Source organism: Hylobates moloch, unplaced genomic scaffold, assembly GCF_009828535.3.
Source record: "Hylobates moloch isolate HMO894 unplaced genomic scaffold, HMol_V3 SCAFFOLD_2, whole genome shotgun sequence".
In the NCBI taxonomy this organism is placed as follows: Eukaryota; Metazoa; Chordata; class Mammalia; order Primates; family Hylobatidae; genus Hylobates; species Hylobates moloch.
The window spans coordinates 67,915,930-67,987,579 of record NW_026652277.1 but is presented as its reverse complement, the minus strand read 5'-3'; the positions used below and the strand labels follow the sequence as shown (position 1 = coordinate 67,987,579).

The 71,650-nt window shown below is 43.8% G+C and overlaps 1 protein-coding gene, 1 long non-coding RNA gene and 1 pseudogene across 2 annotated transcripts; 1 reads left to right on the top strand and 2 right to left on the bottom strand.

The window, feature by feature from the left end:
* Positions 1 to 7,012: 7,012 nt before the first annotated feature.
* On the bottom strand, positions 7,013 to 7,560 carry LOC116475261 (large ribosomal subunit protein uL22-like; annotated as a pseudogene).
* Positions 7,561 to 24,642: 17,082 nt separating this feature from the next.
* LOC131382479 (uncharacterized) lies at positions 24,643 to 32,012 on the bottom strand. Its single transcript, XR_009211988.1, has 3 exons — positions 31,860 to 32,012; positions 28,109 to 28,155; positions 24,643 to 24,689 (listed from the first exon to the last, which is right to left on the bottom strand). It is a non-coding gene; the product is annotated as an uncharacterized LOC131382479 (long non-coding RNA).
* A 2,845-nt stretch (positions 32,013 to 34,857) lies between these two features.
* Positions 34,858 to 68,818, top strand: HOPX (HOP homeobox). Its single transcript, XM_032151539.2, has 4 exons — positions 34,858 to 35,289; positions 58,855 to 58,979; positions 60,716 to 60,871; positions 68,021 to 68,818. The coding sequence occupies exons 2-4, from the start codon at positions 58,938 to 58,940 to the stop codon at positions 68,096 to 68,098; spliced, it is 276 nt and encodes a 91-aa protein (XP_032007430.1). The 5' UTR covers positions 34,858 to 35,289; positions 58,855 to 58,937; the 3' UTR covers positions 68,099 to 68,818.
* Positions 68,819 to 71,650: the final 2,832 nt, after the last annotated feature.

Sequence of the window (71,650 nt, the reverse complement as noted above, 5' to 3'; positions counted from 1 at the left end):
ATCCATCTGGAATTAACTTTTGTATGAAGTGTAAGGAAGGGATCCAGTTTCAGCTTTCTACATATGGCTTGCCAGTTTTCCCAGCACTATTTATTAAATAGGGAATTCTTTCCCCATTTCTTGTTTTTGTCAGGTTTGTCAAAGATCAGATAGTTGTAGATGTGTGGTATTATTTCTGAGGGCTCTGTTCTGTTCCATTGGTCTATATCTCTGTTTTGGTACCAGTACCATGCAGTTTTGATTACTGTAGCCTTGTAGTATAGTTTGAAGTCAGGTAGTGTGATGCCTCCAGCTTTGTTCTTTTGGCTTAGAATTGCCTCGGCAATGTGGGCTCTTTTTTGATTCCATATGAACTTTAAAGTAGTTTTTTCCAATTCTGTGAAGAAAGTCATTGGTAGCTTGATGGGGATGGCATTGAATCTATGAATTACCTTGGGCAGTATGGCCATTTTCACGATATTGATTCTTCCTGCCCATGAGCATGGAGTGTTCTTCCATTTGTTTGTGTCCTCTTTTATTTCGTTGAGCAATGGTTTGTAGTTCTCCTTGAAGAGGTCCTTCACATCCCTTGTAAGTTGGATTCCTAAGTATTTGATTATCTTTGAAGCAATTGTGAATGAAAGTTCACTCATGATTTGGCTCTCTGTTTGTCTGTTATTGGTGTATAGGAGTGCTTGTGATTTTTGCACATTGATCTTGTATCCTGAGACTTTGCTGAAGCTGCTTATCAGCTTAAGGAGATTTTGGGCTGAGATGATGGGGTTTTCTAAGTATACAATCATGTCATCTGCAAACAGGGACAATTTGACTTCCTCTTTTCCTAATTAACTACTCTTTATTTCTTTGTCCTGCCTGACTGCCCTGGCCAGAACTTCCAACACTATGTTGAATAGGAGTAGTGAGAGAGGGCATCCCTGTCTTGTGCCAGTTTTCAAAAGCAATGCTTCCAGGATTTGCCCATTCAGTATGATATTGGCTGTGGGTTTGTCGTAGATAGCTCTTATTATTTTGAGATACGTCCCATCAATACCCAATTTATTGAGCGTTTTTAGCATGAAGCGCTGTTGAATTTTGTCGAAAGCCTTTTCTGCATCTATTGAGATAATCATGTGGTTTTTTTCTTTGGTTCTATTTATATGATGGGTTACATTTATTGACTTGTGGATGTTGAACCAGCTTTGCATCCCAGGGATGAAGCCCACTTGATCATGGTGTATAAGCTTTTTGATGTGCTGCTGGATTTGGTTTGCCAGTATTTTATTGAGGATTTTTGCATTGATGCTCATCAGGGATATTGGTCTGAAATTCTCTTTTTTTGTTGTGTCTCTGCCAGGCTTTGGTAACAGGATGATGCTGGCCTTATAAAATCAGTTAGGGAGGATTCCCTCTTTTTCTATTGGTTGGAATAGTTTCAGAAGGAATAGTACCAGCTCCTCCTTGTACCTCTGGTAGAATTCAGCTGTGAATCCATCTGGTCCTGGGCTTTTTTTCGTTGGTAAGCTATTAATTATTGCCTCAATTTTAGAGCCTGTTATTGGTCTATTCAGGGATTCAACTTCTTCCTGGTTTAGTCTTGGGAGGGTGTATGCATCCAGAAATTTGTCCATTTCTTCTAGATTTTCTAGTTTATTTGTGTAGCGGTGTTTATAGTATTCTCTGATGGTAGTTTCTATTTCTGTGGGATTGGTGGTGATATCCCCTTTATCATTTTTTATTGGGTCAATTTGATTCTTCTCTCTTTTCTTCTTTATTAGTCTTGCTAGTGGTCTATCAATTTTGTTGATCTTTTCAAAAAACCAGCTCCTGGATTCATTGATTTTTTGAAGGGTTTTTTGTGTCTCTATCTCCTTCAGTTCTGTTCTGATCTTAGTTATTTCTTGCCTTCTGCTAGCTTTTGAATGTGTTTTCTCTTGCTTCTCTAGTTATTTTAATTGTGATGTTAGGGTGTCAATTTTAGATCTTTCCTGCTTTCTCTTGTGGGCATTTAGTGCTATAAATTTCCCTCTACACACTGCTTTAAATGTGTCCCAGAGATTCTGGTATGTTGTGTCTTTGTTCTCATTGGTTTCAAAAAACATCTTTATTTCTGCCTTCATTTTGTTATGTACCCAGTAGTCATTGAGGAGCAGGTTGTTCAGTTTCCATGTAGTTGAGCAGTTTTGAGTGAGTTTCTTAATCCTGAGTTCTAGTTTGATTGCACTGTGGTCTGAGAGACAGTTTGTTATAATTTCTGTTGTTTTACATTTGCTGAGGAGTGCTTTACTTCCAACTATGTGGTCAACTTTGGAATAAGTGTGATGTGGTGCTGAGAAGAATGTATATTCTGCTGATTTGGGGTGGAGAGTTCTATAGATTTCTATTAGGTCTGCTTGGTGCAGAGCTGAATTCAATTCCTGGATATCCTTGTTAACGTTCTGTCTCGTTGACCTGTCTAATGTTGACAGTGGGGTGTTAAATTCTCCCATTATTATTGTGTGGGAGTCTAAGTCTCTTTGTAGGTCTCTAAGGACTTGCTTTATGAATCTGAGTGCTCCTGTATTGGGTGCATATATATTTAGGATAGTTAACTCTTCTTGTTGAATTGATCCCTTTACCATTATGTAACGGCCTTCTTTATCTCTTCTGATCTTTGTTGGATTAAAGTCTGTTTTATCAGAGACTAGGATTGCAACCACTGCTTTTTTTTGCTTTCCATTTGCTTGGTAGATCTTCCTCCATCCCTTTATTTTGAGGCTATGTGTGTCTCTGCACGTGAGATGGGTCTCCTGAATACAGCACACTGATGGGTCTTGACTCTTTATCCAATTTGCCAGTCTGTGTCTTTTAATTGGGGCATTTAGCCCATTTACATTTAAGGTTAATATTGTTAAGTGTGAATTTGATCCTGTCATTATGATGTTAGCTGGTTATTTTGTTTGTTAGTTGATGCAGTTTCTTCCTAGCATCGATGGTCTTTACAATTTGGCATGTTTTTGCAGTGACTGGTACTGGTTGTTCCTTTCCATGTTTAGTGCTTCCTTCAGGAACTATTCTAAGGCAGGCCTGGTGGTGACAAAATCTCTCAGCATTTGCTTGTCTGTAAAGGATTTTATTTCTCCTTCACTTATGAAGCTTAGTTTGGCTGGATATGAAATTCTGGGTTGAAAATTCTTTTCCTTACGAATGTTGAATATTGGCCCCCACTCACTTCTGACTTGTAGAGTTTCTGCTGAGAGATCTGCTGTGAGTCTGATGGGCTTCCCTTTGTGCGTAACCTGACCTTTCTCTCTGGCTGCCCTTAACATTTTTTCCTTCATTTCAACTTTGGTGAATCTGATAATTATGTGTCTTGGAGTTGCTCTTCTCAAGGAATATCTTTGTGGCGTTCTCTGTATTTCGTGAATCTGAATGTTGGCCTGCCTTGCTAGATTGGGGAAGTTCTCCTGGATAATATCCTGCAGAGTGTTTTCCAACTTGGTTCCATTCTCCTTGTCACTTTCAGGTATGCCAATCAGACGTAGATTTGGTCTTTTCACAGTCTCATATTTCTTGGAGGCTTTGTTCATTTCTTTTTACTCTTTTTTCTCTAAACCTCTCTTCTCACTTCATTTCATTCATTTGATCTTCAATCATTGATACCTTTTCTTCCAGTTGATTGAATCGGCTACTGAAGCTTGTGCATGCTTCATGTAGTTCTCGTACCATGGTTTTGAGCTCCATCAGGTCACTTAAGGACTTCTCTACACTGGTTATTCTAGTTAGCCATTCGTCTAATCTTTTTTCAAGGTTTTTAGCTTCTTTGCAATGGGTTTGAATGTCCCCTTTAGCTCAGAGAAGTTTGATCATCTGAAGCCTTCTTCTCTCAACTCGTCAAAGTCATTCTCCGTCCAGTTTTGTTCTGTTGCTGGAGAGGAGCTGCGTTCCTTTGGAGGAGAAGAGGTGCTCTGACTTTTAGAATTTTCAGCTTTTCTGCTCTGGTTTCTCCCCATCTTTGTGGTTTTATCTACCTTTGGTCTTTGATGATGGTGATGTACAGATGGGGTTTTGGTGTGGATGTCCTTTCTGTTTGTTAGTTTTCCTTCTAACAGTCAGGACCCTCAGCTGCAGGTCTGTTGGAGTTTGCTGGAGGTCCACTCCAGACCCTGTTTGTCTGGGTATCAGCAGCGGAGGCTGCAGAGCAGCGAATATTGCAGAACAGCAAATGTTGCTGCCTGATCGTTCCTCTGGAAGCTTTGTCTCAGAGGGGCACCCGGCCGTGTGAGGTGTCAGTTGGCCCCTACTGGGAGGTGCCTCCCAGTTAGGCTACTTGGGGGTCAGGGACCCACTTGAGGAGGCAGTCTGTCCATTCTCAGGTCCCAGACTCCATGCTGGGAGAACCACTACTTTCTTCAAAGCTGTCATACAAGGACATTTAAGTCTGCAGAAGTTTCTGCTGCCTTTTGTTCAGCTATACCCTGCCCCCAGAGGTGGAGTCTACAGAGGCAGGCAGGCATCCTTGAGCTTCACCCAGTTCAAGCTTCCCAGCCACTTTGTTTACCTACTCAAGCCTCAGCAATGGCGGGAGCCCCTCCCCCAGCCTCGCTGCAGCCCTGCAGTTCAATCTCAGACTGCTGTGCTAGCAATGAGTGAGGCTCTGTGAGCGTGGGGCCCTCTGAGCCAGGCATGGGATATAATCTTCTGGTGTGCTGTTTGCTAAGACCCTTGCAAATGTGCAGTATTAGGGTGGGAGTGACCTGATTTTCCAGGTGCCATCTGTCTCAGCTTCCCTTGGCTAGGAAAGGGAATTCCCTGATCCCTTGTGCTTCCCAGGTGAGGCGATGCCTCGCCCTGCTTTGGCTCATGCTCGGTGGGCTGCACCCACTGTCCTGCACCCACTGTCTGATAAGCCCTAGTGAGATGAACCCAGTACCTCAGTTGGAAATGCTGAAATCACCCATCTTCTGTGTTGCTCACGCTGGGAGCTGTAGACTGGAGCTGTTCCTATTTGGCTATCTTGGAACCTCCCCTCCCATGATGTCCACTTCTATAGAAACACTTTTGTAAATTGATAGCAATATACGCAATTTATATTCTTTACAGTGCTGTTTGTACTAGTGAAAAAAATTAAAAATAAACCAATGTCCTTCAATATAGGAATGGTTAAATAAACTACCTCCATATTTTCACGGGATCCTTGGGGCATCACCTTGTCAACTGGAAGCCTCTGTGGTTGGTGGCACCTTTGCCTGAGTTTTGCTGAGGCCCACTGGGCTTGTTCCACTCACTCAGCCCGGAAGGCTGCTTTTGGCTTGTGCTACCAGCCTGGATCCCATGCCTGCCAAGGGCGAGCCAGGTACAGAGCACCAAGGAGTGTGAGAGCAAGCACGGGGTCTGGCCATGTGCACAGCCAGGCATTCCAGCTGTGGCAGGGCAGGCAGCTCCAGGCATTGGCACAGGCACTGGCACAGGCACTGGCTCTGTGCCAGGCTGTGGCTGGACCAGGGATAACAAAAGTAGTTTCCACTGCAGGCACCGGAGAACATGGCGGTGCTCAGAAGCTTGGAGACACCAGGAACCACAAAACCCCAAAGAGGGTGTCACAGCCCTGGCTCAGGGAGCCTCTAAGTCTGGGCTCCCTGAAGGACCACACCTCTTCTCTTCTTCTTGTTGCCTGCAACGTGGGCAAGTGGGGGATGATGTGTTTCAGGCCTGTTTGTGTTACAGCTCTTTCAGTTCTGCCATTTGGTGGGTCCTGAGTTCTTGTCCCACATCCAGGAAGAATGAGGTAAATGGACAACTGGAGGATGAGCAAGGTGAAGGAGTGCTTTATTGAGTGGCAGTATGGCTCTCAGGAGATCCAAAGTGGGTAGCTCTTTCCCACAGGCAGGTCCCCCATTGTCTCTGCAGCCCTCAGTAGAGAGGAGACCCAGAGTGGTTAGCTCCTCTTTACAGGCAGGTTGTCCCGTTTTCTCTGTGAGTCTGGCTGAGTTCTGGGTTTTTATGGTCTTCAGAAGGGAGGAAGTATGTGCCAATTGGTCCATGGGTGGCCCTGGGTGGGCCCGGAAAAAAACACCATAAGTTTTCACTTGGGTCCATGGAACTGGCAGCCCAGCCCCCAGGCTTCTGGCCATCCCTGCCTTGAAGGTGGGGTTTCACTGGAGACCCACCCTTTTCTGCCCAGGAGCCTGTCTGCCTCCTGCTGCTGCTCATGGCACTCAGGCTGTTCATGCCAAGGGGTGCCGGCAGGCCTGAGCTGAGCCACCTTCAGCCCTCACCTTGGCCTCCCTCCCATGGTCTTTGGTGCCCAAAGTCCAGAGGGGACTGGGGTGGCAGAGGGCTGGCGTGTTAGTATTGCCCCAAGCATACATGCACCCAGCTGGGTCTTGACCGCACCTAGGCTTGGCCACAACTTTGCTCCAGAATTGGAGTAGGTCCCAGGAGCAGGGAGAAGCCAGACAGTGGGAGCAGGCACTTCCAAGTCTGGGGGCAGGGGGGCTTCCCAGGCCCCCAAGAGCACAGGGATGTCCTGGTCCGCAGCTGGGCGGCTGCATTTATGCCTGTGAGTGTGGAGTTCCCACCCCACCAACTCAGAAGGTGGTGGGGGTCCTGCCTGTTCCCAGCTCCCACCACCTCTGCGGAGTGAACAGCCCCAGCCACGCCTCCCCAGCTGCAGCCAGTGTCTTTGCAGCAGCGGCTCCAGATGGGCTGCTGCTGTCATCAATATATGGAATGAAATTTCATGCGACCACTGAAAAGAAAGGTTTAGATCTATAAACATTGCCATGAAAATAACAACTTAAAGGTGGTATGTATAATATTCTTTTGTTGTTTTTGGTTTGTGGTTAAAAAAGAAAATAGAATAATAATATAAAGGGCTAGTAAATGCATAGAAATAAAAGTGGGGAGGTGGGGGGAGAGGAGAAATACACACCAAACAGTTGTAGTGAGGATCTTGAGTGGTGTGGATGAAATTATGGAGAATTTTCCCAATTCTGTATTGTTCATATTATTATTATTATTTTTCCTTTTAATTGCATTTATTTTAATGCTGAATTTACTCCTGTGCCATAAGTTTTTGTTTCTTCAGTTTCTTCTGGGATATCTTTTTCTTCTGGGTAACCTCCTTTTCTGGTTTAGGAACAATCTGTTCCTTTTCAGTAAGGATCTTCTCCATATGGTAGGGGGAGCTCATATATGGGTTAATCCAACCATGAGCTCTGTAGGTCCAGCGGCGCATCTTAGGTGCTTTGTTTACTTGGTTATGCTCAATGACCAGAGAATCTACATCTAAACCCTTGAGTTCAGCATTATTCTCTGCATTTTTAAGCATGTGCACCAAAAATTCAGCACTCTTTTGGGGCCACCGACCTTGTGTCCAGCCCCGCTGCTTGGCCTGGACGCACCTGCTGACTCCATCATTGTAACGTCAGAATGGTACGCCCTGTTTCTGTAAAATGATATCTTTCAGATACTTCGTGGCTTTTCATATATGCATACATTTGATGGCCTTTCACGAGTGTTCTTAAAGTGAACACGAAGGTTGGAACCTCTTGATTTGCATGATTTTGTGGGGTTCTCCAGGTCACGTGAATAGCGAACCATTTTCACAGATTACCTCAGGCCGCTTAGGGAAAGAGAGCGTGTTAAAATTATTACAAACTGTAAAACTTTGTAATAATAAGAGCCAATATTTTATTGAGGGCTTGCTACCAAACACTATCCTCTGTTCTTTGCACGCATTATTGCCTTTAGTTATCTCAGTTGTCCTTTGAAGCAAGTTCTGTCATCTTCTGTGAGGAATATGAGGCATGGGTGAGGTTGAATGTCAGACAGCAAGACAGTAAGTGGTGGAGTTAAAATTCAAACCAGATCCTGACTCAAAAGCCACTATATTATAGGGGTTCACACACACACACACACACACACTCACACACACACACATTCTCACACACACAGAGTGCAATTAAAATCTTTACAAGGGCAATTACAAACAATAAAAATGCCAACGATATAATATTATCTGAAAAAGTGACCCACAAATTGTGTGTGCACCGTGATTTGTGATTGTTCCATACATAATATGCATCTGCAAAAGGACTATCATCATCTGCATGGTGGCAATCTTTTTTTTTTATTTGTCAAATTGCAAAAGTAGGCACCAACCACGAGCCGAGAGTTGAGCTCATTCATACACAGTTCAGATGGCCAGGCTGGATCAGCTTTCCTCCTTCCTACACCACCACCCTGGACTCATCATGCCACAGCATCATTGTCAGTGTCACTGTTAGCCTCCCCAAACAGTACTACACATTTCTGAGGGAATCAAAGACAAGAGAAGTAAAGTGTCTTGGACAAGGGGGCACAGTGAGTAAGAAGCCAAGCATAGATTTAACCCAAAGATTTTCCAGGTTTGGCTCCAGTTTTTCTAACTCCTACTACAGTTGCTGTTTCATTTCATTATATTTCTTCCTCCTCTATCTAAGAACAGGAGATTATTCTCTCATATTCTTCTCTGAGTTTCTCTCTCTCCCCCTACTCCTCCTCCCTCTGCACCTCTCCTTTCTCTCCCCTAACCTGGCTCCACTGCTTCATTGCCCTGCACATGCCCACATTGGCCACCCTGGCTCACAATCCACATAATTTAGTATGCACCTGAACTTCACTCTGCTTACATTCCAACTCATGTATTCAGGTCAACCCCTGCATCACATGGGTGTTAGTCAATGAATTCTGGTAACACTTGGGCCTATTTTCCATCCCAATCAATACTAAAATATATCTATTACAATGTTTCTTGTTATTACTACAGAAAATTCTATTTATCTATGGTACAAATTTCCCCAGATTTTTAACAATAGCTTTGTTGGAATCCACTCATAAAAAATTAAAGGGAGGTGGCTGGGCATGGGGACTCACCCCTGTAATCCTAGCACTTTGGGAGGCCAAGGTGAGTGGATCACCTGAGGTCAAGAGTTCAAGACCAGCCTGGCCAAAATGGTAAAACATGGTAAAACCCAGTGTCTACTAAAAATACAAAAATTAGCCGGGTGTGGTGGATGTCTGTGATCCCAACTACTCAGGAGGCTGAGGCAGGAGAATTGCTGAACCCAGGAGATGGAGGTTGCAGTGAGCCAAGATTGCGCCACTGCACTCCAGCCTGGGTGACAGAGTGAGGCTCCATCTAAAAAAAAAAGAAAGAAAAAAGAAAAATTAAAGTGATGAGATCATCAGAATGGAATTTTTGATTGTTGAGGGAGAACTAGAAAAGAATAAAATCTCCAAGCATTATTAAACACAGAATTGCAGATACTTTACTTCAAAGGATTTTGGACAAACTGCCAGGAGGTCAAACATTTCCAGTTTCGGTGGAAACATAGTTTAGCTAATTTCCTAGAAAAGAAAGTACATAGCTAATCCAAATCTGCTAATTAATCTAATAGAACACACTGGCTCTTGGTGGCATTTTCCCCTTTGGGAGAGGAAAAAATAACCCTGCTTATAAATTAATGTTTTCTTAAACAGACAAACTGAAATTTACTGCAGCTCTTCAGGGATTTTCAGTTTCAATAAACCAGTGGGAAAGTTCTCCCTTGCTTGCATACATATGCTCTGTTGCCCCATTGGCAGAGGCCTCCCCCTCTTACTTTCCCTTCTTCCTCTCTTCCTTCTTCTTTCCTTCGTCCCTTCCTCCCTTCCTTCATTCCTGCAACAAATACTTATTGAACACCTACTACATGCCACATACTGTTATGTCCTAGTGTACAGCAGTGAACAAAAAGTAGTAAATATGTTATATACGTTAAGTACTTTGGGGAAATACGAAGCAAGAAGGGGTCAGGGAGTGCTGGTGGGGTGATATGGCTTGGCCACGTCCCCACCCAAATCTCATCTTGAATTGTAGTTTCCATAATCCTCAAGTGTCATGGGAGGGACCCAGTGGGAGGTAATTGAATCATGGGAGCAGTTACCCCCATGCTGTTCTCATGATAGTGAGTGAGTTCTCACGAGATCTGATGGCTTTATAAGGGGCTTTTCCTCTTTTGCTTGGCACTTCTCCTGCTGTTGCCATGTGAAGAAGGATGCGTTTGCTTCCCCTTCCACCATGTTTGTAAGCTTCCTGAAGCCTCCCTAGCCATGCTGAACTGTGAATCAATTAAACCTTGATAATTTCTTCATAAATTACCCAGTCTTAGGTAGTTCTTTACAGCAGCGTGAGAATGGACTAATACATGAGGGCACTCTGAGATTTTAAATAAATGGCCAGGGAGGACTCATTAAGAAGGCAACATTTGAGCAAAAACCCAAGCAGATGAGGGAGGAAGCTTTGCAGATATCTGGGGTAAAACCAACCAGAAAAGTGCTGCCACTAGAGTGTGGCTGGAAGTTTGAGAGCAGCAAGGATCAGGCCTGGAATTAGAGGGAGATAGAGGAGGCAAGTTGAGCAAGTGCAGGGTTGGATCTTGTGTTTCTTTCAAATTTTTATGATTTGTATATCATGGATTTTTTTCACATTAATTTTGATATTGCATTACAATATTACTGATCTTGACTACTGAGGTTTTGGCATCTTGAAGCGAGTACTCACTAGCTTCACTCTAGTTCAAGCCCAGGAGCTGATGTAGGGGAGTGGAGCAGGGGTGAGGGCGTGAGTTATGGAGAGTGGTAGGAAATGGAGTCATAAAGGAGCAGGCGAAGATGCTGAGGAGCTTGGCTTTTACTCTGAATAGGATGGGAAGTCATTGAAGGGCTGTATTCATTTGCTGCCATAACAGACTACCATGAATTTAGTGGTTTAAACAACGCAAGGCTGGGCGCAGTGGCTCACGCCTGTAATCCAGCACTTTGGGAGGCCGAGGGGGGCGGATCTCGAGGTCAGGAGTTCGAGACCAGCCTGACCAACATGGTGAAACCCTGTCTCTACTAAAAATACAAAAATTAGCCAGGTGTGGTGGTGGGTGCCTATAATCTCAGCTACTCAGGAGGCTGAGGCAGAAGAATCACTTGAACCCAGGAGGTGGAGGTTGCAGTGAGCCGAGATTGAGCCACTGCACTCCAGCCTGGGCGACAAAGCAAGGCTCTGTCTCAAACAAAACAAACAAAACAAACCCACAAATATGTTATCTTACAGTTCTATAGACCCGAAGTCCAACACAGGTCTCACCAGGCTAAAATCAAGCTGTTAACAGGCCTGCTTCCTCACTGGGAGCTTTAGACGGGAATCTGTTTCCTGCTCATTAGGTTTGTTCACAGACTTTAGGGCCATGCAGTTGTAGAACTGAGGTCCCCTTTCCCTTGTACTTGGCTTGTGGTTCCCTTCCTCCATTTTCAAAGCCAGCAGTGGAGGGTCAGGCTCTTTTCATGTCACATTCCTCTGACCCATTCTTCTATCTTCCTCTTCTGCTGCTGAAGATTCATGTGATTAGACTGGGCTCCCCTGGATAATCCAGGATACTCTCCTCATCTCAAAGTCCACACCCTAATCACAAAGTCCATACCCTAATCACATGTACAAAGTCCCCTTTGCTATGTAAGGTAACATATTCACAGGTTCCAAGGATTAGGATGTGAACATCTTTGAGGAACCATCATTCTGTCCCCCACAAGGGCTTTGAGCAATGGAGCAACTGCTCACTCTGCACCCGAGAATGTGTCAGTCTAGTTGCTCTGTTGAAAATAGTTGGGGGTGGGAGGAGGAAGGCCAGAGAGGATAGGGCAAGAAGCAGGAAGCTGGTGTAGAGGCTAACACGATAATTCAGGGGAGAAACAGTGGTAGTTTCAACCAAGGTGGGGGGTGACTCTGGAAGAGTCAAGGCCCGATAAGGTGACAATAGGTTTTAGGTGTCAAGCTGGCTAAGCTACAGTCCTCAGTTATTCAGTCAAACACTAATCTGGGTGTTGCTGTGAAGATGTTTTACGGACATGATTAAAGTCCCTAATCAACTGACTTTCAGCCAGGGAGATAATCCTAGATTGAAGGTGGGCCTGATCCAATCCACTGAAAGGCCCTAGAGGAGCTGAGGGTTCCCTGATGAAGAAATTCTGCCTGTGGATGGTAATTCCGCTCATGCCCAGGAGTTCCAGCCTGCCCTTTCTGACAGCCTGCCCTGTGGATTTCCCACTCGCCTAACCAGCCCCATGATTATGTGAGGCAAGAGAATCGGGCCTGGAGGCAGGGAACCTCAGGGCTTCCTAGAACTAAATCAAATGGAAACACTTCAGCTATGACAGGAACCATACTCGTCATTTACATAGCATGTACACCAAATAAATAACTTTGTAACCTCACTTTAGCCTCTTCATTTACATAGGGCGTACACCAAGTAACCAATGGAAACCTCTAGACAGTATTTAAACCCCAGAAAATTCTGTAACCGGGCTTTTAAGCCCCTATGCTCAGCCGCTCCCACACCGTGGAGTGTACTTTCATTTTTTTTTTTTTTTTGAGACGGAGTCTCGCTCTGTCACCCAGGCTGGAGTGCAGTGGCGCGATCTCAGCTCACTGCAAGCTCCGCCTCCCGGGTTCACGCCATTCTCCTGCCTCAGCCTCTCCGAGTAGCTGGGACTACAGGTGCCCGCCACCACGCCCGGCTAATTTTTTGTATTTTTAGTAGAGACGGGGTTTCACCGTGGTCTCGATCTCCTGACCTCGTGATCCGCCCGCCTCGGCCTCCCAAAGTGCTGGGATTACAAGCGTGAGCCACCGCGCCTGGCCTGTACTTTCATTTTTAATAAATCTCTGCTTTTGTTGCTTCATTCTTTGCTTGGTTTGTTTGTGTGTTCTGTCCAGTTCTTCGTTCAAGATGCCAAGAACCTGGACACTCCCAACTGGTAACATATGTAGGGCAATTCCTCTTAATACGACTCTCCTGCTGGTTCAGTTTCTCTCGTTGAACCCTGACTGATACATCCTGAATAAGTTTGAATGTGGAGCTGACCAGCTAAGCTAGTGTATTGGAAGTGGGGCGTGAGAAAGGGGAGTCCAGGGTGATGCCAAAGTGTTTGCTCTGGGCAGCCAGAAGGATGCCTTAGGTATCTCCTTCCAAGGTAGGAATCACGAATGCAAAAGCCACCTACAAAAGCCTGTTCAAGGGATGGCGAAGGAAGATGCCCAGTTTCCCCCAAGGAAGCCCTTTCAGAGGGGGGATGTGTATAGGCAGGAATGGGTTGGAGTGCCTGGCCAGCCCTGACGTGGGCAAGCTCCAATTTAAGGGGGTGAAATAGGTAATGAAGTCACTGCTGTGCTCCATGCCACTCATCCAGAAACACTGGTTTTCCAATGCATTCTGGAATCCTCAGGAAATCTGGAGCAGATCTTTTTACTGTTCTCTACTGTGAACCCCACCTCCCCTGCTGCTGTGTGCTCTGGGAATGAGTTAGGTGAACCCTGAGCCAAAACCCAACAAAGAGTGCTGAATAGAGACTTTATGGGGTTGCTCTGTGGGCTTTTTTTCTTGTGAAGGAACAGGGTGTGCTTGAAAGTAAAAAGCGAGTTCTTTGGTTTTGTTGTTGTTGTTATTGTTGTTTAAATCTTCCTGGAAGGCAGAAAGAAAGAGATAAAAAGGAAAAAACAGCATTTGTCACTTATAGTGCTCCGGTTAGCACAATAGCTGGGCCCCTGAACCCTCTGCAGGCCTCCCAAGCTGGCACTGAATAAAATGTGAGAAATGAAAGGAACTTTTCCATGAGTTTGGCAGCGCAGACAGACAGTGAGGTGGCAGAGCTGTCTGGTCCCAGCCCACGTGCAGAGGCCTGCAGCTCCTCCTTCCAGCCCGCACCCACCAGAGCTTCTCAGATGGGCCATGTCCTGAGAAGGTTGTTGCCAATGCAGATGTTTGAGAGGCACACTGATGAACAAATCAACAGAGCAGATTTAATCCGAAGAGATCCAAATATTGTGCTTCTTTGGACTCATAGAAATGGCAAAAGATTTAACATCAGGAAGCACTTAAGTCAGCTAATTTCTAGAGCCTTCTTCCTCCCTGTCACTTGATTCTAGATTGAATCACCAGTTAGACGTCAGAACCAGATCTTTTTATCCAGAGAAGTACCAGTTGGTTGTTTTTCCTTCCAAAGCCAAGTCCTCGAGTTACAGGTAGACTTCAGCTGATTTCTGAAAGGTCTTTGCTTTCTCTCTGCCAGAATACTCACTGCTGAGGTAACTGCAGACAAGGTCCTTAGCACCTTAGATCGGTATAGGAAAGAAAATGAAAAATGTTTGTCTCACCTCTTTTTGCTGCTGATCTCTACAGGAAAGCAAAAAGCCCCGAAGAGCCTGGCTTGGAATAAAAACATGCACCATACAAGATTTTTATGAGGATTAAATAACTTGGGCTAAAATATTTTGGAAGCTGCCAAGGGCTCTGCAGACGAGCTATACAGAAGCATTTGCTGAAAACTGGCCTGGATTGACAAGCGCAATGCAAACGTAAGGAGCTGAACAGCCTCTGCAGTCCAGGGAGGATGGCAGCCAGACAAGGCATGTACGATACTAGGATGATGAGAAAACGGGTGTCTCAAGAGGAGACTAGAAGAGATTCTTGGCCCAGCAAAAAAGCTAAAGAGGGGGAGAAATTGCAGGTATTAAAGTCAAAAGTAATAGTGATGTAAGATCTGTAAGGTTTCCCCTTTCTATTCACTAGGACTGTAGATGTATGAGAGACACATTCAGGGTTAAAGTCTCATTGGAGGGCACATCCCAGAGGCCTGTGGGAAACCAACCCAGAGGGGTCCTTGTTACCTGCATCTCAGAACACGCATGGGGTGACAGACATGCAGAAGTAGGGGATTTGGGGAGTATAGGGAATTTTGGTTTCTAGATGTATTTCCAGATTTTCCATTGGCCAAACTTCTTTTCTGATAATCTGGTGGTATGCAGGCTAGCAAGAGACTCGAATTGGCCATGTCTGTGTCACATTTCAGCTATTCCCAGGAGTACTTGGCAAAGGAAAATGTGGGTGAACAGTTTGCCTTGGAAGCCTGCAGAAGGGTGTACTCTTAGTGAGGATGATAATAAAGCTAGTGTGTACTTATTTTTATGATGTGAGCTAGGCACTGTTCTAAGTGTTTTATGTGTGTCAATCCGTTTGATCCTCAGTAAAATCCTATGAAGTAGGATGATTGTTTTTCCCTTTTAATGGATAAGGAATGTGGGTGAACAAATTGCCTTGGAAGCCTGCAGAAGGGTGTACTCTTAGTGAGGATGATAATAAAGCTAGTGTGTACTTATTTTTATGATGTGAGCTAGGCACTGTTCTAAGTATTTTATGTGTGTCAATCCATTTGATCCTCAGTACAATCCTATGAAGTAGGATGATTGTTTTTCCCTTTTAATGGATAAGGAAGTTGAGGCACAGAGTAGTTAAGTAATTTCCCCAGGTCATACAGGTAAAGCCAGGTTTCAAACTCAGATGACCTAGCTGCCTCATCTTCCAGTAAGTGGATAGAGCATACTTTCCAATCAGAAAATGGAGCAGTAACATGCTAACAAGGGTGAGTATTTGTTTGGACTAAGGTGGCCTGTAAAGATAGGATGTTACAGCTTAGAATGCTAAAATGCTTTTGGCCACTGCATCAGTAAGGATGCTTTTGGCAGCAAGTAACAGAATAACTAAACAAAAATAGTTAAACAATAAAGACATCTATGATTTCACATAGCAATAAGCCTGGATGCAGTCTAACATTTTAAGGTCAGGGATGTCATCAAGAATCCAGATATTTTCCATCTCTTGACTCTGTATTCCTCAGTATGTCTGCCATGTCTCCCTCACACTTATAAGGTGGCTGCGGCAGTTCCAGGCATCACGTGGTAACAAGATCACATCTGGTGAAGAAGGAATTTCTCATAAGACAGTCAGCAGACTTTGCAGGTAAATTGGACAAAATCAGGTCTTATATCTATGTCCTAGCCTCAAGGGAGCTCAAAATGTGAATAGCTAGAATTCTCAACTCTATAGAAAGAATAAGCTACTCCAGCAAGTAAGAAGAAGGTAGGGTGAGAGGTGTTGGGCTACTGATTTGGCCATTTACTTACTGTATTTCTTTTTCCCTTTTATTTACTTTTAAGGTGAAGATACACAAAGGATAGATCAAGGTCATGATTTAATGCAGATGGCTGAATTATGACCAAAAAAAACATCCATAGTCAGCTCCAGCCGTATTTCTGACCTAAGGCTGGGCTTAAGGTCTACACAGCTGGAAACATCCATTTCTGATGCCAGCTACATCATTCCCTGATGAGAACAGTGCCAGCAGTGAACCCCTCACCACTTCCCACACCCAACCCCCACCTCAGTGTCCCCAGGGTATTATCAGTTGTGTCAGCCTAGAGTCTCTGAGTTTGGTCTGGCTCTGCTCCTCCCCCTATCCGTTTAGAAAGAATCTATTTCTGTTTCTCTCTCTCTCTCTCTCTCTCTCATGCTTCAATCTCATGTCCTCCTGCTGACTCTAAAGAGACAACAGATTGTGGGAAAGATTTAAATTGGGTTATTCTCTCTTAATATAATTTTTGTAAAATACTATAAATGAATTCTTCATGGCCACCAAAGAGAAGTGCTACTATTTCTAGCACCAGACTGACAGGAATGGTACCTGTTAGGATTAAGTTAAGCTGCAATGGGAACATTAAATATGGCTTAAATAAGACTGGGCTGTATTTCTTGCTCTTATAAAAGTCCTGGTATTGTCACAAGAAAGGGGTCCTGATGCAGACCCCAAGAGTGGGTTCTTGGATCTTGCACAAGAACGAATTCAGGGCGAGTCCACCAAGTAAAGTGAAAGCAAGTTTATTAGAGAAGTAAAGAAACAAAATAATGGCTACTCCATAGACAGAGCTGCCCTGAGGGCTGCCAGTTGGCTACTTTTATGGTTATTTCTTGATCACATGCTAAACAAGAGGTGACTTAATCATGAGTTTTCCAAAAAAGGGGCAGGCAATTTCCGGAACTGAGGGTTCTTCCCCTTTTTAGACTATATAGGATAACTTCTGGACATTGCCCTGGCATTTGTAAACTGTCATGGCACTGGTGGGCGTGTCTTTTAGCATGCTAATGCATTATAATTAGCATATAATGAGCAGCGGGGACCATCAGAAGTCACTTTTGTTGCCATCTTGGTTTTAGTGGGTTTTGGCTGGCTTCTTTACCGCATTCTGTTTTATCAGAAGAGTCTTTGTGACCTGTATCTTGTGACATGAGCTCTACTCACCTCCCATTTCATCCTGTGACTAAGAATGCCTAACCTCCTGGGAATGCAGTCCTGTAGGTTTCATCTTCATTTTACCCAGCCCTTATTCAAGATGGAGTCACTTTGGTTCGAAGGCCTCTGACAGTGTAAGCAGCTCAGGCTGCTCTGGGCTTCTGCTTTGTGGCTGTATCACAGCCTACAGAAGCCCTTCAGTCATCACATCTGCCTTCCAAACAGCAGGATGGGTGAGGGGGGATGACAGGCCAAAGAGCATATGCCTTCTATCCTTTAAGGAAATTTCTTGGACGTTATCACGCAGCATTGCCACTTACATTCTGCTGCCCAGAACATAGTCACATGGACACATCTTGCCACAAGGGCAGCTGGGAAATAGCATTGTATTAGTCAGGGTTCCCCCAGAGAAACAGAACCAATGGATGTGTGTGTGTGTGTGTGTGTGTGTGTATAAAGATGATAAGGAATTGGCTCACATTATTACAGGAGTTAGCAAATCTAAAATCTGCAGGGTGAACAGGCAGGCTGGAGACCCACGAAAGGCTGGTGTCCTAGTTCTAGTCCTCTGTAGAATAAGAAAGAGCCAGTGCTGCAGATGAAGTCTGAAGGCAGGCTGCTGGAGAATTCTCTCCTCGGGGAAGGAAGATAAAATATTCTATTTTATTCAGGCTTTATGATCTATTCTTTTCCTTTTGGTCTATTCAGGTTTTCAACTGATTGGATGAGGTTCACCTACATTATGGAGGACAGTCTGCTTTACTCAAAGTCCATCAATTTAAATGTTAATGTCATCTAAAAGTACTCTCACAGAAACACTCATAATAATGTTTAACCAAATATCTAGGCACACTGTGGTTCATCCAAGATGACACATAAAATTAACCATCACGGGCATCTTTATTTGAGGCAGCCAGTGGTGTCTGCACTCTAGGGGAAGGGTCGGCCAACTATAGTCCACAGGACAAATCTGTTTTTGTAAATAAAGATTTTGGGAACTCAGCCACACTCATTCATGTACATATTGTCTACGGCTGCTTTCGCACTACCATGCCAAAGCTGAGTGTTCTAATGAGAACATATGGCTTACAAAACCGAAATTATGTACTGCATTTGACTCTGTCTGTACAGAATGGCTGATCCCTGTTTTAGGCAGTTATGTGCCCAGCTAAATACTGGGATTATTTAGAGAGAGAGAGAGGAAATCGTGGTAGGCAGATAGCAATCTTGACCCACAGCAGCATAAAGGACTTGTTGCTGAGATCTTCTAAGAAATCTCCCAGCCATTCAGCAGCAATTTTTTGTGCCATCTATGAGATATTGAAGGAATTATAAAGAAGTACAAGCCATTTCCCCCAATCTCAGGAACTTCGTGGATTAACTTTGTGGAAAGCAATGGTCTTTGGACCCAGAGAGCGCTGAGTTTAGGCTGAATTATTAGTCATGTGATCAAACTTCTCAAAACTTCAGTTTTCTCATCTCTAAAATGAGCATGACCCTATTACCTCATCAGGTTGCTACATAAATTAAATAAGGTCGTGTATATGGTGTCTAGCATATCATAAACCCTTTCTTCTTGTCTGATAGTGAAAACAATGATAACCAATAGTAATTAAACTTTATCTGTGTGCCGGGCTCTGGGCAAGGGTTCTTCATGTATTAACTCATTTAATCCTCACAACAGCTCTACACGGTAGGAACAATCATTATCCCCATTGTATGAATGAGAACATTGAGAGATGAGATATCTTGGCAAAGAGTGCCTAGTTAGAGCAGAGCTGTGATTCAAACCCTGCTTGCCTGATTTCTGAGCCCAAAAGCCTGCCCACCAATCTGTCCCACAGCCTTCCCATGTCAGAGCCCTCCTGCCATCATCTCCTTCCCCCTCTGGCTGTAAGACATTGATAGTGTAACTGAGAAAGCAGAGCATATTCAAATAAAAAGCAAATTCATAACATAAGGCAGTGGAGGTGAAGTGCCAAGTAAGCGATATCACTCAGATACAGGGAGATTCCAGTCCCCCAGAGTGGTCACGGGAGGTATCAGAGCGGGGATGGGACCAAGTTGGGTCATGATGGACCTACAGGATTTAGAAGACAGGAAGGCACTGTGCAGCCATGGGGAGTGGAGTGGGTAAGGCTTGGAGGTGGGAAAGAAATAGCACAATTAAGGAATAACAAGTAAATAATCCTGGCTAAATCACAGGATTCTTACTGGGAGTCCCGAGAGAGCAATTTGGAAATGAAGATTAGAATTAAATGAAGGAGCTTGAATGTCTGTCTAAAAAGCTTCACTGTGTTGGGTAGACACTGAGTAGTCATTGGAAGGTTTTGAATGGTGAAATCACGTGATGGCAGCACTGTCTTTAGGAATAACGTGGTGGTTTTGGGAGTGAAGACTGAGGCCCGGGGGCTGGGAGACTAGTTGAGAGGCTTTTGAAATGATCTGGACATGATGTAATGAGAACTTGCAGTGGAGTGTTAGCACAGGCATGGATGGAATGGCAGGAAGGTAGGAGACATCACATGAGCAGAACCAGGGCACTTGGTGACTTCATCTGGGAGTGAGGAGGGGGAGGGGCAGGATGACTGCCAGGCTTTCAGCCTGGGTGATGGGAGAATTTTGTTCTAAACAGAAGCAGAAGAGGTAGAGGGGAGCTTCATCTGCCACCCCACTTCCATGAGGTCTGTGTCTCCACTGAGCATCTTCACTTACTCAGCTGTCACCAGATACCTGTGAGCAGCCAGCCATCTCCTCTTTCTTCTTTGCTGCAAGGTGCCACTTCCACCAGAGAAGAACCTAGGGCAGAGAGGAAGCATGGCCTTTGGGTCAAAGAGGCAGGAATTTACATCTGCTCCGTCCATCGCTGGCACTGTAACTTTGAGCACATCTCAACTGCCCTGAGATTTAGTCTCTTTGAACTAGGGATGACAATACCTACTCGATAGAGTACTTGCGAGTTATATAACAAACACAAAGCATTTAGTATTGTGTCTGGCACGTAGTAGATGCTTAATCATAATGGCTAACACACTGTGTTTGAAACAGGCACTGCTCTAACTGCTTTACAGCGATTCACTCGGCTACTCCTCTCAACAATCCTGCAAGGTGGGTACCACTCTTACCTTCAACTCACAAAGAAAGGAGGTATACAGAAGACACAGAACTCACCAAGGTCACAGGGACTAGATGAGGATGAACGAGGCTGTATCCAAGCAGCCCAGCTTCAGGGTCTGTATTCTTTGCCACTACCCAGAACTTTTATCAATAAGCAAAGCTACTGTTTGCAATAACAGGAAGCAAAAATAGCAAAAAGTTCCCTCTAAGGGGGAGTGTTATACTTAAAAATCAGAATGGCTAAAGCACTGATCTGTGAGAGTGGCTACTGGTCATAGCCTGGAGCTGGTCTTTTAGGTCCTCTTTGGTTACTGCATCCTGGCAGGATGGATGAGGAAGTGGTCTCAGGCAAGGGGTGGAGTTAAGTGACTGTGCAAGGTACTTTGGAGGCTCAGGCAGCGGCTTTTTTTCCCCTTAAACTTTTATTTTAAGTTCTAGGGTACATATGCAGGATGTGCAGTTTACATAGGTAAACGTGTGCCATGGTGGTTTGCTGCACAGAACAAACCATCGCTCAGGTATTATTAGGCCCAGCACCCATTAGCTATTCTTCCTGATGCTTTCCCTCTCCCCAACCCCCACCCAACAGCCCCCAGTGTGTGTTGTTCCCCTCCCTCTGTTCTCATTGTTCAGCTCCCACTTATAAGTGAGAACATGTGGTGTTTGGTTTTCTGTTCCTATGTTAGTTTGCTGAGGATAACAGCCTCCAGCTCCAACCATGTCCCTGCAAAGGACATGATCTGACTCCTTGTTATGGCTGCATAGTATTCCATAGTATATACGTACCACATTTGCTTTATCCAGTCTATTGTTGATGCACATTTGGGTTGATTCCATGCCTTTGCTATTGTAAACAGTGTTGCAATGAACATACATCTTTATATATGAATATATATGTATCTTTATAATAGAATGATTTATATTCCTTTGGGTGTATACCCAGTAATAAGATTGCTGGGTCAAATGGTATTTCTGCTTCTAGATCTTTGAGGAATCGCCACACTGTCTTTCACCATGGTTGAACTAATTTACATTCCCACCAACAGTGTAAAAGTGTTCCTTTTTCTCCACAACTTTGCCAACATCTGCAGTTTCTTGACTTTTTAATAATTGCCATTCTAACTGGCGTGAGATGGTATCTCATTTTGGTTTTGATTTGCATTTCTCTGATGATCAGTGATGTTGAGCTTCTTTTTTTTTTTTTTTTTTTTGAGACGGAGGCTTGCTGTGTCGCCCAGGCTGGAGTGCAATGGCACAATCTCGGCTCACTGCAACTTCTGAGCCCCCCTCCCTTGGGTTCAAGCGATTCTCCTGCCTCAGCCTCTTGAGTAGCTGGGATTACAGGCGCCTGCCACCACACCCAGCTAATTTTTGTATTTTTAGTAGAGACGGGGTTTCACCATCTTGGCCAGACTGGTCTTGAACTCCTGACCTCGTGATCCACCCGCCTCGGCCTTCGAAAGTGCTGGGATTACAGGCGTGAGCCACCGCACCCAGCCTGAGCTTATTTTAATGTTTGTTGGCCGCATTAATGTTTTATTTTGAGAAGTGTCTGTTCATGTCCTTTAAGGCAGCAGCTTTAAAACAACTCATACAGAAAGTTCAATATCTTAACTTCCAGTGTGGCAGGATGGGTGTGCCCTGGGTGAATACCAGAACTGATTGTCATTTTTCAGTGTTTCCTGATCAACCTGTGGACAAAACAAACTGATTTTTAAGGACATTCTCATTGTTGAATGTTATACTGATTTAAAAAATATATTTTATTATTAATACCATTCTTAAATTGTTTTTTAAAAAGACTTAAGGCAGCTTGTAGTTTAAAACAACCCTTACAAATAAAGTCATTAAGACACGGATCATAATAAAAGTTGTGTATGTAAAAGTTTTTGTTATGGGCTAAATGCTTGTGTCCCGCAAAATTCATAGATTTGAGATTCTAACCCTCCAAAGTGACAGAAGTGGGAGATGGGGCATTAGGGAGGTAAGTCAGTCGCAATGTTGGAATGCTATGAATAAGATTAGTGTCCTTATAAAAGAGACCCGGAGAGTTCTCTAGCCCTCATTCTGCCATATGAAGACACAGTAAGAGGACAGCTCTCTAGGAGCCAGGGAATGGCCCTCACCACACACTAAATATTCTAATAATTTGATCTGACACTTTCTAGCTTCCAGAACTGAGAGAAATAAATGCTTACTGCTTATGCCACTCAGCTGATGGTATTCTGTCATTGCAGCCTGAACTGAGACAGTTTATGCTTGAAAACTTAAACTAAGAATGCATAGTGAAACTGAGCACTAAATTTGACTGAGATTCCTAATGGCCAAGATTAAATGAGAAATAGGATGAGTTTCTTAGTTTTGACTATGCAAATAAACCTAAAAACTTCGATCTTTATGCCTAGGATTTAGGGGTGCAGGACCAAGATGGCATTTTGATGTGAAAAAGACAAGCTTCAACTTACTATATTCTTGCCTGAAAAGATGTCCACTTTGTCTTTTACTCCACATGAGAATCATATTACCAAAGCAAAACACACCTCACCAGCTATGCCTCTGCTGAGTGAAAGACCAATCCCAGCTTTAAAGTAAATGAGTAGGCTGGGCTCGGTGGCTCACGCCTGTAATCCCAGCACTTTGGGAGGCCGAGGCAAGTGGATCACCTGAGGTCAGGAGTTCAAGACCAGCCTGGCCAACATGGTAAAACCCCGTCTCTACTAAACATATAAAAATTAACCAGGCATGGTGGCACGCCTGTAATTCCAGCTACTCGGGAGGCTGAGGCAGGAGAATCGCTTGAATTCGGGAGGCAGAGGTTGCAGTGAGCCGAGATTGCACTGCTGCACTCCAGCCTGGGCGACAGAGAACGACTCTATCTCAAAAAAATAAAAAAAGGAATAAATAAAAAAGTAAATGAGTAAAGAAAAAATTAGGGAATGAGAAGCTTGGTATCAGGAGTGGAGAATGTGATTTTGAGGATGAATTTTGCTTCAATGACCTGCCTAAGTATAAAATGCTGGTCTGGGTGAGCACCTTAAATAAGATAATTTCCATCCCATTGAATTCTCCCTCACTCAAGTATAGGACCAGCCAATTATATGCAATCTTTTTTCACCAGAGGAAAAAAAAAATGAGAACTTTGCAAACACTGAAAGGTGATCTGGTGCCTCCCAGCATTTCTGGGGAGGCAGCCACATTAATGCCTATGATTCTTTCTTGTAGTGTCTTCCTAGAGTTAAGGAAAGTCCTTAAAGTTTGCTATTAATGCCTCCTGGCTTAAGACTAGACCAAAGGATTTCAGGGAGCTTGTTTCTAACAGATCCTATGATCAAGAGGATTACAGTTTAGGACCAGAAGGAATACCTTCCACATCTTTTTCATTATTGTTCATGTCACCCAAATTTCCCAGATCTTACCACCCTGTAGTACAAAAGAGATTGCTTTGGAGTCCCATCTTCTGACTCAGGGTTTCATGTCCCAAAAGTTCGCCTTAAGATTTCTGAGGTCTCCAGGGAGCTTTACAAGCACTAACAACATGCCTGCTCCCAGTGGGCATCTGCTGGCCACGGTCCTTGTGTGCTTGGTGTCTGCTCACTCCTGCCTGTGTGCTGCTCCTCCAAGGACTGCAGAGCAAGGGGAAAAGTGGACATTTGGCTTTCGGGAAGAGGAGAAAGGGATAAGGCTGTGACGGCTTGTCTCTGGGTTTACACAGGACAAACTTTTAGTTCATAAAATGCAGCCACCTGGGTCTGCTTCTGATTTGTTCTGTCACCTTGCGCAGGTCACCTTGGTGCTTTCTGCTTCAATTTCCTTTACTGAAAATGGCAAGAATTCTCACATTTCACAAAGATGTAGTGGGAACTGGCTATCTAATGAGTAGTTGGTATTTTGAAAACATCAAGTACAAGATAAGTGCCAGGGCAGGAAAGCCAAGTATTTGTGGCTTCCCCAGTGAGCAGTTGGTTGTGCTTTTTTTTTTCTATAAATATTCAAAGGAAATAAATTGAGAGAGAACAATCTCAAATCTCCAAAGTCAATAAATTGCTATTTAAGCCTCTTTACTAAACTAGGTTGCTGCATAGGTGAATCCCAGGTTATGAGGGGATAGTCATAAAAAAAAAAAAAAAATCCCATGCAACCTGAAGTTATATAACTAGGGGCACTATGGAAAGTTTGGGAAGGGATGAGGCCCCATAACCAACATTTGATAATTACATTTGAATTAAAGGAACATTTAATCCTAAACTACTCTAATGACATTAATCACCTTAATGAAAACTTTTACTTAAAATGTAAAGAAGATATTTAGGAGGCTGGAGAGAATGTCAAGTGTCATGAAAAGGAAAAGACAGATATAAAATTGGAAAATTTTACCTATTCCAATTCATGCTCCCGGGAACCATATCAAAAGAAGCTTCTTCCTTTGGAAAATAAGAGGCATGTAATGGGTGACACTGGGTCCCTTTAAAAATCATTATGTTGAAGTCCTAAAACCCTAGTACCTCAGAATGTGACCTTACTTGTAAATAGGGCCATTGCAGATGTAATTAGTTGAGTTGAGATTATACTGAACTAGGCTGGGCCCCTCATCTGATATGACTGGTGTTTTTATAAAAAGGGAAAAATTGAACACAGATGTACACATTCCGGGAGTACACCCTGTGAAGATGAAGGCAGAGATCAGGGAGATGATTTTACAGAACAAAGAATGCCAAAGATTACAAGTAAACCACAGAAGATAAGGGATAGACATGGCTTCTCTCACAACCTTAGAAAGAAGCAACCCTGACAGCACCTTGATCTCGGATTTCAAGCCTCCAGAGCTGTGGGACAATACATTTCTATTGCTTAAGTCTCTCAGTCTGTGGTACTTTGTTATGGCAGCCCTAGAAGACTTATATTACATCCAATTTTTCTAGTCTAAAGAATCAGAAGTGGCCGAGCACAGTGGCTCATGCCTGTAATCTCAGCACTTTGGGAGGCTGAGGCAGGCAGATCATTTGAGGTCAGGAGTTCGAGACCAGCCTGAGCAACATGGAGAAACCCCATCTCCACTAAAAATACAAAATTATCCTGGTGTGGTGGCACATGCCTGTAATCCCAGCTACTCGGGAGTCTGAGGCAGGAGAATCGCTTGAACCCGGGAGGCGGAGATTGTGGTGAGCCAAGATAGTGCCATTGCACTCCAGCCTGGGCAACAAGAGCAAAACTCCATCTCAAAAAAAAAAGGTAATGAGAATGAGAAGAAGGGATTGAAGGCAGTTGACACAGGTTCTTCAATACCTATTCTACTAGTTTAAAGATTTGCTTGGGTTAATATATTATTTTCTTAAAATATAGATATTTCCTTAAAAGATTATGATCATCAGTTATTTACACCTGATGGCATATTGTATTTTCAAGAGATGGCCACAGTGATATCTCTTACCCCACATTGCCCCTCTAGAATATCACCATTCTCTATTAAGAAGTCACATCAAATTCCCCTTCTCTTGAATCTAAGTGGGCTCGTAACTCCCTGGTAACCAACAGAAACTTCTGAGGCCAGGTCACGAAAGTTGATGCAGCTGCTGTGTTGGGAGCTGAAATACTTGCACTGGAGCATTTCACTACCCTGAGGCTGCCATACAGTGAAGAGGCTCAAACTAGCTCTTATAGAGAGACCACATGGAGAGAGCACCTGTGAAGATCGAGGTGCCTAGCAAGACTGCAGCTTCTTCAGCCCCTCTGCTGTTCTGGCTCCAGCCTTTCTTCTGACAACCACTTGGGGGACTCCAAACCAGAATCTCCCCACTGAGCCCTCTCTGAATGCCTGACCCACAGAAACTGGGAGAGGTTAAAAATGACTGTTGTTAAGTCACTATGCTTTTGGGTGATTTATTAGGCAGCAATAGATAGCGGACACACTTAATGCATTATTCTGATAATGAAATTTCTTGACTTTTAAATTAACTGTTCTAGAATTTAATTTTCTTTAGGAAAGAATGGAAAGCACAAGAAAAGAAGATGACTTTGGTAACCTAGAAACACCTACTTTGCAGACTTCCCCACGGACTCGTGGGCAATTTTCTATGGCACTAAGCACCGTCAGTATTGCTCCCCTTGGCATTCTGCCCTATTTATTATCAATTAGAATGTGAATGACAAGGAAGTACCTTAAGAGTTGAAACCACTAATCACACTAATGTTTATGTAAATCAGTCAATTCCAGATTGGAGGGTCCTTTTTTACTCCCTACTTCCGAAGGTGTTCTAATTATGCAAAATTGTGTCATCAACTGCCGTGGCCAAGAGCAAGTTCATTGTCACTTGTGCCGGTCTTGCATGTGGAATTTGCCAACTTCTGAAGACCTCTATTTTCAGTCAGAATCTGGCACTGATTCTAATGATTCTTACTTCATTTGTGATGGGGGTGGGAGGACCAGGATAATAAAGGTGTTTGCACTTTGAATAATCCCCAACCCTTGGCACATAGCTCTGACATAGCTCTGCTCAATTATAAAAAGGCCATTCCCCCTAGTCATTTCCTTTCCTTTAGCAAAAGCCTGGATCCTTTCGACACTCTCATGTTCCAAATATTCCCTATCTGCCTGTGGCTTGTTTTCTATAGTGTCTTTGATTAGGCCTTCTTCTATCAGGGCATTTGAATAAATAATCCCCCTGCCTCTCTTTTGTTAAGAGAGTTCTTGCCTGCCACTTCTGGTCTCCAAGACAGCCCTCAGCCATTACTGCCAGGAATTAAGATGCCTGTGAAATCCACTCTCGCCCTGCAACTGCCTTGCAATGGAGTCCTTAGAAAACTTTGACTTCTTTTCATTTTTCAGCCATGAAAGAGTGGTTTCTGGAAAACAGTCATTCTGAATATGGCTATTAGTTAAGAATCTCTGCAGACAATAGCCAAGGGGCAATAAAGAAGCCTAAAAGAAAAGATTTCATAATCTCTTATTTGTGATTTGCAAGTGGTAGCTGCCGAAAGTGACTTCTGCAAGCAAGCAGCTTCTTCTGCCGTTTACCCTTAACCACATAATCATAGAGCTGGGAGAGCCCTTAATTCATGCTCTGCAATTGCCAGGGCCTGCAAGGCCTCCTGAAGAGTGTTCCAGAATCCTCAAGTGCTGTGCTCACACCTCCACTTGAAACAGTCAAAACACACTGGGGAGAGGAGACATCTACTCCTTCTCAGAACAGACACAGAAAGACCATTTTGTCACCTAAACTTCTAACTTTCTTGATGAACAATCTTTGAATGCATATTGACCCTAGTCCTCAAATACCATTTGATGTTGTCATCATTCCCCTCATTTCACATATGAGGAAACTAAGGCTCAAAGAAGAGAAATGACTGGCTAAGGCCTGAAAGAGCTAGAATAGGGTGACCAAGCATCCAGGTTTGCCCGGGACTTGGGGATTTTCTGGGATTTAGGACTTGCAGTGCTAAAATCAGGACAGTTATGGGAAAACTAAGAAAGTTGATCACCCTAGGTTTGAACCAGGTCCAGCTTGTCCCCCAAAGCCTTTTCCTCTGAACCCTGACACCATACTAAGTTGTCTTCAGTCTGAGATTTGGCTCTGGCACAGATGGGGCATTGAATGGCTGCACCATGAAGAGTCCACTTCCCTCTGTCAGAGAACAAAGTCAGGGGTGTCAGCCTCACAGGATCAACCCAGGACCCTCTGGCAGGTTATTCAGAGCCCACTAGAAAGACTAGTTTGGGAGCTGACTCTCTAGAGAGGTGAAAACCAGATGAAAGCACGTGCACCACCATTTATGTAATGTGACACATCAGAAGACATTCTACAAGGGACCCTAAATTATCACCCACAGAACTGCCAGGGCTTACCTGGTTGCAGAAACCTCAGAGATGGCCACGAATGAGGCAGGGTTTTCCTGAAATACACAGAGAAGAATTTCACTGAATTAGTTAACAAAAGCTGACCACAGCATATTTTTGCCAAAAGCAGAAATCAAAACTTTTAGACATTTTTCAAGGATGATTTATAGCTCCTTCTCTCCCTCCCTCTCTCCCTCCTTCCCTCCCTCCCTTTCTCCCTTCCTCCCTCCCTCCCCGTTCCTTCCTTCCTTCCTTCCCTCTTTCCTTCCTTTCTTCCTTCCTTCCTCTTCCCCCTCCCTCGTTCCCTTCCTCCCTCCCTCCTTCCTTCCTTCCTTTCCTCTCCACCTCCCTCCCTCTCTCCCTCCCTCCCTTCCTTCCTCCTCCTCCCTCTTTCCCTTCCTCCCTCCCTCCCCCTTCCTTCCTTCCTTCCCTCTTTCCTTCCTTTCTTCCTTCCTCTTCCCCCTCCCTGGTTCCCTTCCTCCCTCCCTCCTCTCCCTCCCTCCCTCCCTCCTTCCCCTCCCCTCTCCTTTCCTTCCTTCCTTCCTTCCTTCCTCCCCTCCCTCCTCCCATCCTCCTTCCTTCCTTCCTCTCCACCTCCCTCCCTCCCTATCTCCTTCCCTCCCTCCCTCCCTTCCTTCTTTACTAGCCCACTCCAGTTCTCTCTTTCAGGATGTCTCCCTGGTCTGCAGTGAAAAGGCAGGCACTGAGCAAACACATTGTTGAGAGGGTTGTGGCTGGAGCAGATCCTGGTTGCCCACTTCCCTGCACACACACTGTGCCAGGTATTGTCCTCTAGTTCCTGGACCCTAAAAGGTCTAGGGAAGGCCAGGTGGTTGGGGAGAGAACTGGGAGGGAGGCATGGGGGTGGAAGTAGTGTTTCAAAGTTGGAACGAACAGTTGGGAAAGCTGCGCTAGTGCATTAGGCTTTCTCAGCCCTGAATGGGAGCAGCTGTCCTGCTCATGTGGCTGCTCTGAGGCCCTCCTCCACATTCACCTGCCCCTGACCCTCTCCCCTTGGAGGACAAGAGATTAAAACCGAATGGATCTCAGAGACATCACCTCTGGTTCATCAACTGGATCAGCTTTTTCCTTATACAGATGAGGGGCTGAGACATGGAGAGGAGAGGTGAGATTTTCTAGGTCACCCATGAGCCTTGTGAGTCTTCCTTGGTGCTCTGGGGTAGAGGAGGGAGGAAGAAAAGAGTCTCGACTCGAATCAAAACTCTTTCTCTTCCTTCAGCTTCTCCATGATGTTAGCCCAAATAATTTTCAGCCCTTTCTTTCTCCACTGTGTCATGTCAGGCACACAGGTTTTTGTTTTCTTTTGTTTTGTCTTCAAACTATATTTTTGTTAGCTCAGTCCTCCTTTCCTTCCCCTCTCTGTATCCAAGTAAAATCATTCACAGAAGTCAGTGTCTTAAATAAACAGTACTTGGGGTTGGGGGCACCCCGTGCAGAGAAGGTGGTACCTACTCTTCCCTCCTACCTGGGGCTCCTGTGACACTGTCAGAAGTAGCTACAAATGCCATGCAGTGCAGTGATTAGACCATGGACTGTGAAACCAGAGTGTCTGGGTTTGGTGCCCAGTCAAGCAAGCTTTTTAACCAAATGATTTTGTTTTTCTTGTCCCCAGCTCCCCACCCCCTGCTTTCTTCTAGCACAGGGCCCATCCCTGAAATTTCAGTAGTGGGTGTGAGGACTCTGTCCTCACCCTATATGTTAGGGGATTACAATCAGGCCAGGTGGCCCAGTCTGCAACATCTTTCCATCAGTCATGGAAGAGGCCACCTCTTAGGTGAGGCACCGCCCCCACCCCTCCTGAGAATGTCATCACACTGCTTCTCAGGCAGCCCCAGCTGACAGCAGTGAAGTGAAGCATTCATTCATGAGTGAAGAAAGAGGCCTCCTCCCCAACTCCTTTCACAGATGAGTGATGCCCACCCGCCCCCTGCCTCACAGTTGCCAAGGGCCATCCCCTTCTCTAGCCAATCACAGGAAGGGGATCAGGAAGGAAAACCATACTTGAGGCCTCCTCATTCATTCAACCCTGGATGAATCTAAATGGAATGAGAAGAAACTGTGTTTCTTAAGTAGAAGAACAAACGCAACAGGGGCCACACCAGATGTGACAACCCTACCCAGGCACAGACGCTGTTGATGGGACGCAACATCTAACTCCCGGTCATCAACTCACCTAACAGTCCCTAGGACCACAAATGAATTAGAAAGATGGTAGAATCCACGCTTAGAATCTAGTATGTACAGTAGGCCAGGTGCAGTGGCTCATGCCTGTAATCCCAGCACTTTGGGAGCCCAAGGAGGCGGATCATTTGAGGCCAGGGGTTCAAGGCCAGCATGACCAACATAGCGAAACCTTGTTCCCATTAAAAATACGATATATATATTATATATATATAATATATATGTGTGTGTGAGTGTGTGTGTGTATATATATATATATATATGTATATATATAGAAAACTATTTTAGCTGGACATGCTGGTAGAGGTTGCAGTGAGCCCAGATCGCACCAGTACACTCCAGCCTGGGTGACAGAGCAAGTCTCTGTCTCAAAAAAAGGATCTAGTATATACAGTGCACCGAAAGGATGACTTAATAATTATCATGCCTACAACAAACTACAAAGAATACAGAGTGTGATTATGTCATAACTTCCACTCCCTTCTCAGCAGGAAACCTGAGGAATCCTTTGCCGGGAGGAGCCAAGGGAAGCGTCTCTATCCTCAGTCGCTTGGCATCCTTTCCTTTGTCCAGGTTCTCTGCCATTGGCTGATCCTCTTCTGCTTCCCATACCGTTCTACGTCCCAGCCAGGCTGGGCTAGGAAGGCCTCTCTGGGAGTTCGAACTGCCACAGCATCTTCAGAATTCTCGGCCTCTCTGCTTGCAAGTTCACACCTTGGGGGCAGAATTCTCAGCAAGCTCGCCTCTATCCTCTGGCTACCCTCTTCCTCATCTGTTTCTGTATAGGTCAGATTTGGGCCCTTGGGAGGCTTAGAGTCTTCATTGTGAATTTACTGAAATGTCCTTGGTAGTTTTGTGCTCCCCGAGGAATGGCTTCTCTCTCTCTGCATCATTTCTCAGGTCCGCATGCTCCCTATTCATAAATCAACTTCCTGCACTTCAATAATCTCTAGTTTTTGGTAGGAAGAGAATAGCTGTCCCCACTATCCAGACATCCCTGCATTATATGTGGCTCTACCAATGCCCTGTTTGCTGTGGCACCTGGAGGTTTTGGGTTTAACTATTTTGCATGGGTTCCACAAAGATGACCAAGGATAGGAAGATGCAGCTTCTTCTTGTAACTATTAGCAGTAGCTACCCATTTATGGAGTGCCCACTATGTTCTGGGTATTACGCTAAGTGCTTTACATATCTTTAGTCCTTACAACGAACTTGTGAGATAATTCTCATCAGTCCCATATTATAGATGAGGAAACAGAGGGAAGTTATATAAGTTACCCTTGATCAAATTGGTGGTAAGCAGAAGTAGTGGGACTTCACGCAAGTCTGCAGGATTGAGAAGCCCGCACTCTTTCCTTTCCACCATTTGCCCAGTCACAGTAAACACTTACTGAGCCCCTTTCCTCCCCCAGGCATTGTTCCTCTCCTGTGGAGGAACATCTCATGACCCCATTCTTCCTCCTAATTCTCTTGATTTGAGCCAATGAAGAAAAGAGTTCCCAAAACCTGTGACGAGGAAAAGGTTTAGAACAGCAAATAGAAGAAAAATAACACTTACTGTGGGTGGTAATTTGAAGTTTGTTAATCACCAGGAGAAAAAGAACTATGTGAGAATTACCATCTCAGCCATATGTCTCTAGTTTACATAACCCAGGCAGTAGCTGGAGCTTTCAGGCAGAGGCAGAGGCAAACATGTGGGATTCTGGAATTCCACTGAAATATAATAGACAACAGGAGGAGCAGGAAAATGAGTCATGTTTTTATAATTAGTTGCGGTGTTGGACCCAACTTCTCTAAGAAATCAACAGCATCATCCAATCCCATCTAGCACAGGAGAAGACAAGAGGCTGACAGGTTGTGTGATAGTCCCTGGAAATCAGTGGTGATATAAAGACCTAGGATCTAAACCTGCAGGAAAAAAATTAGTGGCCAGCTACCTCCCTTATTTGCAGGCTGTTGAAATACTTAATTTTACTGAGAGCCAAAGCAACCTTATCTCACTGGGAAAAAAAAAAAGCATAGAAAGAGAGAACTGATATAGTAAAACTCAATTGCCATGGCTGGGCTGGTGCCCAAGCATGAAAGCAGTTTAGGTTATTGTATTTTAAAGGATCTCTTAGATTGGCAAAACTGTGGGTAGCACTTTTCTGCTTCTTCACTAATAAATGAATCTTGATTTTGTTCAGATGATTAGAGCAATTTGTCTGGAGAAGGTAGATTCTTCCCTTAGGCCCAGGAGAGGAACCATGATCAGCCTGATCCCTTTCCTCTTTGCAAATGATGGATTTAGCCAATGTGTTGGCTAACATAACCCAGTGCTCAGCAAGGAGACATAAGTGAAAGACTCCTAGTGACTTCTGAAAAGGTTTTCCTCTCTAACAAAGAAAGACACTTAGGAGAAAGAAAGCCTGGGCCACTTTTTACCTGTCTTTGGATATTTTGTTTAAAGATACGATAAATTGAGCTACTGTAGCCATCTTACCACCATGAGGAGAGAAAATGCTGTCACACTGAGAGCTACAAAATGAAAGACAGAAAAAGCTAGAGGCCTTGGTTTCATCATTGCACCCCCAAACAACTGGAACCATATACCTGCTACCTGCAGAGTCAAGTGATGTAAAAACTGCTTCATGGTTTCAACCACTTTTTGTTTAATCTCCGTGATACACTGGATAAAGAGAAATAGCTTGAAGCTGACACATTATGCAAGAGAAAAAAAAATGTCTCATCTGAACCAGGATGAGACTCTGTTGATGCCAGGACCTCTATCTGTTGGGCTGTACTGCCTCCATAGAAATTTAGAAACTGAACAAATGGCACATATTTATTGAGCTACTACCAAGTGCCAGGCACTGTGCTGGAGCACAGGAGTAAACAATGAAGAAAGGTCATTGTTGTCATGGAAATTACATTCTGGAAGACAGACGATAAACAAAACACAATTAAGGCTAGGTGAGAACACTCTTAGGCAACTTTCTAAGTATTGGTTCAAGCCAGTCCTGAGTGAAACCCTGACTCTGGAATCAGATAGAACTGGATTCAAATTCCACCCCCACCATTCACTGTGACCTTGGGAAAGTTATTTAGTCTTTCTGAGTATCAGTTTCCTCATCTATAAAATAACGATAATAAAAAACTAACTCAGCTGGGCCAGGTGGCTCACGGCTGTAATTCCAGCACTTTGGGAGGCTGAGGCAGGAGGATCTCTTGAGCCCAGGAGTTTGAGACCAGCCTGGGCAACATGATGTAACACTGTCTTTCCAAAAAATACAAAAAATTAGCCACGTGTGGTGGTGCGTCCCTGTGGTCCCAGCTACTCGGGAGGCTGAGGTGGGAGAATCACCCCAGCCTGGGAGGTCAAGGCTGCAGTGAGCCAAGATCGTGTCACTGCACTCCAGCCTGGGTGAAAAACAAAAAACAAAAAAACCTCATAGGGTTGTTGTATTACATATTAAATAAGCAAACAAACTTGCTGTACAGTGCCTTACATGGAGCCTGACACGCAGTCAGTCTTACTAGATTATGGATCATCACCATTGTCATCATCATAATAATTTGTGCTGTCACAATAATAATTTGTGCAATAATAATAATAATAATAATAATAATGCTGTGGGTATCAAATGATAAACAAGACATAGACCCTGCCCATTCAAAAAATCGTGGCAGCAAGAAGCCAGATTTGGCCATAGAATGGTCAGAAGTTAGGCAATGAATTAGGCAGGATACAAAAGAATTCGTCTGGTAACCAAGGTTGGGTTAACCTGGGCCCCCTGTCTCTACTCTTTCCCACACATGTTTTATAACGGTCACCCCCTTTTCCAAGAGGGAAAGAGAGATTCTGAATGAGCGCTGCTCTTCTTTCACATATGGCTACTGTTCCCAAGAGACTCAAGTGGGCTTTCTCTTTCTCCGGTGAAGTGAGAAATATAGGGTGTGGCTCTCTGGATGGCACTTACCGGTTTGTGCTACGAGCCAGCAAATACACACAGATACTCCCACAGATGATCTCACCAGACCTTGTCTCCCTTCCTTCATTCCCTCTAAATCATACCCACCTAATAATGTTTAGTGCACTGCAATTGAGTATTAGCTCCCGTATCTAGCTAATAAAATACACAAACATCCAACAGGCGAGTCCTCACACCCACACACATACCCTCGCCTTTAGAAACGTTTCCACGGATTGTCACACGAGCCCCTAAACTCTCTGTCACACTCTGCATGCATCTTCCCACAGACTTGCTCACACACTGGCTTTTTATTTGCAAGCCCATGGGGAATCTTTCACCTCTTAGACAGGAATTTCATTAACGAAGGAGAGGGGATGGTAAGAGGAAAGTACAGATGCAGGGGAAATAAATGAGAATAGTTTTTGATGGAGACCTAAAATTGTATCATCCTAGCCTGAATCTCTCCCTTTTAACTGTTCTTTATGTGTACATTCTGTGCCCAAAAGAAAACCACCTTTCATTAATTGGGCAATTGTCCAGGCTCTTAGCCTAGCATTCAGCTCTCAGAGCTGTGAAATCAACCGCACCAGATCTACACTTTAAAATGAGGCAACATCTAACTGGAAACCCGCTCAAAGTAAGAAAGTGGGTGAAAAGACTCAGGGTCCCTTTTCTCTTCCCCGTTTTCTCTCAGCCACATCTCTCTTATCCTATCTCGGTGAAGAAGCTTGCTTGGCTAGGAGAGAGGTCAGGGACAAGAAGATAGTGATGAGAAAGTTCCTTGAGACTCTCAGAAGTCCCAGCCTGAACATCAAACCTGAATAACCAGGAGAGATGTGACCTCGGCATACTTTCAGTGGTTTACCCTCTGCCCACGCTGCAGGTTTTTCAGGTCCTTGCTCGAGTGTGCGCTCACAGGCGTAAATAAACGTGCTATCAGCAGCCTGCGTCAGCCAGCCCAGCTATTTAAGCAGGCTGGCATCAGCAAACACAGCTTCCAAACCCAGGGCTTGCGCTTGCCTTTGCCTCTTCCACGTAAGTACCTTTCAAAGGTCTGCCTTTTATGCAGAGGAATGAGTTTTGTGCAGGAACTAGACCAAAATGCTGTCGTTACTGTCTTTGCTCTTCTGTTGGAAAACCTTAGAGGTGAAAGGGAGAATAGGAATGAAAAACTTACCCCCAAGCAGAAGCTAGGAAATGCTGCCGGGTGTAAGACATCAGTCCCTTACAAACAAAACTGCGTGGGGTCGAGGGGAATTTGGAGAAAGGGGAGTCAGTGTTGGTCTTTTGGCCAGCAGGTGAGATGTTTTTCTTACTCGCTTCTATTTTGGAAAGATAACTTTGAAACCCGCATTTGTCAGATGCCTATGATTTTCTCATTTAGAAGCAGATTATTGTTATTCTGCATCCCAGACTTTTATCTAAAATCAGACATAATATCATTTTAAAATATGTTTTGTGTTTGACAGGGGGAAGTGAGGGAGATGTCTCTGGATGGAGAAGTGGCTTGGTTTTGAATTTGCAGTTTATTGTTACTTCTGGTTCTCATAATACTTATTTATAACAACAAAAACAGTGATTTTTTTTTTTTTTTGAGATGAAAAGGAATCCCAGGCTCTGGGGTTTAGAGAAAATACAGGTTTGTGATATGTGAGTGGCATCCAAGTATTCAGGGTAAACTGTTAAGTAAAGTGGAATAAGAATCATTGAATAAAAAGGTACAATCTATCACATAGTTCAGATGAGAAGCTCTTAAAGAGAAAAGGAATGCAGACAGGTCCCATGAAGTGGCACTGCCACCAGACAGGGCCCTGTAGTGTGTTTAGTTAAGTAGGGTTAAGTATAACCAGGGCAGGCAGAGAACAAAACAAAAGTGCTGGGGAGGTGGGAAGGGAGGAGAAGGGAGGAGAAGGGAGGAGGGAGTAAAGGATTTATAGTTAAACAACAGATTCATAAAAAGCAGATAGGAATAGAGCAGGGCATTAATTCCATAGTCCATCCCTTTGTATCAAGAATCTGGTGAAAGCCAAGGACCTTTCTCAGGTATTCATTCCCCGCATCCTGAGCCTCCCCTTCCACCCCACACCCCAGCCCACACCTCGACTCTCACTTTCCGGACTCCTGGAAGTCCACGGACCCTAAATGAAGCTCATGTGCTTATTATTATTATTTTTTTAACTGGGTTGAAGCTGCCGACTGAGGAACCTCTCCAGAAGTGGTGGCGAGTTGAAAACCTTCAACGTGGCAGGCACTTCTTAGCCACCAAACTGAAGCTTGGTTTTAAGTTCATGAAGGTCTTATGTCAATCAAGCAAATAATGATTAAGGGCTATATCTGAGCAAAGATAAGTTGAGGGCCAAGAGGAAGAGAAAAGAAAAAGTGGATCTTGTTCTCAAAGAGCTTGAAATCTAAAGTCCAGGGAGATAATTAGAAGTTATGTCCATGCACAAAATAGGATGTGTTGAGTGATTACATTTGTATAAAATGATAGAAAATGCAAACTAATCGATAGCAAAAAGAAAGTGGCTGGGTGTGGTGGCCCACACCTGTAATCCCAGCACTTTGGGAGGCTGAGGCAAAAGGATCACTTGAGGTCAGGAGTTTGAGACCAGCCTGGCCAACATGGATAAACCCCGTCTCTACTAAAAATACAAAAATTAGGCGGGCATGGTGGTGGGCACCTGTAATCCCAGCTACTTGGGAGGCTGAGACGGATAATTGCTTGAACCCGGGAGGCGGAGGCTGCAGTGAGCTGAGATTGTACCACTGCACTCCAGCCTGGGCGAACAGAGCAAGACTGTGTCTCAAGAAAAAAAGAAAGAAAGAAGAAGGAAAGAAAGAAAGAAAGAAAGAAAGAAAGAAAGAAAGAAAGAAAGAAAGAAAGAGAGATCCATGGTTACTTGGGAAGGTAGGGGCAGGAGAAAAAATGTTTAGGGGGATTCCCAAGGGACACAGGAAACTTTTGAGGGTGATAGATATGTTCATTATTGTGACTGTGACCATTTCTTATATGGGAAGGTTTATCAAATTGTGTACTTTAAACATTCAGTATTATAGCTGATTACTCCCAACAAACAATACTTTAACAACATTATTTTTATTTTTATTTTTTTGAGATAGGATCTCACTCTGTCACCCAGGCTGGAGTGCAGTAGCGTGATCTCGGCTCACTGCAGCCTCTGCCTCCCAGGCTCAAGCAATCCTCCCACCTCAGCCTCCCGAGTAGCTGGGAACACAGACTTGTGCTACCACACACAGCTGTAGAGATGGGGTTTCGCCATGTTGCCCAGGCTGGTCCCGAACTCCTGAGCTCAAGCGATCTGCCTGTCTCGGCCTCCCAAAGTGCTGGGATTACAGGTGTGAGCCACTGCGCCTAACCAACAATGTAATTTTTAAATAAGTAAAAGCATTTCTAAAAATCAGCCTATGTAACATGCTGAACATAAAAGATGAGTATTTATGGAGAAAAAAATAAATTCAGTAAAGCACAGAGACCAGACAGTAAGGATCATAGACTTTTATAGAACTGGGAGGGTCCCTGGAGATAATCTAACCTAGTGGTTGTGGGGCCTGGAGAACTTAAAAAAAAAAAATCAGTGACTGGGGCAGGGCGTGGTGGCTCACGCCTGCAACCCCAGCACTTTGAGAGGCTGAGGCGGGTGGATCACCTAAGGTCAGGAGTTCGAGACCAGCTTGACCAACATGGTGAAACCCCATCTTTACTAAAATACAAAAATTAGTCTGGGCATTGTTGTGAGCGCCTGTAATCCCAGCTACTCGGGAGGCTGAGAAAGGGAAATCGCTTGAACCTGGGAGGCAGAGGCTGCAGTGAGCGGAGATCGTGCCACTGCACTCCTGCCTGGGTGACAGAGCAAGACTCCGTCTCAAAAAAAAAAAAAAAAAAAAAAATTAGAGACTGGGCCCCACCCTGGGCCAATTAAATCAGAATCCCCAGGTGTGCAGCCCTGGGATTGGTTTCTAAAGTTCCCCAGGTGAGTCTAATGTGCAGCTAGGGATGAAAACCAGTGAAATCAAAACCATTCACTAGACAGATAAGGACAGTAAGGGCCAAAGAGAGGATGGGGATGGCCCCATGCCACCTGGCCACCAAGTCCGAGGGCAGGCTGAGGCTTGGGAGGCTCAGGGAACACAGCAGCAGAAGCTCAGAGGTAAAGAAAGAGGCTGCTTCTGGACACTCCCAGCTCCAGCTAGGATAGGGTATCCAGCACCTTCCAAGCGAATCCTTGGAACCCAGACATGCTGCGGGGCAGCAAACCAGAAGAATTACTCAGGGCCTCCGAGGTGCATTATTAAAGGATTGTGCTAATGAGTGAGAAGGGATGTTTCTAAACTAAAGCTTCCTTTTGTTCCCGATTAATATCTGGCATAAGCAGAGGATTCTAATTATTGAAAGGAATCCCAGTGTACACACCAGGCACTCTGTTCTGGGGGACAGCCAAGTTGTTCTTTCAAGAAATAGCATGTGTGCATTCCCAGCATTGGGATGAGTCTATCTGGCAGTCCAGGGTCTTTTAATTAGGACTTCCAGGTCAGGCCCAGGTAAATGAGTGGGTGAAGTTTGTCTTTGTGACTTCTGTCCTTCCTGTCTGTGGCTCCTTAGCTCTCCCTCAGCACCTGTATGGGTGCAGGTGTCAGTTCGGAGATGTCTGTGGGACCACAGAGCCTCACTGGCGCCACCCTGGCCATGTTTCCAATTGGCTTTACCTCCCCTTCAATCCAAATGTGCCACTTTCCAGGTCTCATTCTCTCAGGGCTTGTTTTCCCCATCTCTGGAAAACTAATTAAAATTAGGATGTTAATAGACAATAATTGTTTAATGAATTATGTCCCTCCCTGGTATAGTAAGTAGGTTCCAGCAAGATAACATATCTAGGAGTTCCTTGAAATGTTATATAAATATAGTTACCATTTGAATTTTTAAATGGGGCAATCAGGCGAGTCAAAGATTTATGCAAAATATGTCCTCCTTATTGGTCAGAATTCCAAGCAACTTGCCGCACAAAAATATACCAAGATTGTGGGTTTTCAGTATAATTTTTCAAACCATATCCAGTAGGCAACCATCTATAGGTTGCGGGCCCTGTTAGGTTGTTTTTTCTGAATTAGTCCATTTTTTGTCAATGCAGTCAAACTCATTAGAAGAAGTAGCTGCATTTCCTATGTCTTTCTGAAAAATGGAGAGCCACCTTAAGGTTACTATAATGGAGACAAAAGGTCAAGAAATTCTGCTCATAGGGATTTTAAAATGTTACCTGCTTCTTTCTCGGGAGCAGAAGGCTGGCACCAGCAGAGTAGCTTGCCTAGTCTTAGTGGCCAGGAGCCTCATTCTTTGGGGACCCAGTTTTACAGCTGGGGCAGCCCCCCGCCGCCCGCCCGCCCAGTGCATGTGGCCATGGGCCCATTCCGGCACTTTTGCCCAGTTCGAAAACCAGATTGCGGCAGCTCTTGAAAACAAGTAGCAGCTGCCTGTGGCCAGTCCTGTCTCTGAAGAGGGCCGTGGCCGGGTGTGTAATTAACATCCCTTCTGGGGAGGCAGTCTGCAGGCAGTCAGAGCCCAGAGCAGCCCTGAAGCCAGACGACACATTGTGACAGCAGCAGTGGGGAGGAGAGGGTGAAGGTGAGCTCCATCTTGAGTCCCTGGGAACCCTGGCACTCTAGCTCTGGGGAACCCATTAGGCCGTTGGCATCAGGGCAGCAGTCAACACCAGTTTAATGCCCCTATTTGGAAGCCAAATGCTTTTTCCTGTTATTCAGAGTTTCTCCAAAATAAAAAAAAAAAAGAAAAGAGAAAAGAAAAACAAATGACAAGTTTGCAAGACTGATGAAACGGGTTTGTATGACCGATAGAATTTCTTCCTTCCTTGGATGACTTTTCTTTGAATATTTCTCCTTCACCTTCATTTCCACATTCTCTCATTATACAATGACTTAGTTCAAGAGGTCACCTGGACATTTTTTAAGGCTGTGTTATGACCTAATTCAGCTTAATTTCTGGATGTTGTTGATGGCTTCCTTAGACTTTTTGTTGTTTTTGAGACAGAGTCTCACTGTCACCCAGGCTGGAGTACAGTGGCACGATCTCGGCTCACTGCAACCTCCACCTCCCTGGCTCAAGCAATCCTCCCACCTCAGCCTCTAGAGTAGCTGGGACCACAGACACACACCACCATGCCTGGCTAATTTTTTAGTTTTGGTAGAGACAGGGTTTCACCATGTTGTCAAGGCTGGTCTCAAACTCCTGAGCTCAAACGATCCATCCACCTTGGCCTCCCAAAATGCTGGCATTACAGGCATGAGGCACCACACCCGGCCGGCTTCCTTTGACTTTTAAAACATCAAGTGAATAGGGATAGTGGACAGTGCTATAGAAAGATGACATTGTTGGTAGAAGGATAACCTATGGCGTGGAGTGGTTTATAAAGCAGTAACCTGCCCTTTTAAAAACCAACAACTGGGGATCTTGAAGCAGCCCCTGCTCTGTCCTGGACCATACCCATCCTGCCCACTCACTTGGGGAACAGGGGAACAGGTTTGATAGAGGGGCAGCAAGCCTGATGCTGCAAGTGGAAGGCTCATGTCCCCTGGTGCAGGAGGTGCATGTATCTGCTGTCTTCCTGGGCAAGGGCCCTGATGTGTTTTTGGCCTTCCAGTGCTGTTGATTTTGAACACACAGTGCAATAAAGCAGGTGCAGGTTAGGCTGTCCTTTTTCTTTGCTGGGAAAGTGCCTACATCTATCTTTTACAATATGCTGAACAATCTTCCCCAGAACTCCAGGCTGAGCTGTCTCCTGCCAGGGGAGCAGAGGACAGGTCTGGTGAGCAGGAACCTGGGTCCTATTTTCTCAGCTGTAATGGAATTTTAAAGCAGCTGTGAGCCTGAAAGATTTGTTGTCCCAGTGGAATTATTAATAGCACCCCCTTTTACTCTAAAAACTACCTGGCCTGAGCAATAAACTATATGGTCACCTGTGAGTACAATCTACTTTATGCAAGAGCATAAAGTGACTTGCTTGGAATCTTAGGATGAGCTGGTATCTGAGCTTGCTCTTGAACCCAGGCAGCCCCAGTCCTCATTCTGACCTCCGTGCCAAGTCATTTACTCTCCCCGTGACTCAGGGTTCCTGTGTGAAGCATTGTATCCTTCCTGCCCAGGCTGAGAACTGGTGTATTTATGTTGGCTAAACCAAAAAGAAGTTCAGTATAAATGTTGGGCATTCAAGGAATTGTTCATCACAAGGTCAGGTGCTTCAGCCTCTTATTTGGCCACACTTAGGTAGCAATAGAAGCTCTTTTAAATGTAGAGAAGCTAGCTGGGCATGGTGGTTTGTGCCTATAATCCCAGCACTTTGCGAGGCAGAGGTGGGAGGATTGTTTGAGCCTCATCTCTACATTTTTTTTTTTTTCAGTTAGCCAGACATAGTGGCACACACTTGTAGTTTTAGCTACTTGGGAGACTGAGGAGGGAAGGTTGCTTGAGCCCAGAAGTTCGAGGCTGCAGTGAGCTATGATCACGACGCCACTGTACTCCAGTCTGGGCAACAGAGCAAGACCCCATCTCCAAAACAAACAAATAAATAAAAAGTAGAGAAGTTAATTTTACCCATCTCCACATGATTTCTTGTAATTTGCTTCTGATAGTTTTGATAAAATGTGACCAAACATGGAAACACTGCCAGATCTTTCACAAATGATCTACTCTGTCCTTGTATGTTCAGAACGAAATGAAACAAAAACCTGAGGCAGACATTTATCAGTTCTAATCTCTTAGTGTATACCGGGCAGGAAACTAGTGGCAGTCATCTTGGCTGTTAGATCTAGTCATTCCATCTAGGATCATGAGGAAAATTTCCTAGGATTCTTAAGGTCATGACAGATCTGCTTAGATAGTCTAGTAGTTGATGTATGTTCACTTGTTCCTTGTGGCTTCTCCCTAAGGAAATGTACATAAACAATCTTCCTTAGCCCTGATATCCCCATCAACCTTTTCCAGATTTTCAGTTTGCTGGTGCCAGGAGTGAAATCTGTTTTACAAAAAACTTTAATTCAGTGGCTAATATTTAATTCAATAACTAATGTTGGAAGTATCTATCACTTTATTATACATGCCTTACCCTCTTCCTGGGACATAGACTAGCATCTTTGGAGATAGCTGGAACTGGGATTTATGAAGCAGGAGGAAAGAAAGCAGGAGGCCACCGCTACTTTCATTAATACACTGTACCTGGCTCGGGGTTCCACAGTTGAAAAGGGAGGAGAGTTCTTGGAACTAACTCAAGAATTAAACAATAGTTGACTAAACAATAGTAAAATTAGGGCTGGGTGCAGTGGCTCATGCCTGTAATCCCAGCACTTTGGAAGGATGAGGTGGGTGGATCACCTGAGGTCAGGAGTTCAAGACCAGCCTGGCCAACATGGTGAAACCCCGTCTCTACTAAAAATCCAAAAATTAGCTGGGCATGTTGGTGCCGGCCTGTAATCCCAGCTACTCAGGAGGCTGAGGCAGGAAAATCGCTTGAACCTGGGAGGCGAAGGCTGCAGGGAGCCAAGATCACAGCACTGCACTCCAGCCTGGGTGACAGAGCAAGACTACACACACACACACACACACACACACACACACACACACACACACTCAAATCAGATCTATAAGGAACACAGAAAGGCCTGATGTTATTTAGTTTGGACAAGAGAAGGCTATAAAGCCACTGAATGATGGTGTTGAAAAGCGTAGAAGGAGGTCGTGGAGGTCAATAACCAGCTCTTCACCTTGGCTTTTGAGGAAAAAATCCAAGACCAAGGGTTGGTGGGGCTGCAGTATAAAGAACATTAAGTAAGCCATGAAGTACTCCCTCATTATACAAAAAATATAGTGGAAAGAATTAATTACAGGCAAGCTCTGAAAGATGGGGCAGTCCACCAATCTTTTATTTTTTAAAGCCATTTTTTTTGTTTGTCTTTAGGCCTATGATGAGTTAACATGGTCCTTAATTCATGGCATACACAAGACCCCCTCTTAGGTTTTGTATCTCATTCCATTTCTCCTGCTCTCCCACTCTCCCTCTTTTCTCTCTTTCTTTTCACTGAACACTATAATTTTAAGATGTATCTATGTTGTTGATGATATTTCTAATGCATTATTATCAATAGTCTTAAATATATGTATCTTTTACTTATTGACTCCTGCAGTAATGGACATCTTTCTTGCTCCAATTCTCTGAAATGATGTTGTAATGAATATTCTCATACGTATGTTCTACCGGCCTTTAGATCTGGTTCATGGGAAACAGGAAGGGAAAGGAGTGGACTAGAGAGCTTATGTTTTATTTACGCAGCATGGAATATTGAACTGTCCATGATAAATGAAGACAAAATGTAACCAGTTAGTATTTCAAACATTTACAAGCTTCTCCATGTTCCCTTGTACTTTAATAAGAGATTGAGTGACAAATAATTTTCTAGAACTAAAAGAGCACAATCTTCAGTGATCTCCCCTTCTCAATATAATTTTCTTTTCTTTTTTTTATTAAAAAGTTTTTTTTTAGCCAGTCAGGCTGGGTGCAGTGGCTCACACCTGTAATCCCAGCACTTTGGGAGGCTGAGGCAGGTGGACAACCTGAGCTCAGGAGTTGGAGACCAGCCTGGCCAACATGGCAAAAACTTGTCTCTACTAAAAATACAAAAATTAGACAGGTGAGACTCCGTCTCAAATAATAATAATAATAATAATAATTTTTTAGCCAATCAAATTTAGCAGTGGGAGGTTGCATTCAATGTCAACTTCTTTTCTTTCTTTCTTTTCTTTTCTTTTTTTTTTTTTTTAAGACAAAGTTTTGCTCTGTCATCCAGGCTGGAGTACAGTGGCATCATCTCGGCTCACTGCAACCTCCACTTCTCGGGTTCAAGCAGTTCTTGTCCCTCGGCGTCCAGAGCAGCTGGGCTTACAGGCATGTGCCACCATACCTGGCTAATTTTTGTAATTTTATTAGAGACGGGGTTTCTCCATGTTGCCTAGGCTGGTCTCGAACTCCTGGCCTCAAGTGATCCTCCCACTTCAGCCTCCCAAAGTGCTGGGATTACAGGCATGAACCACTGTACCCAACCAAATGTCATTTTCTTAAACTTGGTTTTATAAATTCTAGAAGCATTTTATTTCTCGATATTGGTTATTGATTACCCAAGAAAAGCAAACGAAATGTTCTAAGAAATCTTATTAGTCATGAGGTTGAGTGAAGTTTCTAAAATGTTTTGCCATTTTAATGATTGCAAAACCTGATGTCATTTAGTTGCCCAATTACATCCTGAGTCACTGGGAAAGCTAGATTAGAACCTTAATAATGGTACCTTGTATTTGTGTAGTGTTGATAATTTATAGTGCCATTCATAAACATAATCCATCTCATTGAATCCTACAACATTGTGTGACAGGTGGGGCAGGCTAATACCTTCAATAGTAGGTGATGAAATGGACATCTAAAGCAACTAAGAGAGTTGTCCAAAGTTACCTGGAGACTATGTGATAGAGTTGGAAGGAGACTCCGGGTCTTCTGAAGCTTCACTCAATCTCTTTCTGCAGTATCACAGCTGATGCTCAGAAAAGTGATCTATGGTAGGTTCAAAGCTGTCCCCTGAGCTGGACATTCTGGTGTATCTGTCCTTTTCAATTATTTCGTGATGTTAGTGAGCTGGCTAAAGCTGCACACCCTCTGTTTGTCCTATTAGCTGAACGCCTGCTCATAAAAACCACTCAATTGGGGAAAAAAATCAGGTCCATATCACTGAGTAGCATGGCAACAAGCAGCATGGGTGGTTGGACTTTGGCATAATTTGGAGCTCTGCAAGGTACCAGCTGTGGGTCATTTTATCCATGACCTAATTATAGTCATAAAATAAGAATGGTAGTTGGACTATAAAAATAATAATCTATTAATATATATTTATGCAAAGAGATAATTCCATTCTGTCAAAGACTCTTTTCTGGACTTTTCAAAATACACAACTAACCTGAGGAAGTTCTGTCTGCTTGCAGTAAACAGTCTAATGGCCTAAGGAAAGGCATGTGATTGGGCAGCTTGAAAATCTACCCATGGTGCATGTGCAACACCACACAGGTCTCTAATGTATCTTACTATGTAATTTGAGCTCAGGCAAAAATACTGTAGAACCCAGCATATATTTTCAAAAAAAACCAATCATGATGTCACATCCCCAGAATTACAAATGAACAGCTCTTTTCAGAGTCAGGTACTGGGAATGAGAATATTTTTAGAAAGAACATTTTAATGTTCTAAAGTGATTGGATGTCTACAGAGCAATGACAATTTTATCGACTTGATTCTCCATTGTATGTGTGGCTTAGCTGTATTTGAATTTTTTTTTTCACCCAGGCTGGAGTGCAATGGCACAATCTCAGCTCACTGCAACCTCCACCTCCCGGGTTCAAGCGATTCTCCTGCCTCAGCCTCCCGAGTAGCTGAGATTACAGGCGCCCGCCATCATGCCTGGCTAATTTTTGTATTTTTAGTAGAGCCAGGGTTTCACCATGTTGGTCAGTGGTCTCGAACTCCTGACCTCAAGTAATCTGCTCTCCTCAGCCTCCCAATGTGCTGGGATTACAGGCGTGAGCCACTGCACTCGGCCTGTATTAGATTTTTTTAAACTACCAAACTGATTTCTATCATCATTTCAGTTTTTGAGCACCCTTCCTCTTCCATGCAACAAATACATCTCTCTATCATTCAGCGTATTGACCTAATTAATCTAATTAATGTTCTCCTAAACAAAAGAAGTTAAATGGTCAATCAAAAATTAATAACAGACTCCAAAACACAAAAGGAATATTTATTAGCTGTCATTTAAACTTAGTTGAGCCATTTCTCCTCTCTACAAACTATTTAGAAAGTTGATCCTTTTGTTATTTGCTTCCAAGCTTAGTAGAACACATTTCTCTTCTGGTTTAAAGGTTCTCTTTAGAAAATATTGAGACATTTTCCCCATATCAGAAATCTATTTGGCCTATTTCTTGGTGTATTAGGACATTAGACATTTTCAAAGAGATTTGATAATTCAATTTGTTTGACAAATCTGACCCCTTCTCTATTATCTGGTTTGAAAAGCCCTGAGTAAGTGGCTGTGCCCCATAGAAATCTCTAGGACAAACCGTTTTTGTTTCTCTGTTTATATTTGATCACAGGACTGACTCTGTTGGAGAGGTAATGGATATTCACACTTACTAAGCATTAGCACAACCAAATTGACAATAATCAAAGCAGGCAGAGGCCCAAGCATAACTCAGTCTACCGGACCGATTCCTATCCTAGGTTTTCAAGTTGCAATAAAAAAGAAAGATCAGGAAATTTGAAGCTATTTTCCTCTTGCCTTTAACCGCAGAGCTGCAACACTATGCATTTCTAAGAGTGAAAAACAGCCTCCCGTTCATCACTGTGGTTCAGTATATGTTGTTCCGTCCTCCAACATCCTAACAGACCTGCGTTTTGCTAATCCCTAACAGCAGTAGTGATACCTAGGTGCAACCGGAGCATTTTTATTATTCTCTACCTAAGTGAGAAATTTAACATTTTATGTATAATAAGGAGACCCGATATCCAGGTTTGCCTGGGACACTTCTGATGCACGCCTGTTGTACTGGTGTAATTATTATTATTACTATTTTGAGACAGAGTCTTGCTCTATCACCCGGGTTGGAGTGCAGTGGTGTGATCTCGGCTCACTGCAACCTCTGCCTCCTGGGTTTGAGTAATTCTCCCGCCTCAGCCTCCTGAGTAGCTGGGACTACAGGCCCCCACCACCTCATCTGGCTAATTTTTGTATTTTTAGTAGAGATGGGGTTTTGCCATGTTGGCCAGGCTGCTCTTGAACTCCTGACCTCAGGTGATCCACCTGCCTCGGCCTCCCCTGGTGTAATTATTAATAGCACTCCTTTTATTCTTCAGTGTTCTAGGTTAGATGACAAATTATATGATCACATTAACTCAACAGCCAGGTTGAATACTAACAAGCACCTTGGTTCCTAGTGTTTCACGGGTTCCTCCGTTGTCCTTTGAAGTAGAAACTAGGCACAAAGTGTTCAGCAAATCAGGAGCAGAGCCTAGAATAGGCCTCCGTGTTCTTCTTTCTTGAGTCAGCGACATCAGCAAACTGTTGATGAGGAAGAACATGATCACTTAAAATCTAGGCCACTCTGACTGTCAGAGTTTGAGAAGAGAAACTCCCTCAGAATTCATCTGGCCCACACCTTCACTTTTCTAGATTCAGAAGTAAGTGTAGCACTTCGGGAAATGCATATGCCATTTTACACTAGAAAAGTGCAAGGTTGTTTCATGAGCATAGTCTCACTGGATCACAACTGGAGTAAAGAGGCAAGGAAGGACATTCTTAGCCACATTTTACAGAGAAGAGAACTAGGTTTTAAATAAGTTCAATAAAGCAGCCAAGGATATATGAGTATGAAGTGGAGGCGTTAGAACTGAAATCCAGCCCTGACTCCATACCCAGTGCTCTTCCTATGACTCCATACCAGTTTAATATTTTCATTCATTTGTGAGGATTTAAAGTGTATTTCCTACATATAATCTATCCATTACAGATACACAAACATTCCCTCTGCAACTAATGCTATATACTCAAAAGTATCTTCTTTCAGAGCCAGGCATAATGGCTCAGACCTGCAATTTCAATGACTTGGAAGTATCGCTTGAGGCCAGGAGTTCAAGACCAGCCTGGGCAACACGGCAAGGCCCCATCTCTAAAAAACTAAAAAAAGAACAGGCACTTTATTTCTGCTTCTCTATCTTCCCACATGCCAAGAGCTCTGGCCAGCAACTAAACTGTTCCTGCCTGACAGCACCACTTGGTGGTTCGGTAGGGAAATGAGAGGCCAAAATCTCTCTATCTCCTTTCTGGTGCCTTGGGTAGAAGGATGAGGAGAAGAAAATGCAAAGTAACTCCTGCTTTTTCTTTATTGTTCACAGTTAACAACATTAATAATTTCTCAAGCAACCTATTTCTCACATTGATATTTCCTCCATTCTCCTTTGTTCACTTTCTTTATTTCATCTATGACACAAGTATATAAATATAATCAATTTGGCCGGGTGTGGTGGCTCACTCCTTTTAATCCCAGCACTTTGGGAGGCCAAGGCGGGTGGATCACCTGAGGTCAGGAGTTCAAGACCAGTCTGGCCAACATGGCAAAACCCTGACTCTACTAAAAATACAAAAATTAGCCAGGTATGGTGGTGGGCGCCTGCAGTCCCAGTTACTTAGGAGGCTGAGGCACAAGAATCACTTGAACCCGGGAGGCGGAGGTTGCAGTGGGCCGAGATCGCACCACTGCACTCCAGCCTGGATGACAGAGTGAGACTCCATCTCGAAATTATTAATAATTACACCAGTACAACAGGCATACATCAGAAGTGTCCCAGGCAAACCTGGATATCTGGTCCCTTTATGATACATAAAATGTTAAATTTCTCACTTAGGTAGAGAATAGTAAAAATGCTCCGGTTGCACCTAGGTATCACTACTGCTGTTAGGGATTAGCAAAATGCAGGTCTGTCAGGATGTTGGAGGACGCAACAACATATACTGAACCACAGTGATGAACGGGAGGCTGTTTTTCACTCTTAAAAACGCATAGTGTTGCAGCTCTGCGGTTAAAGGTAAGAAGAAAGATTTTAGCTTCAAATTTCCCAATCTTTCATTTTTATTGCAACTTGAATACCTAGGACAGGAATCTGTCCAGTAGACTGAGTTATGCTTGGGCCTCTGCCTGCTTTGATTATTGTCAATATGGTTGTGCTAATGCTTAGTAAGTGCAAATATCCATTACATCTCCAACAGAGTCAGTCCTTTGATCAAATATAAACAGAGAAACAAAAACAATTTGTCCTAGAGATTTCTATGGGGCACAGCCACGCACTCAGGGCTTTTCAAACTGGCTAATAGAGAAGGGGTCAGATTTGTCAAACAAATTGAATTATCAAATCTCTTTGAAAATCTCTAATGTCCTAATACACCAAGAAATGAGGCAAATAGATTTCTGATATCCAGGGAAAATATCAGTGTTTTCTAAAGAGAGCCTTATGCTTTTATGTCAAGATAAAGGAAAGTCATACTTCTTGAAGGGAAGATGAAATTCAATCAACATGCATTGAATAGATATTCACTGAGTACTTACCAATGTTTCAGCGACAATTCTGGATACCTGGACACATTGAAGTTGTGCTATAAATCTGTACAGTCCTCAACAGTTCCTTGAAACCCTCTTCAATATCTGCACCAAAACCTCATTTCCCTAAGCAAGATTTTAACTAAAACTGAATTTTCTTAAGTATTTTCTTTTAAATAACTTATCAAATTTCACCAGGATATTTCAATAGGATTATTTTATACTTTTTTCCATTACAGATATATAGCAGTTTAGTATCTACGTAACCTTTAGTGGGTTAGCCTGGGATCTTATCTACACACTTACAATATTCTTTCTCGAGAAAATTTTTTCTGAATTCATAACAATCATCATAGAGTTAGACTAGACCTTTAGAAAAGCAACCTGTTTACAAAATGGAGCTCTCCTATATGGAAATTCTGGAAATGGAATTGCTTTCTTTTGTTTGCCCATTTATTTCTACTAAAGTAGACTAAATACTCCACTTATTTCATAGTACATTCAAAGAAGAAGCCTAAGGTTTTATGAACATCTTTCACTATTTCCCCAGGTTTCCACATACAAGATCAGAACACGAATTGGGCTATCAATGAAAAGAACTCAGGGCATACGCAGAGTTTTATGTCCAGGGTTGACTAATGATTCATTCACTGCTGGAAGTCATTCACAGACACCCTTTCCTCCAATGGCTTTTCATAATATCTTCCTGTTTTCAGTAAGTGGCTACAGAAAGTCTGGACTACTGAGAGACTGGTTTCAACAACGGTTTCAGGAAGATCCTTAATTCTACAAAACTCTGTACCTCTAGGGATTAAGTGGCAGCAATCATCACTGAGCTCCAGCTGGTCTGGTTGAAGCCAGCCTTTCTATTCTATCAGACGCTGTAACGTTTCTTGTTTGTATTCTATATTATTCACATAATGCCATCTTTCAATGATGTCTGCATCAATTGAAGAAGAGCGTGTGGGGAAGGAAAGCCAGCCTGGCTGGTAGTGCCGGTGGTTTTAACTGAAATCACTGGCTAATCCATTGAGCTAGGGCAGAGCCATGTCTGGTCACCAACATTGAGAAACATGCTGCAGGGAGGGAAGTACTCAGACTGGCCCCACCCCACAGGGAGCCAGGGCAGACACAGGGCACTGCCTTTCTTCTGTTTCTTGAGCCCACCCGGCTCTACTGCCCCTTTTACCACAACTTCCCATCAAGGATCTGCTGTCTGCAGAACTATTCAGTGCAAAGAGGAAGATGGTGTAGTGAATAAGAACATGGATGCAGAAGTTAGATTTTCTGGGTTGGATCTCTGCTCTGTCACATACTAGATTTGTGATTTGGAGGAAGTAATATCCATCTCCTTGGGAAGGTATATAAGTTTCCATCTATATAAGTTTCTACATATATAAAATGAAAATAATAAGAACACATAGTGTTGCTGCTCCTCTGATGATAAAGTGAATGAATGCATCTAAGGCACTTAGACGGGACCTGGCACATAGTAATTATCCAATAAATATGTTGTCACTATTGTTATAATAACAGAGGTGAGGTTTCTGTAGGTGATTCATCAATAGGAATCAACTCTATGTTGTTTGGGGGCACTGAGGATGATATCAAAAGGCTAGAGTGTTATTTTCTCCAGTTTTACATTTGGCTAGTCCTTGTTGAACACAGAGCAGTTTTCTCCGAAGTTATGTCCTAAATCAAGTCATGTCAAATGCCATTGTTTAGGTTCTGTTCAACAGCCATCCAGTGAGCACATATTAAGTGCCAGACTCTCCTAATGAATACTGGGGAGATTTAAATGTATAAGAAATGACACATCCCCCATAGAAGTGCATATAATGTACTGGGGAAGACAGGCTCATGAACAAATTATTTCAAAACAATTTCAGCCAGGCATGGTGTAGCTCATGCCTATAATCCCAGCACTTTGACATGCCAAGGCATGAGGACTGTGCTGAGCTCAGGAGTTTGAGACCAGCCTGGGTAACATAGCGAGATCCCATCTCTACTAAAAATAAAGAAGATCAGCTGGGCATCGGGGTGCTCATGTGTAGTCCCGCCTTCTCAGGAGGCTGAGGTGGGAGGATCGCTTGAGCCCTGCAGTTGAGGCTGCAGTGAGCCATGATTGGGCCATTGCACTCCAGCCTGGGTGACAGAGCAAGACCCTGTCTCCAACAAAAAAAACCAAAGAATTTCCATTTGGTCATTACTCTCATAGGCCATGACAATCTCAAAAAATTGACTCACCAATTCATAAAATATTTGTTCCTCCTTGTTATCAACTTCCTCACTACTCATCTTCTGCCCTATTTATGCTTCCTTCATTAATAGATGAGAGGAGAAGAGGAACTGGGGAGTGGTGGTGAGGAAGGAGCAGAGAAATTATTATTTTAGTGAAAATGCTAACAACTAAGTATAAACCAATGCGCAGTGTACAAGTGCATAATGAGAAAACATGCTTAGGATATCACATCCCTCCCCGCCATGCCATTCTTGAGAAGTACCATGCAGGGATACATGTTATGATAAAGCAAATATACAGCATTGGATTTTTTTTTAAAGGGGTCTAATTTCAACCATTGTGCTTTACCATTCCAGAAAGATAAGAGATTGTAACCCAGAAGTGAAATTTATAAGCTCTTCTTACTGGTTTGCCATCCGGGGGATCTTTTACTGAAAGCCTAGCTCATAGCTATTTAATAGTAATATCAGGCTGGGCATGGTGGCTCACGCCTGTAATCCCAGCAGTTTAGGAGGCTGAGGCGGGTGGATAACTTGAGGCTAGGAATTTGAGACCAGCCTGGACAACATGGCAAAACACTGTCTCTACTAAAAAAAAAAAATTAGCCGGGCATGGTAGCACATGTCTGTAATCCCAGCTACTAGGGAGGCTGAGGCAGGAGAATTGCTTGAACCCGGGAGGTGGAAGTTTTGGTGAGCTGAGATCACGCCCCTGCACTCCAACCTGGGCAATAGTGTGAGACTCCATCTCAAAAAATAATAATAATAATAATATCTTCCAAGCAAGCACTTTACAGTTGAGAGACATGTTCCCTATAGTAACATCATAAGAACTTTACCATAAAGCTGTGAACTAGGCAAAGGTAGACATTATTATATTCCTTCTTCACATAAATGAAATGGAGGCTCAGCAAAGTGCCATTTCAGGTAATCAGTACAGAAGACTTCTCATTATTTGACCTTTTTTCTACATTAATTCCAATTTCATTTCGTTCTTAATTCTGCCGTGTTTCTAAAACAGAGTGGTTCCTGAGGCAAGAGGAAAGCCAACCTAGAAAGGAGGACCTGGGAAATAGCAAGCTGGTTTAGCAACTTCACAGAGCACCTATAAAGGCACACATCAGGCAGGGTGCGGTGGCTCACGCCTGTAATCCCAGCAATTTAGGAGGCCGAGGCGGGCGGATCATGAGGTCAGGAGTTCATCACCAGTCTGGCCAACATAGTGAAACCCCGTTTCTACTCAAAATACAAAAAATTAGCCGGGCGTGATTGGTGGGTGCCTGTAATCCTAGCTAATCAGGAGTCTGAAGAAGGAGAATCGCTTGAACCCGGGAGGCAGAGGTTGCAGCAAACCGAGATTGTGCCACTGCACACCAGCCCGTGTGACAGTGTGAGACTCCGTCTCAAAAAAAAAAAAAAAAGGCACACATCATATATGCAGAACTGAAAAATTTCAAAAGGCAGCACTTCGTATTTTTAAGAGATGGATTAACTACTGAGATATTACCATCCCGTAGCAGGGCTGAAACATCAAAAACCAAACCTGATGACACCCTGACCTGACAAAAATTGCAGGAATAAGAGGTACCTAGGAGGGTGTGGTCACTGGTGACCAGTGGGAATGGCATGAATTCAAGTATAGTTGTCATCTCAGTCTTCCTGCCTCATCAAGTCAAGTGCAGTGTGTTCTAGGAGTACAGCATGCTTGCTTGTCCTGATAGCAAGTGGTTCGGCATGTACCTGTAATTGCTACATGGGGTCAAAAGTTAAGAGCTCAGACTTTTACAGAACAAAGGAAAAACCTGCCCAAATCGTCTACATTTCAATTTACTCTTGTGAAAAATGGAATCAGAACAAAACTTGAAAGGAGAGATTCCATTATCTTTATTGCCTAATGTTAAGTAGATGTTAGGGCTTTTTAAAGAGATACAAGTCTAAAAGAATGTCACCCCAGTAGCCAAGTAATGAAGCAGGAAAAAGTTGACAATGGCCTATATCCCACAGTGGGAAAGAAAAGACAGGCTACCTCCAGCCCCAACTCTTCACTAAAGGGATACACAATGATTAAGTTAGAGCTTAAAGATTCAAATAGGTGATTTGGTGATATCTTAGAACCTCTGACATCAGTAGAGCATAAGAAAAATATATCTGGGGGCCAGGCACAGTGGCTCATGCCTGTAATCCCAGCACTTTGGGAGGCGGAGGCAGGCAGGTCACTTGAGGTTAGGAGTTCCAGTCCAGCCCGGCCAACATGGCAAAACCCCGTCTCTACTAAAAACACAAAAATTAGCAGGGTGTGGTTGGTAGTGTGCACCTGTAATCCCAGCTACTCAGGAGGCCGAAGTAGGAGAATCGCTTGAACCCTGGCGGCAGAGGTTGCAGTGAGCCAAAATCACACCACTGCACTCCAGCCTGGGCAACAGAGTGAGACTCTGTCAGAAAGAAAACAAAAGAAAAGAAAAGAAAGGAAAGAAAAGAAAAAAGAAAAGAAAGAAGAAAGAAAAAGAAAGAAAGAAAGAGAAAGAAAAAGGAAGGAATGAATAAAGAAACAAAGAAATGGAAGGAAGGAAGGAAGGAAGGAAGGAAGGAAGGAAGGAAGGAAGAAAATAGTACATTTGGACGAATGAATCAGTCTTGATGCTCATGAAATCAAGAGCCTTTACTGCTATAGCCAGAATAAAAGGTAGAATTCTGAGTCTTCCTCTGATGCTGTAGACAATTTAACTCTTTTAAAAAAACCTCAAAATAGAACTAACTCCATTCTGATTTCTAAGAGAGAATTGTGAGAGAAATGAAAATAACTATCAAACTGCTTTTGAACTGGCACTTAGCTGTTTAAACATGTAAGCTCATTATTTGAGTTTACATGGATATCCTATTTTAAACCCACAGCCTAACAGCTTTCTGTCCATCTTTCTTTTCCACTTTCTTTTCATTTTTATTTTACACTTTCCATCTCTCCCTTATTTCTTCTTCTTTAATGGGTCATTTTCAATCTATCTCTGTGGTTTTCATTTGGAGACTTTGATATTTACTTTTGTGGGAGGGATCAATAATTAATATGGCTAACATATTTTAAAGAGCAAAATCAAATCCTGACTCCCAGGAGTTCTGTAGAAGGGAAAATGGTAACATTTTTAGCATGATACAGACAAAGGATCTTAGTAATTAGTTTTCCATACATTATATTTGTATTGTTCTTGGTGACCAATGGAAATAACTAGGCTAGCCTGGAAACACGGTCCATAACTCTCACAAAATAACTCAACTCCCCTTTTGGGCTGCAACAGGAAATATTTTTACACAGTAAACAGTAAACATGTGGAAACTTTTAGCCCCAAGATGTCATGCAGGCTGAAAACATAAATAGCTTCAAGAAGGCTTAGATACTATTCATGGATAAAAAGAACACACAACAACTTTGGCAAAAACTAAGTTTGACCGCACAAGTGTTGATGAGGATTTGGAGCAAAGGAAGTGCTATACACTGGTGGTAAGGGGGGTGGTTTTGTCCAACAACGTTAAAATACAAGTTGACATTATATTGTAAAGCTAAACAGCACACACTGTATAAACCAGGATTTCTACCCCTACTGTATACCCTAGAGAAATCCTCATAGAGAGGCTGCAGAAGGCATATACAGGAGTGTTCAAAGAGGCAATGTTCAAATGGAAAAAAATCTGGAAATAACCTAGATATCCACTGTAGGAAAAGACATCTACTACATAAATTGTATATTCACAACAAAGAAACAGCATTGAATATGAATGAACTTCTCTATATGCAGAATGTGGATTTGTTTTGGAAACACTGTTGAGTGAAAACAGCAATTTGCAGAAAAATTTTATATGGTGTGACACCATTTTGAAACAACTCAAGAGCAAAACTAAAACAAAAGTTCTTTTAGGGATCCATACATATGTGATAGAACTAATTTAAAAAGCAGTGGCTGGACGCAGTGGCTCATATCTGTAATCCCAGCTACTCAGGAGACAGAGGCCTGAGGATCACTTGAGCCCGGGAGTTACAGTGAGCTATGATCGCACCACTGCACTCCAACCTGAGGGTGACAACGAGACCCTGCCTCTAAAAAATTGAAATAAAATGAAAAGCAAAGGAATGATTAATACAAAATTCAGAATTGTGTTTTTTTTCTGGGAGCAGGTCAGCAAGAGGATGGGACTTGGGGAGAAAAACAGATAGCTTCCATAGTCTTGGTAATGCTTTAATTCTTAAATTGAGCGGGGTTCACTAGTGTTTATTTAATTTATGCTTCAGAACTTACATGTACATTACATATATCTATTTGATACCTAATAATGTTTACATGAAAAATGAAAATATTTACTTCCTTAATCTTCTAAATAGTCTTGGAGGACAACTCTCATACTTTTCCAAAAATATTATTTGGTACCAATAAGCAAATAAAACTTTGAGCAAAGTGGACAACTGGTCTGACTGAGGACATCGTTATATAGGGGGAAAAAATTTTTTTTTTCAAATCCCAAAGTCATAAATGCTTATTATAGAAAATTTGAAAAAGCAGAAAAATATAAAGAAGAAAATGTTTTAGATCGTGCAAATCCATAGTTGCACAATCTAGATATAACCACTGTTAACATTTTGTGGTATTTCTCTCCAGTTTTTTTAAATATGTAAAGCTGAAATCAATATAACATTTTAAAATGCATTTTCCTATTTAGATTTGGGATCTTGTTCCCATAAAGGTAGCAATGATGCTACGTATTTGGGATGTATTCAGAGTAATGTTCGGTTCTAAGTTCTATTAAACATGTTTTGTACATAAATAATAACTTAAATTTTAGCATTTTTCTCATTGGGAAATTTAAAGAATTAGAGGAGAACAGTAATACTTAAGACTGCCAAATCTTTTCCATTGTGACTTTTGGCATCTAAGTCATTTACTTAAAATGTGTGTGATGAACTGGAAGGAGTTTTCCTTTCAATGATTTGCTTTCTTAAACTCTGATCTCAACACAAGAATGCATTTTTTCTGAAAGGTTTTTAAAAGGGTTTTATTTCATTTCTGAACTTTTGAAAGCATTGGAGAATATCTGTTTTCTTTTGCTAATTTATAATTTTAAAGGCATTTTCCCCATTTCTGACCACATATACAAAAGATTAATAGCATTAGGTTTAAATTAGTCATTCTAATATCTACTTCTAAAAGCTTATTCCTTTAAAATGACTTCAACCTACCATCTACTTAAATGTTAAGATGATATACAGCATTAGAGCAGGTATAAGGCATAAGAATATTTAGAATTGATTTTAATGATTAAATTGCAAATCATTTTAAGAGCTGAAGTACTTTTTGTGTCTCTCTCGTGCCAGGTTTCTAAAATGCAGTTCTGGTTCAGGAGGTCTATGGTGGGCTTAGACATTTCCACAGGTAATTCTGAAGCCCATCCAGGCTTGAGAAGCACTGCTGTTAGCTTAAGGATACCAATCTCCAAGTTTATACTTAAAAGAACAATTCTCTCTCTCTCTCTGTCTTTCCAGCTCTTGTGCTAGCCTGGAGAGGCAGATGAATACTCGACTTCTGTTTTTCAATTTCTGGGGGGCCTTGACAGCTTGGGCGATGCCCCCTCTTACCCCCTTCAGAGTAACTGAATAAGTGACGAAGGGGAAGACCTCGTCCCCTTCCAAAGACCCACCACTTCTCTTGCGGAAGTGGCCACACATCATTTTTCTCACTTAGGAAAACACAAAATGTTTCAAGAGCCCATGGCTTCCAGGAAGTTCACAGTGAACATAAAAGAAATATAGGCTAAAGAATAATCCACTGGCTTGTTTCCCTTTTGGCCAACTCACCACAGGACTCTGGGTTTATTTGGAGAATCTGCCATTGATAACCTTTTGTTCTTGGTTTGATATTAGTGCTATTACAAAGAGGTCAGAATGGCTGGGAGAGGGAGGATAAGATGGCAAATGTGAGCCCAAAGCAATTTTTTGGTTACTACAGAGGTAACCAAAGATTCCCAGTTGATAGCGCTTTTTGTGAACTAGTTTATATAGGTAGATATTTTTAAAATAAATGATTACAGGATTAGGGGATAAAAGTAGAGCCATTGGGTTGACACAACTGTCTACCTCAGGCATGGGAATTAATTTAGAAAAAAGCCAGCAGTTTGCATTTAACGTCTTGAAGACGCTTATGCAATGTCTTCTCCAAACCACAAAGGAAAAATATAACCACAGGACAAATTACTCCTTGAATGTTTGATGAGATATGAATAGCCACAACAATAAAACTTGTGCTAAGATTAACGTCTGAGTAGCTTTAAAGTATTTTTAGTTCTTTTAATCTGAAATTGTTTAGACTATCTTCAGAGAAACTTCTCAACTGTTTTCTTACTGGAAATAGTTGAAAAGCTTTATAAGGCCAAGGTTACCCAGGCAGTTTGATTTATATCTTCTTTAAGAGAGACAGAGTGAGAGAAGAAACGAAGTAACAGCAAACATTTGTCAAGCAAAGGGCTGAGAGCTTTGCAGAGAAATAACAGATACATTTGACTATAGAGATCTTCCATCTTCGTTTCTAGAAATCAGGTTTGCTTGGTGTACCTTGGAGAAGTAGGCGCTTCCAAATGGTCCTCCCACAAGTCTCAGCAGCCAACCAAAGCCAATGATTCTCAGCCAACTAACCCAAGGAGTTCTTTAAAGTTAACCAGGACCTCTCCACAAAATCTCATACAAAGTCCTGTAACAAGAAGCCATAGAAATCTCATAAAATAAAATGCACTAAATTAAATGTAAGACCAATAGCAGCCCTTGAGTTTTATAACAGGAATTAAATAACCAAAAAAGAGGGGAAAGTATATGCAGAACAGTCAGTTTAGAAATTAATATTTCTGAAGGACTGAGGATTCTACAAAGAAAAAGCCAAAATTTCCATGGAAGAGCCGGCACAACTATGTTACACAAAATTAGCTGGAACCTTTCTAAGGCAAGAAGTAAAATCAAAGGCAGCTGTCTCCCAGCCCTTGTTTTCTTTCAAGCAAAGCAAGCAGTGGTGGGTGGTTCCCGTGGGCAACTTTGGCTAGAGTTAGGACAGTCTATGCCCATTCAAAATGGCAATGAGCTCCTGCCTGCATTATGACTACTGCCCTCCTATTTTTCCTACCAGACTAATGACAGACTGACCCACTGAGAAGGGTCTAGCGGAGTACAGGTCACCAACTGGGCAACATTCAGAAAGTTAGTCTTCCTATGCTCATTTTCCTGGGCTGTTACAGAAGAAGACTGGAAGAGGTAATTTCCAAGGTTCTTCCCAGCTCTGAAGTTGTGTGTCAAAGGTACGGGCAATGGGTGCACACAGAAGAGGAAGTGTTTCTGACCTGGTATGACCCTCTCCTGCCCAGCACCGTGACAGGAATCAGTGCTATGATTTTTAGGTGGGAAGGCACAGAATCCCCTAAAAACATGGGATTTCATGGTGGCTTGGCAAGTGACTTGAGCCAGACTCTCACAGTAGAATGACTTCCCGTTGTGCCTGAAAGCCCCTTCAAAGTGACCCAAAGGAGAGGTAAAGACATTTATTTAGGAAGTAGAAGATGCAGGTCACAGTGGAGAAGGTTATAACAGCATTGGGTACATGCTGCCGGCACATCAGTGAAGTGTGGCTCATCCCAGGCACAAACCACGTCACGGCCTACTCAGGATTGTGCTGGATGATTTTGCAATTGTTTGTTAAAACAACAAACCAACGTGATTCCCACACTTGCCCTTGTGATTTACTGTCAGCGACAGTCAAGTCCTGACAGTCGTGCCAAACCCACAGCCAAGGATATCTTGAAGACTCCAACTTTTATACCTTCATGCATCTTAAATTAGCAGGACGAGGTGGATGGGGTTACACCTGCCAATTTTTAAAATTTTTAAGTTTTGGTCCCAGTTCAGAGACTTTGTAGGTATGGAGAGAACCCAGCAGGAAGTCCTGTTGCTTCAAATTTGCCAGAGTAATGGTTGGCTCTAAAGTAAGGAGATACAAGAGATCTTGAAGCTTGTGATGGGCCCATTTTCCTGACTTTATAGTAAATTTTAGTACAATCACAGGGAAGTCTGAAATTTTATCCTCCTCGGTTGGATTTTGGCTCCATCTTGCAAGTACTCCCCTCGGGGAGCACACAGTGAGGCAGGCTCTTTGCCGTAAATTGGGGAATAGCGGCCTGGTGACTGCAGGCTGGGGACTCACTAAAGCATACTTAGAAAGAGCGGGGGCGGAGGGTTGAAGGAGGAGGTTGCAGAGCGGCAGAGTGGCACGTGCAAGCCCACAGGTGGAAGTTTCTCCCGTGTCTCAATCCCCCGCCTTAAATCACTTCTGTGCGGACCTATCTCCATCTCTGTAAAATGGAAAGACATTAAAAGCACCGCCTCCATCTCCCCAACTTTGAGAAGTAACTTGTCTTGCGGGGAACTTTTTTGGAGGAAGGGTGGGGTGTGCAGCCCTGCCTCGAGAGGGCCCCAAAGCGCCAACCCACTGCAGAGACAGAAGGCCGCCTACCGGGGAGGCCGGCTAGCCGCGGACTCGGGCGAACCCACCCTCGCGATCTGTCAAGTCTGTCCCCAGGGGAGGTCCCCCTTTCGGGAGGAAGTTTTTAAGGAGATTTCTTAAAATCACCCCCGCGCTTCCTTCACTCCTTCCTTAGAGCCGGAGGGCGGTGAGGGCCCGCGGAGTCATCTATCTCGCCCCCGTCGCAGGCAGGGATCCAGTTGCTGCAAGGGGTCCCGGGGGGCGCGGGAGGCGCGGGACGCTAGGCTCTGCCGTCAGCCCGCAACAGCGCTGCGTCCGGGGAGGGAGGCCCGGGTGGGGGGCAGCCGTAAGCCCCCGCTCAGCCTGCAGCCGCCGGGGACTTGCGCGGCCGTGGTGCTGCGGGAGGGGGCGGCCCGGGGCTGGGGCTGCCCGGCGGCGCCGCAACCGCCTTCCTTCGCTGCGTCCCGCCCTCCCCACGCCTCGCTCACCGCCGCCGCTTCTCCCTGCCCCGCAGCGCGCAGGGACCATGTCCGCGGAGACCGCGAGCGGCCCCACGGAGGAGCAGGTGGAAATCCTGGAGTACAACTTCAACAAGGTCGACAAGCACCCGGATTCCACCACGCTGTGCCTCATCGCGGCCGAGGCCGGCCTTTCCGAGGAGGAGACCCAGGTGCGTCCCCACACGCGCCCGGCGCTCCCCGACCCCAGCCCGGGCTGAGCCTTCTCGCGGCTGGGCGGTCCTGGTCGTCCGCGCCTCCCGCCGGGCTGCCCTCCCCCCGCCCCGATCTCCCATCGCTTCTGCCCGCATCCCGAGGGCCCAGACCCTGCATGGCTCCCGCCGCCGCCTCCCCGCTTCCCCGCTCCCATGGGCGCCCGGTCTCCCCGCCACCCCCATCCAGCCGTGGTTCCCCGGGAGCTGCGCAGAAACCCCTCGGTCACCAGTCCTTGCCTTTCCACTCTCCCCGGCAGCCCGGGATACACGCTTTCTCCCTCTGCGAGTTGGGAGCAGAGTCTCTCTCCTGTCCCTGTCTCGCCTTCCCGGCTCTGTCCCCTCTGGTCTTTCTGCGAAACCTTCGGGAAGATCTATTCTAGGCGGGAATGTCAGAGCTGGAAGGCGCCCCAGAGACCAGCTAGCCATAAATTCAGTCCTCCGGTTTGGCGAACCAGGAGGCTGAGGCCGGGAGGGAGGGCGCTGTCAGGATGGCAGGAGCCGTGAAGCATGCTCCCTCCACCACATCACACTGCAGCGGCCACCGAGCTGCAGAACCCACACTGCACGAAGCCAGGGAGATTTGGTTCCGATTTTTAAAAAAATTCCCCGGCTCTAAGGTTTAGAGGTTTTTCCTGGCGTTTTATAAGACGGTAGATAGCTGACATTTCAGCTGACGGGATCGGCAGCCGATGTCCTCCTAAGTGCATTCATTGACTTACATATTTTTTAAATGCTCCTGTATTATCCCGAAAAACGCCAGGTAAAGAATGCAACACTGCCTGCGGTTGTTAACCACAGGTGCAATGTTGGAGCCTTTAGCTGACTTTTAAAATCCTGTCTAAACTCCGACTTCTCTTTTCCCTTTGGTCGTGGAAGGACAATCCTTTTGCATGATAAGACTACTTGGAACTGATCTAGCATCTCTCCTGTGGGTCCCCAAAGCACTTCACACTTCTAACCTCAACTCTAAAGCAGAGACATTCTTATTTTTCCTATTTTATATATCAGAGCATCAGGCACTTGTCCTGTCACCATGAGCCATGCTCAGTTGAGGTTTAGAAGCTTGTAATGGATCCAGTAGATCCTAGGACCAAGACCCTGGACCCCAAGTCCAAAATTATTTTTACTAATTAAGCCAGAGGCACTCTTTGGAGAGCTTGTCCATAGATGATCCTGTCATTTACAGGTCAAATAGAAAGGCAAACATATCTATTTTTAGCAAATGGAACAGCTGTCTGGCCAACCAGAACCAGAACTTAAAGGAAGGTGATTTACTGTAACCCAAGTCTAACAGCTCGTGTTTCTTGGCATCCCCTGAGAAGGCAGCCTGCTGAAATTTTATCATCTGAAATCCCACGCTATGCTTAGAAAAGAGGAGTGATCATGGAGACAACTTATCTTTGAAAAACAAGGCTGTGAAATATTGTGGGCACAGCACCAACAAGAGGTCCAACCCCTTCTCGGCCTCAGATTGTGCCTGGCGAGTTGCCATCAGTCACCTTACCTATAAAGCAGCATAATTACGTTGACCTTTGTAATGGCTAATACTTGCCAGGCATTTTTCCAGGCACTGTCCGAGTAGTAAATCATTTATTTGTCACAACAATGCTGTGAGGATAGATACTATTAGCCCACTTGTCCAGATAAGGCAACTGAGGCACAGAAAGATTAAACATACTTGCCCAAGACAGCAGCCAGAAGGCAGCAGGACCAGGATTTGAACCCTGGAAGCCCAGACTCTTAACCACCATGCTATGCTCTCTCCACAGAGGAGGCTTAGAAATCACTAGATGAGCAGGAGGAAAGAACTGACGACTCACTTGGTGCTATCTTTCCTCTGCATTAGGCAACAGGCCTCCCAGGCTATATTCAACCTTTCCTCAAGATTCACATGATATTAGAGAATTGAAATAAAATCTGGTTAGGGGTAGGAAGAAGAAAAGGGCACCTGCTTTTTTTTCTGTGACTGAGGTCAGCCAATTCAGACCTCCGCATAGCAGGTTCTTCTGCACCTCTCAGGCAGTCCTCCCATTTCCCCCCTTCTGCCATTCTCAAATAAACAAGTGGTAGACCCAGCCCCAAAATGAGTGGATGTGGGGTGAGTCAGCCTCTTAGCAGGGCCCCTGGCTTCCTCTTCCTGCCGCAGGACCGACACCTTCTTCCTCCCTACGGCTACCACAGCTTGGCTTGCCCTTCTGTCTTCCTGCCTTGACCTGCAGGGAAGCATCTGGAACCCCAGAGCTTAGAGGCAGGCAGCACTTAGCAAGCTCAGAGAAAGAGACTTCCTAGGAACCACAGGCTGTCTGCTTGCCCTTACTGGATTGGGTCTCATCTTTCAATTTCCCATTCTTTCCCCTCTCACCCCACCACCTCCATGGGTACTGGTGAATGAGAATGATTTCTTCTTTCATCTTCTCAAACAACATTTATGTTTTTAAAGAGTATCTCCTATGAAAAAGAAAGTGTCTGGCTGGGCACAGTAGCTCACACCTGTAATCTCAGCACTTTGAGAGGCTGAGGCAGGAAGATTGCTTGAGGCTAGGAGTTTCAGACCAGCCTGGGCAACATGGCAAGACCCTGCCCATCTCTACAAAAAATAAAAAATCAAAAAATAAAAAAATCAGCCAGGTGTGCTGGTGCGTGCCCGTAGTCCCAGCTACTCTGAAGGCTAAGGCAAGAGAATCCCTTGAGCCCAGGAGTTCAAGGCTGCAGTGAGCTATGATCATGCTACTGCACTACCTAGCCTAGGTAACAGAGGGAGAAACTGTCTCAAAATAAATAAGTAAATAAAAATAAAAATATTAACTATTGAAAAATATTACAAAAAGAAAATGTCTCCTGGAGACATATGCCCAGTGACGAACTTTCAGTCATTAAAATTATTTTTGTTTATAGCAGGTCTTGAGGACCCTTTAAATAACTCCATGGAGGCTAGGGCCTGCTGGGCCTACATATAAGTAGTGTCTGGTATTGACACTTCTCCTGTTTCTTTTTCTTTCTTTCTTTCTTTTTCTCTTTTGGAGAGAGTATCTCACTCTGTCATTCAGGCTGGAGTACAGTGGCACGACCATGGCTTACCTCAGCCTTGGCCTCCCAGCCTCAGGCAATCCTTCTACCTCAGCCTCCCAAGTAGCTGGGACTATAGGCATGTGCTACCACCACATCTGGCTAATTTTTAAGCTAATTTTTAAATTGTTTGTAGAGATGGGGGTCTCACTATGTTGCCTGAGCTGGTTTCGAACTCTTGGTCTCAAGCAATCCTCCTGCCTTGGCCTCCCGAAGTGCTGGGATTACAAGCATGAGCCATTGCACCCAGCCTCCCCTATCTCTGTTCTTACTAGTGTTGCTCCTTTCCATGGGAAAGGGTCACTAAAGCCAAACTAACATTTGTTGCATATGCCTGAGTCCTCATCCCACCCCAACACCACCCACCTCCAGAAATGGAATCATATTCTTAACTTCCCTACAACAAGTAGTACTTCAGTACAACAAAAAGAAGCCTGAGCTGCCCAGTGCTCTTGCGAGATAGTTACCAGAACTGATTCACAGGGCTGATACTTGGGCAGGGACAAGCGGAACTAAGAAGTTGAAACATTCTCTGTCTTGGGAGATTTGCTGACCTCTTTAAAACTGTCCCACTTCAGGACAAAATTCTCTGTGGGGGTGGAGGTGGCACCCATAAGAACTCAAAGTAAAGTGAAGGGTACTGTGATTGAAATAACTTTCTAAGTTGCATTTATTGGGATGTTAGAATGGGTTTTTCTCATAACAGTAATCTAAATATCTCCTAGATTTAAATTAGATGAAAGCCTACAGAATCCCAGCCCTGTGTCTTTTATTTTGAAGTCAGTTTTAGAAGAGGCTGGGAAAGCTCCTTCCTCAGCCCCCTGGGAGGTTGGGATGATCTGGTGTTTTCTATTATCTCACACACACACACACACACACACATTCACACACACTCTCACACACACTTTCACACACACACTCACTCACACACACTCACACACACACACATACTCTCTCTCTCTCTCTCTCTCTCCCCCTTTCTCTTCAATTCAAGCACAGTGTAACTGGAATTGGTTCTTAGGGAAGTCTCCAAGTATTTTTATCTCCTCTTGATGTCCTGAGCTTGTTCCCAGAACCCAGTGGTTTTCGTCGCTGGATGTTTTATCGGTGGAATAAAGACCTTTAAAGGTCTCTTCCTGAAAAGAATGAAATGTTAGTTACTAGAGAAAAGGACAGGAACAATGTTCCTTTGCCCCAGCCCCTTCCCATCACAGCGTCTAATTATCATCTGTTTACTCAGAGTAAATAAATCTCCATCAATGGGCAAGGGTAATGAGGGCATTCATTTACAAGCAAGCAAGGGATGAATGTCTTTCCCAGTAGATGACTGAAACAAAGAAGAGGAGAATAAAGCCAGGTGGAAAATTAGCACTGATGTGAGTGAGACTGATAAGATGCAGCTCTAAAGGGAAAAAAGCAAGCAAGGTATTTAATGATTTCTGTTGGATTGCAACTCGTTTTGCTAAATTATTATATATATACTTGATTTAAAATATGCATCTTCAAAAAATAGTTGAGATTTTCTTGACCTCCTCCCATCCCCAATGTTAGGGCTCAGTGTGTTAAGCATTTGGGTACCAACTCACAAAACCACAAATGTGGTCCCTGCTGAAGTTACTTTCAGTAACATTCCATCAATATTCTGCTTCATTACCTAGTGTAAAGATGTGGGTGGCTCTTTTAAATGAGACCAGCTCAACTATTTTGTCTTAAATGAAATCTGATAGAAAGTGAGATTTTCCTCCTCCAGATTTTAATTAGTCAGTCTTTACAATGCTGCCATTTATTCAGCTGTAGTAACTGGAAATCCTATTTAATCAGACCTTGTATCCTTGAAACCCCCCCCCCACAGAGCTACCTCATTAATAAAACTGGAACCTTTCTGCTCTCATACCAGAATCCAGAGTTAACTGAACATGCGCACACAGGTTACAGAAGAAAATGGGCCCACCCTTAGCAGTAGAATTTCGATTGAAGCTGCCAAAGTTCCTTGAGTTCTCTCTTCTCATGAAGGGTAGTGATCTCCAGGAGCAAAATATGGCACCCAGAAAGTAGCCCCCAAAGAGAAGTCTACCCCATGATAATCTGCTGTGCTTGGCTTTAGATTACTTTTCTCTACTGCTGCCCCAGTGTAAAGGCATGTAAGATCTTGACAACTGTGTCAGGCATTTCAGTGTGTAAACTCTGCTGTACGGGTGGGTGAGGTGTTGGTGTGTTCCCATGCTATTTAGCCAGCTTAGCATTGATGTGGAGCCCGAAGCAGTCCTGCAGAGCCTTACCCCCATTCAAGCTCAACAGCCTCTCCTGTAGGCCCTGCTCCTTCTCCCCCTGTGGTTCTCACACTTTCTTCTGATCTTGGGCTTATATACTGAATTCCCTTTCAGCTTCCTAGAGCCCATCCTGTTCATTCTGAGTATCTGTGTAGGCATCAAGCCATGCTATGTGGGGAGCCCTCTAGAGGTTTCTCACCATCCCATCTCCATCAGCACATCCCAGATCTGGCATCTCACAGCTGTGCTCTTTCTGCTTCCTTCCTGTTCCTCATCCCCTTACCCCTAGAACAGGTGAATTATAGAAATACCAGAAGGGACAGTAGAAACCCCCTAAGCTTACATTTTTATTTACAGATGATTGGTGCTCTATTTTTAGGGACTTCCTCAAGTTCTCTTAGCCAATTAGTTACTCTAGAGCTTCCTGTTGGCAGAGCCCAGGGCTGCAGAACCCTGGGGGGTCACCTACCACACAGCCTGCCTACACACCAGTGACACACAAATATCATCCTTCTCAATGTAGCCCATGACACGTGAATGGTTGGGAAGCACAGGAGAACAGAGCTTGTGGGAGGTGCTGACTTCCCATAGAGCTCTCTCCTCATCCTCTCCAATGTAGGTCAATGCTTGCGCATCTGTTTCCTCACTAGTCTCTCTTCAAAGTTGTTTTGCTTTGTTTTTAATTCCCAGTTTCCTCTTGATTAACCTGGTCCAGACCCCTGGCCCTATCCCCAGCATGGTTCTCCTGTTCTCCTCTTTGGGGAGCTCTGTGCCATCCCAGTTAGCAAGATAAAGGCAGCCACTGATTTCCCAGGAGTATACCACACTGCCTTACAACATATAGGCATGTTCTAGGCCTCATAGGATACCGTGTCTAGAAACATCCCATCTGGGGCCTTCTGCACATCCATGGTCACTTCTGCAAGGGGTGAATATTTGGGTCATACAGAGCTGAGAGATTCTGAGTAAAGTGGTAGGCCCACTTTAGCTTCTCTCACTGCTCAGTGGCCCTGGAGAAGGATAAATTGGGCTGGCCTACTCCATGCATCCCCAAGGAGTGCTCTGAGGTTGTGCAGTGCTCAGTTACCTGTTAATCTTATTCAACAAATTCTTACTAACTGCTAGTTAGTAAGTCCCTAGTTAGTAAGAATGAGGAAGGCCTTTGGTGAGCTGAGCATACATTGATGAAATACAGCAGCCATAGAGATCTATCTGGGGCATTAAGGAGATGCTTTAACTTCTTTTATTTATTCAGCAAATATTGATTAATTTCTAACTCTTAAACCTTTGCACTAGGGGCTAAGGATGCAATGGTGGTAAGATGAATACAGTCTCTGCTTTCATGGATCTTACATTCTAGAAGGGAATATAGATTTAAAACAAGTGAATACACAAGTAAATCATGACAGATGCTAAAAGTTCTGTGAAAGTAACAAAATACTAAATTAAGAAGTAAGGAGATGAGTGGGAAACCCACTTTAGAGTGATCAGGGAAGGCTTCATTGAGAAGGTCCTGTTTAAGCTGAGATGTGAGGATGACAGGGAGATCATCAGATAAAGAATGAAGAGAGAATATTCTAAACATAGGAAACAGCATGTGCAAAGGTCCTGAGGCAGGAAAGTTTAGTGTCACAGTGAGAACCATCCCTATGAAAACATTCCTTGATTCTCTCCTTTCCACTTGTGCCACAGAGGCTACCTTTTAGAAAGGGAACAGGCATTTCAGTTTTTCTGTATGTGACAAATATTTTTTCTCATTACTCTCTTCCAGAAATGGTTTAAGCAACGCCTGGCAAAGTGGCGGCGCTCAGAAGGCCTGCCCTCAGAGTGCAGATCCGTCACAGACTAAGGAGATGGCAGGCATTGACAGCTTCACTCCGTGAAGACCATCTCTGTTTCTGTCCTCCGCTTAACCAAGCTGTTGTGGTTTTTCAGCATAGTGTTGTATGTTCCATTGCTAGCTGTCCTGCTGTTTAACACAGTGTTGTATTTTTTTTCTAAATGTACATAATTAGAAAAGAAAATAACAATAGGAAGCTATGTGTATCTTCTGTGTAAAGCAGTGGCTTCACTGGAAAAATGGTGTGGCTTGCACTTCCCTTTGAGTCATGATGACAGATGGTGTGAAAACCATCTAAGTTTGCTTTTGACCATCACCTCCCAGTAGCAATTTGCTTTCATAATCCATTTAGCAATCTAGGCCTCTGTTGAAAAGATAGTATGAGGGAGAAGGGAACACATTTCCCTCTGAACTTACTTCCTAAGTCACTTTCCTTATGCTTCATATAATACAATGATGGCTGAGTGAAAATACAGAAGGGGTGTTTGAGTATTCAGATTTCATAAACACTTCCTTGGAATATAGCTGCATTAACTTGGAAAGAAGCCTGTTGGGCCAGAAGACAGAAACTCCAAATGGCAAAAAAGCAAGCATCTAAGAAAAAAAACCACCAAAGGTCTTGAATTTACTATATTTAAATGCATTGGTTAAGTTTATTTTGCTAAATAAAGTGAACTGCTTTTTGTCTCTAAAATGATATTCTAAATAAAACCTTAACTTTTTGTTGAAGATGCACTGAGTGAGTTCTCTGCAGGTTTTTAACCAAATACGAAACATATCAAAGAGAAACAAAATAATAGCTCCTATGTGGTAGGAGCTGACTGGCCAGGAGAGCTGCCATTTTCTAAATCCTTGCTACTCAAAGTGTGGTCCAGGACCATCCTCATCAGCATTAGCTTCAAGCTGGTGAGACATGCAGAATCTCAAATCCCATTCCAGACCCAGTGAATCAGAACCTGCATTTTTAAGACCCTCAAGCGGTTTATATGCACGTGGAAGTTGGAGCAGCACTGTTCTAACAAACTCTACAGTCAATTTGCATCCATTAGCTATCATAGCACACTAGATGTCTGCTATGGCCTGAATGTGTCCCGTCCCCCCACCGCCCACACCCCGGCCCCCAACAAAATTCCTATGTTGAAACTTAATCCCTAAGGTGGTGATATTAGGAGGTGGGGCTTTTGGGAAGTGACTAGGTCATGAGGGTTGCACCCTCATGAATGGGATTACTGCGTTATAAAAGAGGCCTGAGCAAGCTTGTTTGCCGTTCTGTCATGTGAGGATACACAGGAAGCACCTGGGAGGAATGGACCCTCACCAGATTGAGGGCTCACCATAGTCTGCTGGTGCCTTGATCTTGGAGTTACCAGCCTCCAGAACTGCGAGCAATAAATTTCTGTTGTTTACAAATTACCCAATCTAAGGTATTTTGTTATAGCAGCCAAACAGACGAAGACACCGTTTTAATAGTCTATCAGTTAAGACTGTGTTTGATTGCTGGAAGAGTGACTTGATTACAATGGATTAAGCAAATAGGCTTGTTTCTTTATTTTCTTTTTCTTTTTCTTTTTTTTGTTTTGAGACAGAGTCTCACTCTGTTGCCCAGGCTGGAGTGCAGTGGTGTGATCTTGGCTCACCGCAACCTCTGCCTCTCAGGTTCAAGTGATTCTCCTGACTTAGCCTCCTGAGTAGCTGGGCTTACAGGTATGCACCAACACACCCAGCTAATTTTTGTATTTTTAGTACAGACGAGGTTTCACCATGTTGGCCAGGCTGGTCTCAAACTGCTGGCCTCAAATGATCCACCCACCTCAGCCTCCCCAAGTGCTGGGATTACAGGTGTGAGCCACCACGCCTGGCCATTTCTTCGTTTTCTTAATTGCTTTTAAGTAAGACATCACCAGGTAGGTAATCCAGGGCTGTTAGAGTAGCTCCCTAATGTTGTCAAGGAGCTGGGTCATTCCATCTTCCCATTTTACTATCCGTAGTACACAGCTTTTGTATTCATGGATACTTGGACACTGCATCTGCCTTTCAAACAAAATGAAGAGAAAGAGGGAGGGAAAGCATAGGGCAAATGCCAGCTAAGACTTTCCTCTCTAAAAAGATTTCCTGGAAGCCCCCACCTAACAACTTCCATCTACATCACATTGGCCAAAGTGGGTCACATGGCCACTCCTAGCTGCAAGGGAGTCTGGGAATTGGGGCATTTGTAAATGAGCATAGTGCTGCCTTGAGCAAAATTAGGGTTCTGTTTGTAAGGAAGAAGGGAAAGACGGATACTGGAAAGGCTGCTAACTACACCTGCTAATCCAGCCTGGGATAACACAGGTATACACTTCTGAACTCTTACCTCCAGTTCAGGAACAGTCTTTCTGGTTCTCTAAAATTAAGAAACCAAAAGTGAAAACACTAACAATTATTTATTTAGAATACAGATGTTTACAAGATCCTATTAAACATCCCTGGGCAAGCTTCCTCTTCCTGTATCTTAAAACATTTCTTCTGAAAACAAATACATAGTGCACCAGGGTCTGAGCAAAACAACCTCATATCTAGCTTCCTCTCCTGCAACCTAAGTAGTGGTGATCTAAATTGTGGACAAAGCAGACTGAGTATGGTGATTAGTCCACATCAGGCAATGAGAGGAATACTAAACCAGGTCTAAGATCCAGGTCAGAAGTCTTTCCAACACACTAGAGACATGATTCAAGAACAATCCAGAGCAACAGCCAGGCGCGGTGGCCCACACTTGTAATCCTAGCACTTTGGGAGGCTGAGGCAGGCAGATCACTTGAGCCCAGGAGTTCAAGGCTGGCCTGGACAACATGGTGAAACCCTGTCTCCATTAAAAATACGAAAATTAGTGGAGACTGGTGGCATGCACCTGTAGTCCAACTACACGTGAGGCTGAGGTGGGAGGACTGCTTGAGCCTGGGAGGCAGAGGCTGCAGTGAGCTGAGATCATGCTGCTGCGCTCCAGCCTGGATGACAGATTGAGACCCCATTAAAAAAAAAAAAAAAGAACAATCCAGGACAAAACCAGCTGGGCAGAGAGTGTGCCTTTAGCTTGGGCCCAGAAGCCCCATTTATGGTAAAAGAGTCACTTCCTCTGCCCAATAGTCTAGAGTCCTTGAATGGCATGTGATGGGAGGGAATGAGGGTTCAGTGTCCTTTTAAATGCAAATATGTTACCAGTACTAATCTCCTTGAGTTTGCTTTTTCAACTGTGAAACAGGGATAGCAACATTCTACTTAATTTTTAAAAAGCACTTTGTAAATAGTCATAATAATTGCTACTGCTACAAAGTACTAACAGACAGGGCAAGGTTTACTTTGATGACTGAGATAAGTCTTCACAAGAACCCAGAGCTCTAAGTTTTATTGGCAGGAGTCTCTTTTGGACACCCAGGGTCATACACCAAAACAATAATGCCCACCCTAGACTGAGAAAAACTGCACAGTGCCCTCTCTCTCCACCTTGTATCCTAGGTGTGCAGTTGCAGACACTGTGGGTTAGCTGGACCCATCATCATACCCAAGCCCCTTCTCTGTTGTCAC

What these genes read in the sequence shown, in the direction of transcription:
- HOPX (XM_032151539.2), top strand. Translation starts at nt 58,938, where the DNA reads ATGCTCATTTTCCTGGGCTGTTACAGAAGAAGACTGGAAGAG. An exon ending in ACAGAAGAAGACTGGAAGAG is followed by an intron (nt 58,980 to 60,715) that starts GTAATTTCCAAG and finishes CCTGCCCCGCAG; the next exon opens with CGCGCAGGGACCATGTCCGC. An exon ending in TTTCCGAGGAGGAGACCCAG is followed by an intron (nt 60,872 to 68,020) that starts GTGCGTCCCCAC and finishes ACTCTCTTCCAG; the next exon opens with AAATGGTTTAAGCAACGCCT.